At 42.3% G+C, this 72,089-nt stretch overlaps 1 protein-coding gene across 5 annotated transcripts; it reads left to right on the forward strand.

Moving 5' to 3' along the window:
* Positions 1 to 17,188: 17,188 nt before the first annotated feature.
* SEMA6D (semaphorin 6D) lies at positions 17,189 to 48,117 on the forward strand. Of its 5 annotated transcripts, none has more exons than XM_031046114.2 (19): positions 17,189 to 17,311; positions 33,421 to 33,577; positions 33,938 to 34,049; positions 34,645 to 34,705; positions 34,806 to 34,868; positions 34,954 to 35,055; positions 35,276 to 35,366; positions 35,643 to 35,762; positions 36,201 to 36,289; positions 37,017 to 37,234; positions 37,343 to 37,474; positions 37,671 to 37,826; positions 37,910 to 38,083; positions 38,830 to 38,970; positions 39,072 to 39,149; positions 39,964 to 40,055; positions 40,386 to 40,442; positions 42,258 to 42,425; positions 44,449 to 48,117. In XM_031046114.2, the coding sequence occupies exons 2-19, from the start codon at positions 33,469 to 33,471 to the stop codon at positions 45,750 to 45,752; spliced, it is 3,267 nt and encodes a 1,088-aa protein (XP_030901974.1). In that variant the 5' UTR covers positions 17,189 to 17,311; positions 33,421 to 33,468; the 3' UTR covers positions 45,753 to 48,117. The 5 variants fall into 5 exon arrangements, with proteins under 5 accessions (XP_030901974.1, XP_005145937.1, XP_030901977.1 ...); XM_005145880.3 differs by having other exon boundaries at positions 39,994 to 40,055; XM_031046115.2 differs by lacking the exon at positions 17,189 to 17,311 and adding an exon at positions 31,960 to 32,111.
* Positions 48,118 to 72,089: the final 23,972 nt, after the last annotated feature.

The following is a 72,089-nucleotide window of genomic DNA, read 5'->3' on the forward strand; positions in this document are numbered from 1 at the left end:
TCTGGTGAAGTTTTATAAATAATAAACAAGCTAATGTTTCCCAGTTACTCCCTATATAAAATAATCATAGAGTCACACAGAATAGCTGAGGTTGGAAGACACCTCTGGACATCATATAGTCCAACCCTACTGCTCAGTGCTGGACCAGCCATAACAGGCTGCCAAAGGACAGTGTCCAATTCAGTCTTGAGCATCTCCAGGGAGGGGGACTCCACAGCCTCTCTGGGCAACCTGTTCCAGTGTTTGAACATACTCAGAGTAAAAAAGACAAACAAAAAAAACCACATTTCCTTATGTTTAAAGGGAATTTCTTGTATTTCCATTTGTGCCAATTGCCTCTTCTCCTTGGGCACTGCTGAAAAGAGTCTGGCTCCATTTTCCTTACATCCCCCAGCTGCTAATCTTAACCAGTAAGACCCCACTAAACATTCTCTTCTCAAAGCTGGACAAACCTAGCTCTCTCCTTGTCTGGGAGATGCTCTGAGACCTCAGTCATCTTCTCACTGTTTCACTGGACTCAGTCCAGCATATCTGTGTCTTCCTTGTACTGGGAAGCCCAGCACTGGCCCACAACTCCAAACATGTGTCTCGTAAGTAAAATACATCTGTTAACTACTGTGTCCTTATACAGTATTCACATATAACCCTATATTATCTTCCTTTTTTTCCACTTAAAAAGCTGCTTTTATCTCCAGAATGTTTTTCTTGCAAGGAACAAGAATTAGTGTAGTACAGTTATGCAAAAGCTAGCTTTGCTCTGAGATTTCCTCAAACCACTCCCACAAACTTCATCATGAGTGTTAGGAAGATATCTGTGAATGAGTTGTGGATTAAAGCTTCATCTGTCTTTCTAGAAAGCTGTGTTTCTGATGCTGACCATCATCTTAGTGCTACCCCTCTCCTTGCCCATTTCCACCTGCCGTCCCATTGGGGTTGGGCAGTCAGCAACAGGCCCTGACCCTTGCCTCATCTAAACTCTTAATACTGAAGAGCCTTCCTAGCTTTCAGTTTTACCAAGTGCAGACCCAGTTGTGCACTTACCAAAGCTGATAACATTGATACTGACTTTATCAAAAACAGGACTGGGGCTGTGATGCTGTGATTAAAGCTTTGAGTGAAAACAAACTCTCTTGAAAACAATCAACTGTCACACAATACTGAGTGCCAACCAATCAGTCAAGTTATTTCCTTGTGTTCCCTGTAAAATACTGTATGGCCTTGGGTACAGCAAATATGAAAACTAATGATAAAGTATGATAAAATTCAGTCTGGCCTTGAAAATCTGCAGCTGTGGGTGTCTTACACTAACTCTATCCTGTTTATAAACAGCCAGCATAAAAATGTAATTTTTCTGATTTGAAGCCATTTGCTGTAGCCAAATATGTGTTTCATGATAACAAAAGTATCTTAGTTAACTAGGATTCGTTTCTCTGCCCCTGCAAATGAACAGTAATCAGTTCTCCCATTGGTGGCAGTTGCTTACTTTGTATATGCAGCTACATCTCACTATGAATATGCAGATCACTCTTACTAGTTTCTGAAGTGCCTCTACTCACCCTGCTTGCTGTAGCTGGCACTGGGTGTCGATCCCACAGTTTATCACTCTCTGCCAAAGAAAATGTTAAAACGTATCTAAAAGAAAAAAGATGCCACAAATAAAGCTGACTGCTGAATTTTGTCTCTTAACAATGGGTTTTCTATGCTATGAAAGAGTGGTAAGGAAATGCCTCTTAAAGGTCAGTGGCTCTTATCTCTATGGACTGGATCAAGCAGTAACTCTGTCCCATGCCACTAAGCGTAACTGTGTTTGCAGCAGTGAATCTGAGTAAGGCACATTCTCATAAACTAAGTTGGTTCAGTGCAAGAGCACAGGCTCTTGCTCTCAGTATAATAGTCTGCTTTCACAGCATTGACTGATGCTATGCCTTCTATGTTGTTCTGGTTTATTTTTAAAAAGAAGACAGTGTAGCAAACTGCATTATGTTCCAAAGTTTAAGTCCCCAAAACTATATTTGTGTTACTAAGAGAAACCTGAATCAACAGCTCCTCGTAGGCTTTATGCAGGCTTCATAAGCAGGTTTGTGAAGGGTGTGTACATGCTGATCTTGCAAACATGTACATTTGAGTGTAACCCCTTTCTCGCTCCCTGCCTCTCTCTCTCCCCAACCTCCACCTAGCAGCCCCAGAGAAGTGGCTGTGAACCCACAATATCAGTTAACAAACTGCTGCTGTGGTTTAAGACATCACTGCTTTACTTTTCCCAGTTACCAGGCTAGTATAAGAAATTTCCCCACATTTATTCAGCAGAATGGTCTCCAAGACTTCTCCCTGTTTTTCCTCTAGGCTGTCACGGACTGAAAACTATATTAGGTTTAAATAGTTTAAGCAGGCTGTTAGGCCAGCTGTCTGATTTTGCTCAGGGGGCCCAAGGAAGAGGTACATTACCCATCCTGCATCCCACTTATGGGGCAGCAATGGTTGGCAGAGGGGCAGTGTAAAGCAGCTGGGCCTAGTAAAGAGCATCAGCATGAATGAGGGGATGCGTGTGCTTGGCCTGAGCACCTGGTCCTGCACCAGCACTGGTGTTAGTAGCTCCTCTGCCCAAGCACAGCCCCAGTGACTGCCTGGGATAGGTTTGGAAGTCCTCTGGCATATCTTATCACAGAACTGGGGATGCTGGCCTCAATTGGGAAAACTACTCAGATCATTCATAATGGCAGTCTACATCAGCAGCCCTTAAATGCATGTTTGAGCTTAGCCATCTGTAGATGGAAGGGAATGTGTCCAGGGAATTTAACTAAGCTACAGGACTTTGCACTGAAGCAGCTACCAAACGCTCACACGCTCTGCTCCATGCACTCCTTAGCAGGACACGGCGTATTACTAGCAGGTGGTAAAAACAGCTTGAGGAAATTGCTGCATCTGCTTTGTTAAGTGAGCATGTGTCTGAGCCCTGGATCAATCTTTCAATCAAGCTTATAATAGGCAAATGTAACCCTGAAAATGAGATTTCTGAATGGGACCCAGTAAGGAATAGATGGGAACGTGAGCATGGTTTAGAGTGAAATCAAAACAAAAAATCTGACAAAGTGCTGTAAAAATGTCACATGGTGCCAAAAGCAATTGATTATAAAACTGTAAACTAAAGCTTGAAGCTGGCCAATCTCCTGTCTAGTTTCACTTGCTAGGTTCAGTCTAGCTTGAGCAAACAAAATCAACAGTAAACTAAAGAAAAGTCATGGGCAGACACAGATCCAGTGTTTACATTGCATCCCTTCCACTGGGCTGTGCCAAGAGAGTCTAGAAAAATGCAGGTCATAAAATACAAATCTTATCTTGCTATTCCCCTTTCAGGATTGATGAGTAATAAAAGCAATTAGCCAGAAATGTTTTTTAAACTTGTCAGATACATTATTTGTCAAATATATTCATTAATCATGTATCTAGTCACAAAGTGTGTGAGCTCTGAAAACTACCTCATCATTTTAAAAGAACTTGAAAATCTCATTTCATCCACCTGCCCACATTAGCAATAAACTGGCACAAGCAAGACAGAGACATTTTTATCCTTCACATCGTAAGAAGTGCATTTCAGGACACTTAACATTTTGCTGAATTTGAGCAAAGGCAAAAAGGACACAAGTGTCTGTGTGTGGAGACAGTGGATGCACACACAGAGGTTTAAGGCAGCTCTCTATGTCTATGAAAGTTCTTACTGTGGTTTCTCTGCAAGGATTCTCCTTGGCATAAGGACCTGTAGAGGCCCATAGGCATAGGGAAAGCTGAATCTCTCCCCTCAAGTGATCCCCAGCCAACCTGCAGCTTCTGAACTGGGAAAAGAGCCATTTAGTCCTTTAGGCAGCCAGAAAAATAAATAGTTATAGATCAGACTTTACATTCTTATAAGCAGCAACTTTAATCTTAAGAGGTCAGGTAGCTCTATGCAGACAGCTTAGGCAAAGAACCTGTGTCACCTCCTGTAACCCATATACATTCCTTTAAATGAAGGCCCTCCCTCTACCCATTCACATGGCACTTGATGAGGTTGAGAAGCATTCTGCCATCTCGTTCACCTTTGTCTCTCTTGCTGTTGGCTTTGAAAACAGCTGAATATGATAAAAGTGGGAAGAACTTTTAAATCCATATTTATTTAACTGTTTGTGTAATTGCAAGAGTGATTGTCCTGCACAGTTAACTGATAGTGGCTTTCAGAACTGGTAGGAAGAAAAAGAAGTCCTTTATTCAAAATAAAACACCCAAAAGCATTGCTTTCAGTGCAGAGCTGAGTGGGAACCCACTACTAAGCCTCTGAAGTTGCTGCAAAATGGAAGTATTTTCTGTTGGACCATTTTGTCCATTTCACAGGCTGGGAGTGTCAGGTCTTAGCTGAAAAATGATCCCAAGTCTTCCCATCAAGGTACACACTCTTTCTTTCTCCGCAGCATTGTTCCAGCTCATGTCTATTAATTCACAAGCCATACCATATATTAATAGACAACTTGGCCTTCAAAATTATTTTGCAGTAGATTATTTTATTGCCTCATAAACACAGAGCTCCCTTAAATTATCATCAAAGTACATCACTATAAAATTACTGAAGCAATAGAAGAAAAACCCTACAGCATTACTACACCAAATTCTGCTTACAAATATTATGCTGCTTTTCTCTGAAATTCACTGTACTTGCAGGGATCTAACAGCTTTGCCATATTCTTTCATTGATATGGGTAGTCCAAAAGAAGCAGTCACACTTTCAGCAAAAGATTATTTAATTTCCATGGGACTGTAGGCTCCAATCTAGTAGGGCCATCTTAACTCTTCTTAGATGGAGCCAGCACTAACTCCTATTCTTTGCTACTTTGCACCTTAGTAGATATTCATGTCTGAGTAAAGTAGCTGTAATTCATATCTAAGTAAAGTAGGGCTCTTGATTTGGAAGCACTTCCCATGGGTACAAATGACAAGCCCAAGGCAGCAGCAAATCCAGCCCAGGAGATACAGTTAGTCCATTTCTGGAACGAGCAGAAATGAGGCTTTGATTATTGTGATCACTACTAGGCAGATGTTAAAGGCTCTGTGACACTGCAGAAGAGAAGGTGTTTGCTTTCTCTGAGCCTTGTTTCCCACACTTGGTGTGCAACATGCCATGCAGGCAGGGAGCCCTGCACACCCCACCGGTGGGAGCATTCCCACCGGGCTTCCTGCACCTCACATTGTGAAGGGGTTTGGGAACCTTCCAGATGTGCAGACACAGATAATGTTGTGATACTGCAATTCACAGTAAATAAACTGTTAGAAAATGGCAGTACCAAATTAAATGTCAGTAAAGCTTTTGTTGTTTCAGTTTTATGCAGGGTTTAAGACAGAATCTGCAATGAACTGATTCCTTTATGTTTGCACCAAAATAAAGAGGGAAGCATGGCTTATAAATAAGCTTAGCATTAGACCAGTATCTCTTTCAAATCATGACTCACTAACAGAGTTTTACAGAAATTTGATTGCAATTTCACTGCATGGAGGACTCTTTTGCATCTGTTTCACAGATATCCCCTTTTAAATTTTATTTAATTTTTATTGATTTTCCCTGCACTTTCATAAGCAGACATCACACATCTGAGCACACACAAAAATGATTACTTAAGTGATGATTTAAAAATAATGGATGTACATTAGCACATGAATGATTAATTCCTTTTTGTGAGTACAAGCATCCAGGCTATGGCTGAGTAAAATATTGATGGTACAAAGGAAATGAGCTGTTCCTTAATTTAGTTTCGTTCTGGTAATGTGTAACTAATGTTGTTTCCTTCTAGCAGTATGCATTTAGCGACCCTTTTAAATTTTAATACCTAGTGATAGCTAAACTAATAGCTTCATGGGACATACAAGTGGGGATTTTGAAAAGATGCAGATATAGTTTACATGCATTAATTTGAGACACTCTGTAACACATTAATGCAAATAGGTGCTACAGAAGAATCTAGATAAAGTCTCCACACACAGGCTGGCATTTCACTAAGAGGCTGAAAAAAGCTGAGGCTTTTTTTGCACAAGACACATTGAAAGGTGGAGATTTCATTGTTGTATTACTCTCACGAGGCTGTGGCATGTGAATCCCAGTTCATCAAGGCCTGATGCTCTTGTGACGCACTTGAGCGTATGAGGATTTGTGAGACTAGTACAAAATGAAAGCAGGACTGCTCTTACCACCTGAATCTTGGGTGCATGTTTACATTAATGGAGGAAAACCTAAACACTGAGATTAACCCTGTGTTGGACTCCTACAGCCCGAGACAAAGATATCTCCTTCGTGTCTTCTCACTGTTTCAACAGCTGTTGAGGTGTTTATGGACATTTCTGCTATGACTACAGCATCCTGAAGTGTTTTCCCACATACTTGCTGGGAAATGCCACAGTGGGGAGAAAGGCACTGAAAGACAAGTGCTACTCACATGGTCCTGCCCACACCTTCATTGCCGAACATGGCAGGCCAGGCTCACCCAGCCAAAACTTAAACTTGGTGCACAGTTGAGCAGAACAGTATGGGTTCCAAATGAAATAGAAGTGTTTTAAATTACTCTGTAGATGTGGTTGGGCAGCAACACATGTAAAGACACAGGTTATGGTACAGCACAGCTAAAGGCTTTGACGTTCTCTGGTGGGAATACAACCTTGTTACTCAAGGTTGATATATAGACTGCGTCACTGGCACTGCCTACCCACTGCCCATCTGTTAGAATGGCACTTTGCCCACCAATGTGGTGACATGCCAGGTTTCATTTGAAGTAGGTGCCTTCTAACAATGGGTTTAGAAAGCAGCCTGTTGAAGACAGCAACTGACACTTCTTTCTTCAATAGGCTATTTTTGGAGTGGGAACACTTGCTGCCAGCAAGTGCAAAGGGCCTAAATCAGCTTCTGTTAGTCAGCTGCAAAAAAAAAAAAAAAAAAAAAAAATCTCATTTGCTACAGTAACAGAAGGTTTGGGCTAAAAAGGAAAGCAATTGCTTCTATTTGCACTTGCTGGCATCACATGGCTATGTTTATTGTGGCTACTTAATCCCCTTTACTAAACTGCATGGCATTCTGCAGGTGAGAAAGGCAAAGAAGGAAGAGGAACATGTGTTGCTTTTGAGACAAGAAAGGGTGTTTTTTTGTTTCATTTTAAACCACGATCCTTTGATATTTTCCACTGCTGCAATGGATATTATATGGTAATCCTGCCAGGACATTTTATATGTGAGTTTGAGGGTTGGTTCCCTTGGATGACATTTGACAAATATAGTTCACATTCTTTTTCTTTGGCAACTAAGGCATCTTCCTGCAGTCCCAACAAAAATCAGCAGGCTTTCTGTCATCAGGTCTTTCTGAAAGGGTTTTGAAGATCCTAGAGAAAACATGGACTTTGACTCTGACAAAAGTCCAGGAAGGGGTGTAGATCAGAGAGCAAGTTAACACACACAGCTGTCTGGTGACATTCTGGATACAGATACATGCCTGAAATGTGGGCAGAGTGTAAAACCACAGAGCTTTAAGAGCAGCCAGAAACCCCAGAAACACATGCACATATTATATCCTGATCCTTCTAGGAAGGATTTTCAATCTAAATTGTCAGCCTGACATCAGTGCCATAACATTACTGATTGGCAGGAATGATACATGATCTACCTTGCAGAGAGCTACTCACTTGCATCTGTAGTAAAGAGTCATATGGCCTAAAATCCCTGTTCTGACATGTCCAAAAGTCACCTGGCAGTGTGATGTTACAGGAGTCCAAGCTTGACTGTGGCTCCAACCTGCTCTCAGAATCACCTGGCTGAGCACTAGACAGATTGCTTTCCTTCCTCTCTACTGTCTTCTCCTGACTGCACTCCCCTCTCCACATCTCTGCCAGGACAAAGCGCTGTCCTACCTGGCAAAGCACAGCTAAGCCTGGCTTCCTACAGCTGGGTCCCCAAACCACATACAGATAATGTTTCTGTATGGTCTGGCTACACAAGGAGGTGGAGACCTTACACCCCTCTCTGGTTTAGTGTTGAGCTCTTGGCCTTATGGACATATATGGCTGATGATGACAGAAAAGAAAGGACTGACTGGACATTCTCTGCCAGCATGCAGCATACGCACAAAATAAACAACCACTGAGATTCTTCTGAACACATGAAGTTATTTAGGCAGCCTCTGAAGTACTCAGATAAAATATCCAACTCCAAAACAACTTTTGATAGGAAAGCTGAGAACAACCTGTAGTTATCATTGGCTACTGGACAGGAGGGACTTTATTGAAGCCTTGGGTGATATGGTTTAGTGTGAGGTGTACCTGCCCATGGCAGGGGGGTTGGAACTAGATGATCTTGAGGTCCTTTCCAATCCTAACTATTCTATGATTCTATGATTCTAAAATTACTTATTTGCTGTAGCATGGCTGCTAAAATCCTGGCACCTTGTTATGCAACTAATTTAAAAAGTCAAATCCGTAAAAGGAGCTGGAAGACTCTGGTTGGAGCCACAAGTATTGTTTCTTCCACTGCTTCCCAGATAGAGAGCTGCTTTTCATGCCCTCCTCTTACCCAGATAGACACAGGAAAGAGGAGATCTGTAACTAACAGCCACAGCAGCTACAGCTGCATCACTCCAAGCTGCAGAGGGAACAGAGTGCCTGCAGCAGTCTGTTTTGCCAAGAATGGAGATGTCACAGCTTACTTTTTTTTTGAGCCACATCACATGCTAGTGTTGGCATTCCTACCTGAGCCTGTTTTCCCAAGTCAAGCACCATCCAGAGGATTTAGCAATAACTTGATAATCTCTGGTTGCTGCTTTTTTGCATATTTTTGCTATGTTAATTCTTCCACTTTGTGCTGCAAACAGGGGATCTTGTGGGGTAGAATAGGTGCCACTGCTAATTTATACTGCCTTGGATCCAAAGTGATTTCTGCACTTTTGACCCCACACACCCCTCTTCTAGGGCAAGCCTCTGCCCTGACAGCTCCTTTGCATGGCTGTTTCCTGCATGACTTGTCCCAGACAATGGTATTTCCCCAGACTCCATGGAGCTTTGCATCACTCAAGATTAGTGGGCTGACGTGCACAGTCATCAAGCAGCTGGCAGACTGTGATCAGTGAAACAGTGTGGGGAAGAAATGGGCCACCTATCTCATTGTCACCTACTGTCACCTCAAAGGTGAAAATATGTCATCTTACACCCACTAAAGCAAAGTAGGAAGATGTGTCCCAGGATCAGTAATAATGAGAGTGGCTCTCAGACATGGTGCACTGTTTCAAATGGTTGATGGGAAGGAAGGAGTAGCAGTAACCCCAAAGGATCACAACCACCTGCACTCACTTTTTGTCTCTTTAGTTTTGATAATGTGGTATATAGAGAATAATTGTTTGTACTCACCTTCTGTAAGTGGAATTTTTTCTTCTCCACAAACATGCAAAGCACAGAACAGAGAAAAGCAAACCTTTCATGGATGGCTCTGTTACAGCTACTCAGAAAGGATTTTGCAGCCCACGACCAGCACACAAAAGGAACACTGAAGTACACCAAAGCTAGAAGTCATTTTTTTAAACAAGCTGTATTATTAGATAAGGCCATAAGTGTTGAAAAACATAATTAAAGATACCTACCTTTGCCTCAAGAACAAAATATCCTCGCTGAAGTCACACTGAGATGTCAAGGGGCATGCACTGAACAGAAACTCAACATGTCAAAGGCAGCAACTTCTGTCATTACTGATTGTGTGTGGGCTATGAACTTTCTGTATTTGTCTCAGGGGTAAAAGTAAATAGTTTTATCACATTTCTTCAAACCTAGAATGAGAATCTACTCTCTTGCTAGATTAGGAATGCACTGGAAAAATGTGGTAAGAATCTCTTTCAGAGTTCAAGCAGATACAAATTTACACGCAGTTTGTTTACCTTTCTATTCTTAGAGATTACTAGTATTAGCTATTTTCTAAGCACCCTCCCTCCATCAGTCATGAATAATGCCTGTCTGATCCTTTACAACTGTTTTACTGTCACCCAAATGAGGCAGGTTTTTGGCTCCTGAGCCAGTGCTAGTAGGCTGGACAGCTGCTTAGCCATGACAGCCCAAGGGGCTACCTCAGGCTTGCCCAAGGGAGATTCAGACTGTACTAAATTACATTCTTAGAGTCTTATTTAAGGCCTTAATCCATGGAGTTATATTTGGTGGAACAGTAAAGGAGCAAGGTTTATGTGTGTCTGTGGATGTGCCTGTGTGTCTCTATGTGCATGCATGCCTAATAGCTTGTTTCTGTAATAGTAAAACCTGCAGAACTATAAAATGTCACCAGCTGGTACCTATGGACTCACCTTTGTGTAGGATGTGGTTGTTGGTATATGAAGCCAAGCTGATTTTATGGGCTCTAGAATGAGTAATGTGACACTAATCTATAGATAACTAATCTGCTGGTATTTATAACCAGTGAGCAATTGCCTCACCCCTTAACTGCAGGTTTTGAGATGTGACAGTTACAGTAGATAATAGCTTTACAGTAGCTCTGAGCTGTTTGGGAACCAGTATGATTGGCTAAATTTCTAAGGGAACATTTGATTTATGTGAAAGAAAACATCAGTCTTGTCTTTGGTCATTCTTACTGATAGGGAACAATTTTCCTTCTGGGCTGGGAAGTAAAACACAAGTCTGAACCCAGTGAAGTAAATAAAAAGGTAAAATTATCATCTGTTCCCATCCTACATTATCTTGTAATTTACACATAAATAACAGCGAAATAATAGAATGTTTTCAGGCCTACTCCTGTTCTGAAGGTCACTGGGTCTCCATAGGACAAGGGGGACTTGTCACACAGAATCAATTACAGGATTAGGTAATCCCTTAAAATGGGACTGAAAAGTGATTTTGTGTAACAGAAGTTGCTATATATAATATAAATAGATAACATTAAGTGCCTTGTCATGAACATAGATTTGTTCCCAATACATCTTTTCATCTGTCTATGCCTGAAAAAGACAGCATATTTTACAAGTTGTGAGGAAAAGTGTAGGTAAACACTGTGGATGGTGTAGGTGAGCACTGCAGAGCAGCACTATGAGAAATGAAATTTTGGAAATTAAAATTGTAGGCTGTGAGGAAGATCACCTATTAATCTTGGAACTATTTCATTAAATCTAATTACAGTATTTTGTTGATATTACCTTAGATGTTTGAAATGAATTCCCTATCAAAAGATAGGGGATGAAATACACCTAACTGAAAAGCTAATCATTGTACAGAAAATGGAGTCTTCTTGCTTGCAATAATGCCTGTAGATGTTTAAGGTGCCAAGGAGAGTTAGCAACACCTACCACTCTATACTTGGCCTTGAAGTGCACCATGGTAAAGCCTTCAGTTTGGCTTTTCTGTTCCCAGCTCTCTGCCCTGTACAGCTGTCCCTCTCTGAGATATTTTTACAGGATTATTATTTTGCAAGGACCAGGAATTAATCATGTTTTACTGCTGCCATGATCTTTGCAGGAAAGTGCCATGGCCAGAACTGTTGGCCTGAAAGAGTTGGCTTTTCCAAGTTAAGCCTGATGGGGAGCTTGCAGTCAGGAAAGACTAGTTTTACAAAACTGTGCCCAGCTATGTTTCTTGCTTGACTCCTTTTTATTAGCTTTGACATCAAGTCATCCAGATTTCACTCTAAGCGCATTTCAAGTAGTAAAATACACAGGACAACACATTACAAACATTGTGTCCATGTCTGCTGATGCAGTGTTTTCTCTGCCAGCCCCACAGCCTCAGCAAAGGAGTTTCTGGCCTTCCATGCCTCAGGTTCATCTGCGCAGGATCCCACGTGGTCCCTGCTGGCTGACACACACAGTGAACTGCCAAAGCATAAAGAAAAATATTTGTTTTCCTATTTTTTTATTAATTATTGGCACATTTCCTTTACCTCCCCAGGGTGGATGGGGGAACTGGAGAGCCAGCACACTGAATTTCAGTCAGACTTCTGCCTAAGAATGGAGAGCAGCTATTAGATTTATCACTCAAATATTCAATATAGAGATAGTGTTCTGAATGCTTCTCATAGTAAACTGATGTCAGATGATCGTGGACAGGCATAGAACAGAGGTGTGAACCCATTTCTTACACCAGCTGGAAAGATGAATGACAAGGGTGAAAGCATATGCACTGCTGGCCCTATACAGAACCAGGATAAAGTTGCCAAGTTCAGATGCACAGCCCATCACTATTAGCAGAAAATTATCACTATGCCTTCAAGTGACAGGCATACAACCTGAGATATCTACACATCCCTCTAAATAAGGAGGCAGATTGGAAAGATATAAAAAAGATAGAACAATGATGTTAAATGGAAGTTTTCACAGTCAGAAATACTTTTAAACCAACCCTTAATACAGTACCCAAGAAGATGGTAAAAAAAAAGTGTTGAAATTTTTTTACATCTTGCTATACATTACAAAATACTAATTGCTTAAAAGCTCCTCCTGTAACTTTCTGACAACTGACAAGGGTGAAAAAGGGTTTTCACATCACTTAGAAAATATGAGAAAAATATTTTCTTTCCTTAGGCATTATAAAGAACTAGACTTATGCGCTACTTGAATTGGATGCTATTTACAGAGATAAAATGATGTCTTTTCTTAAACTTACCACTTTTTATACAGTACTTGACTTATAACCAATTATTTGCCTGTATCAACACAGCACAGGCTTGTTTTATTAGCAGTTTGCTATTTTTAGCCTGTTGGTGTAAATCATGAGTGACAGTGTTCTGAAATGTCTCACTTCTAACTTGTGTTGATACTGACACAAGCTCAGAACTCAGAGAAGGAAAATGTTGGTTCAGTTTTATTGCTTCATCAGCCAAACACTGGGATTTTCAACTGTATTTCCCCAGGCAACAAGGTTTAGGGTGACTGAAAAGAGATAGGATCTCAATGCACTCCAAGCAGATTAAAGACCCATCTTCTTGAGATCTAAATCGTAGCGTATTGGGTGAATAAGTGGCTACAAATAGGGCACTAAGTACAGTAAGGGTTCATGGAGACTGGATGCTAAAGCGAGGAACAGTAGGCATCCATCTCACAGAGGTGAGCATTAGAAAACACATACCTCTGTACTGTGCTTGCTAACAGTGGAATATCATAATGAGCTATCCGCTCCAGTTTATGTGGCTTTAAGCCTATTCTGGTGATGGGCTGTGAAGCATTAGAGCTTGAGCTTCCTATTTTCTACAGTTTTGTTCTTAGAAATCCGAAGGAGAGAATTCTTCACCAGTCAGTAGGGATGAAAAGCCTATCTTTCTTGGAAATTGTTTTGCATTTATTCACATGCTGTACTGCCTGCTCTGCCCCGTGCAATGGCTCCCTGGATACTGACAAGGAACAAAGGCACATGAAACCAGATCTGTATGAAACTTTTCTAGGTTGTTAATAGAAACTAGTATTATCAGGCAGACTAATATTTACCCCTGCAATGGGAACATTACTTGTTAAATAGCACCTCAAATTGTCCAACTAATTTTATCCGCTCGTAATAAATGAATTTTATTCTCTTTTATTATCAAACATAATTACAGTCAAGGTAAGTCATAACATCTGCACTTTGCAACTTAGATTGAAAGACAGCAAATGTAAAACTGTGCATGTCAATCAGAAAATGTACTTCTGAACATATTAATCACCTACCAGTTCCTCTATACATTGCCAGGCAGTGGGCAGAGGCCTGTGTGCACTGGTGAAATGTGGCACTTTCTGGAGGAAAAAAAAAAGGAGGGAGGAAGAAAATATTTAGCTAAAATATAACTTAGCTATAGTTTAGCCTATAACATCGTCATATTCTGGCACTGCTGTGGTTTGACGATCCTTCTGTAAGTGATGTTTGCTCTTTATATTGGAAATGACACAGCTTAAATCAATACGTCCTCAAAATGTAAGTTTCCCAATTTCATTCAGAAGCCATTGTGTCCCTGCGTTACTGTGCTGAGTCACTGATTCAGCTCTGGCTCAAGCAGGGAGAAGCCATCAATACCATTTTGTTCAGCACTTAGCATTCAGCACTTAGCATAGGGATGCACCTCTGGAGCAAACTTTCCTGGGCGACAGCGACAGCGCTCTGATGGTGGTTTCCCAAGAGTGCAAACTGCCCTGGACAGTGCACACTTGCACTTTCTTACATGCTGAGACAGTGATTTCAAGGAATGTTTCTCCTTGCTGGAATCAGTTCAGACTTGGTTATAAACCCAATGGAGGCATTCAAGCCGAATGAAATGTCTGGTTTAAACACATATTAGTTTAGTATTATCTGTATTTAAATGAAGCAAAAACTTAATTTGTTGTTGTTCTAACAGATGGTGGTTCTTTGTATGTAAATTTTGAATATTTTCAAATTCATGAATGGGTTGTTGCTTAAGTCTGTAAAACACTCAGGGGGTGAAAAGTCCTTTAGGCAAGAGGAATAATCCATAAAATATACCTAGGAGATAGGGAGTAAGTGCTCTCATTACCATCCCATATACAGGGGCAGTCTCATCGGAGCCAGAGCAGGTCCTCTTGGGCTGACAGTCCATTTTATTGTGCCTCTGCATTTTCAGATTCTGCTGATGTGTTTCTTTTACAAATCAATCATTCTAGGAGTAATTAAAATTTAAAAGCCAGGTTTATTTTAATTCCATTAGTATTTTTTTACAAGAAATGTGTTCACAGAATCCAAAGGTTAAGGGTTACAAAGAAGAACAAGTTTTAGAATAAATGAAAGTTAAGGCCTAATCTAGCCTGACAATAGCCCATTAATCTGCACACTATTGACACAATAGTGGTCTGTTGTGTCAATGAGGATTTAAGAAGCTTTGCAGCACATGTTCCTGATAGTTTATCATATCAATAGGAGCCTGCATATGTTTGTGTTTTAAAACCTGTGGCTGTGTAATTCCCTGACTGCGCACATATTTTAGGTGCACATACTTTAAATCCTTACATAAAGTGGTTCCTAGCCATGCAGCACATTTTGGAACTATAATAAACCACCGTATTTAAGCGTAGGCACAAGATATTAGTCCCAGCTATACCAAAATCCACTGAAATGCTGTACTTCAAACTGAAACCCTTTGCCCCAGGGGAATGCGATCCGATTCTGAACATTGTGTCATCTGCCTAATTGAAGCAGAAGGAGATTTAAACCATATTAATCTCTCATCCTGATATATGGAAGCCTTGAGACAGCTTGTGGCTGGGATGTATAGCAGGGAAGAAAGGTCCCTTCCCACAAGCAGCCCCTTTCCGGACAGAAAAAAGTGTGCAGCCAGAGCCCAAGCAGATGCCACAGGCTGAGTGCTTCCCATGCCCCCGCTGCAGGGATAGCCAAACAGCATTGCTAAGGAATTTCTACATGCCAGTCACAAAACGGATGTATTGAATGAAAAGATGGGTGCCTCTTGTGGGGCCGCAGTTCCTCTGGCTGGCACCACCACCAGGCATTTAAAACCCAAGAAGCAAATCCCACATTTCCACTACACTGGCATGGGCAGCTTGCACCGAGGTACCCGCACCCTCTACAAATCCACACGGCAGCAGGGCTACTCTCGGTGTTTGACTCCCAGAGAAGCCAAGGAGCTTTTTCCCAGAACCAAACGAATCCTTCTCTCTGAGGGACTCCTGAGCTTTTTGTCCTCAGCTTGCAATTTGATTCCTAACCAAGCGAGCAGTCTCGATCACAACATTTTCACGCATTCTGCAGATTTTGATGGTTTTCAGATGAGGGCCGTTCCTGAGAAACTACTGTCTTTGCACCTTGAACCAGGCAGCAGCTCCTGGGGTGCAACACAGCCGCGCTGTGTCTGCTGTGAGGAAGCCCATAACGATCTCGCCTTTAGCCTGTCACCACCAGGAAACATCAGAGGGAGACAGCCAATGGACTGACTTGCCAAAAACGTCCAATTCCCATGGCTGAGGGATTCTGTTGGCACCATCTCTAAAGAGAATTTACTATGGGCCAAACCCTGGCGCCCTTGCTCAGATGAATCAGTTCTCAAGAGGCAATGCTCCCGCGGTGAGTGGTGCTGGTATGGGCTGAGAGCCGGCCAGAGCAGCCCAAATCCCTGCCCGGGAGCACTGAGTGCAGGGCAGCAGTGACCTGCCCAGGGACCTGCAGGAGACAGACAGTGCAAAGCTGAGGGGCTGCATGTGACTGACAAGAGATGGCTCCCCAACAAAAATTCTACTTGGAATTATTCCCATTTCCCATAAAACAAGCACGGAGGATACAGTTTGGCGAGGAATCCTTTTTCTTGCAGGGGCATCCAAAATATTTCGTGGCACTTTAAGACTTAATTAATTTATCTTTCATGTGAAGATAAATGAATTAGTGACAGCTATTTCCTGGACTTCATTTCTGGGATTAAACCTTTTGTTTCTGGACTATCTAGGGGGATGCTGGGCAGGCACTTAAAAGATGTCATTTCAAGGACACCCCTCACCACCACCACCACCACCACACGTGAAGTACTCGGCTGCAAAATTGATTCTCATTAGCCTGCAGAATGCACTGCTTGCAATGACTTCGTTTTCCCAAGTAGAAATGAACATTTCTCTATTTAACGAAGGCGGCGCCAGTAACGAACAACCCAAACCGCCTCCCCGTGGCTTCGCCCCAGCGATGTCTCTCCGCACCCGCAGAACAGGGTCGGGCGCGGGGCCGGGGACGACTTTACCACCGTGCTCCGGGAGGGGAAAAACTACGGGCGGAGTTTGCCCAAGCTCCGCGCCCGGTGCTGCCCGCGGCGGGGCAGGGAATGAAGGAGGAGACCGGAGCGGTGCTGGTGGCTCCCGCCCCGCCATGGTGCGGCGCAGCACGGAGCTCCGCTGCCTCTCGCGGGCCGCGCTGCGGGTGCGGTGCGAGCCGAGCAGGGACCGCGGCACCCGGAGCTGAAAAGTTGGCAGCGTTGGTGGCGCTGCACGAGCGCGGTGTATGCGCGGAAGCGGAGGGCGGAGCGGGGCCGTGCCCGACGGGACGGCGAGGGGCGGCCGGGAGGCGGGCGGAGGATAGGTTCTGAGGGGCGTGTTTCCGTGCGCTGGCTCCGCCCTGAGCGGAGAGCCGGGATGGGGCTCCCAGTGGGGTGCAGCGGGCGGCGGAGGCGGCCCCGCCGGCGGGCGGCGGCCCCGGGCAGCGGCGCAGCGGCAGGTACGCAGGGCCGCGGCGGGTGCGCGGCGGCGCTGCCGAGTGAAGCTGGCGGCCGCGGTGGGAGTCAGCGCTGGCCCGAAAGAGGGGAGCCGAACCGGAGCTGTTTGGTTTATACCCGAAGAAGCCGCCCCAGGGCACTTGGGGTGAGTTTGGGCTGGCGCTGGGTCGGGGGCTGAGCTGGCTCGGTACTAGGGGTCGGCGGCGGTGAGGTCGCTCAGCGAGGCGTGATTTACCGGCTCCCTGGCAGGCGCCGGGCGCTGGGAGGAAGAGGGAGCTGTGTTTCAAGCTCCCTATCAATTATGGATAGAAACAAATACTCGAGTCGGTTCTGAATTACCCCTGTGCAGAGGTAGGGATCACTCCGCTCCGTCCTCTCGCCTCCCGGTGACAACAATGCTCAGGTGTGGAGAGGAGAAACTTTCTTTTTTTTAGAGGGGGGGAGGAGGGCGTTTCAGCACCGCAGAAACATACAGCTGCTTTGAGGGAGTAATTAGAAAGGGTTTAAAGCCTTCTTTATTATTTATAAGGGCTGGATGGAAATGAAAGGTCACACAGATATTTCTAGGTAGATATTATGCCTGTGTTTTAAAGAGCTGTAGGGTTTTGTTGTGCTGGGGTTTTTTTTATGATTGTCATTGTGTTCATCTTGTGAGTTGAAAAATGCCATTAAGTACGCTTTAGGTCCATGTATTGAAAATACTGTGGTTCTGGTGCATATCCCACTTGTTAGCATTAATACAGCTACTCTCAAATTAAGGGGGGGGGGGTTGCCAGTCGTTGAGTTGTTTCTTCTAGTCAAGACTGTCTATATCACAGGCTTTCGTGCGTAATTTGAGCAAAAATCAGCCCTCAGTGTGTAGAGTCGTTTGTATTTATATGTGTGTGTGGCTCAGAATACATTTACTTTTGAGCATAGGAGCAGCAGTGATGGTTCATAATGCTCACATATGTGGCACTTGCAGTACAGATGGTATTGTAGCTTATCCGTGTACACACATGCTTCACACATAATATGCAGGAATTACAGCAAACTTCCTCCAAAATACTGTTTGGTGCTCTGTAAACGTGTGGCATTTTTTTCCCCCGATTCTTTCTTTTGGCAATGGGATACCTTTGTGTTCTAAGGAGTTAATTTTTCCTTAATAATGGTTATGAATTCCCTGAAGTATTATCTGACAGAACAGCTTTCTACTGTCTGAGAAGCTTTTACTGCTGGTCTGTTGCTCCCACATACGAATACTTTCACAGAGAATTTTCTGAGGTTCTCTCCTTTTTCCAAGTCCAACAGGAAGCTCATTGTAAAGCTTTGCAATCACTTTTATGGCAGAAGAGAATAGGCGCTTTCCCTGCTTTATTCACAGTATATGCACCTCTAAAGTCTGCTTAAGTTACTAGTCAGTAAATTAAGCTATATGTAATCATGTTTAATGTAGAAAGTGGCAGGCGTGTTTTGTTATGTTGGCAGATACTGTATAAACATTTACTCTGGCTTAGGTAAATATAAATTGCTAGTTGAGTGCTGTGATTTCTGTATCATCATGAACTTCAACAGTTTTTATATTAACTAATATAAAGCTCAGTTGTTTTAAAAACAGGAAGAGAAAGTTTGCAGTAGGAATTTATTAGCATTCTGAATTATGAAGCTCAGATTTGTCTTCAAAAGGACAGCCAAAGGAGTGTAACCCAGAGGCTCTAAACAGGTTTATTTAACCAGTTTTTCACTTCCATCTGCCCTTTTAGTTACAGTGAACAGCTACCTTCCTCATATCTTGCAGTTTATCACTATGTGTTCTCTTCTATGGTAGAGAAGCAACAAAGATAACATCATTTTCTAAACATGCTTTGTGTGATGCAGGAGTGTGTGCCAGGAATACAGTGATGGCCCTGTCAAAGCTCTACAAACCAGCTGTGTGGCTGTGGGTTTCCCCCAGCCTGTCATGCCCTTTGAGCTGGACCATCTGAACACTTCTACCTCCCCTGTATGGCTCGTCTGAGCCGATATTAGAGCAGGTACTTTAGCCCTTGGAGCCACCATAACTTTGATGTAGGTTTATGAAGAACACACATTTAGATAGAATGCTTAATTATATATGCAATGAATTCTGACTAAATTGGTCTTTGATCTGATCGGTCCTGTCATGAGGTGTGTGAAGGTAGAGAAACACAGAAGCCCTCACTTCAAAGAGTACATTAGGCATTTGTAATAACATATCTTCTTGCCTTGTCTTTTTTCAGTTTGTCTTGCACAGATTGCAGCTCTTGATTTCTATGCATTTTAAGTTCTTTTTATAACATTGCATTTAACACAGGATTTGACATCCCCTGGAGTTGGTGAAGCCCAGTTAGCTAGCCAGAACCTGTACAGAAATGTTGAAATGGTTCAGTTATGCTTTCTTCTGAAAAGAAAAAGAGAAATTTGAAGTCAAGTGAAGATCACATGTGAATACAGTTTTCATCAAGTGTTATGACAGAGGCTGTTTCAGTTCTAGTCTGTAAGACAAAAGAAACAGTTACATCAACAGCCTCTGTGCATGTATAAGCTTATGTTGAGCTTGTTTACGTTGTGGTTTCTGATATGATATTTTTCAAGGAATACACTGTGTTTGCTTTGCTTACTGACCAGAGGAGGTGGCAGTAGATTTCATACCTGTGTGTTAAACTTATTTATAATTCCAGTCTGAGAAAATTGTACGTCTACCCATTGGGTGAAGTAAGCATTTGCTCCACAAGTAATTAAGAAAAGATGGAAGGCATTCTGCTTGCATTGGGTATTACAAGTTATTTTCAGTCTTAGCAGCTCTGTATGTAATTAAAACAGTTCAAATGTTGCTTTCGTCAAAACTGCTGTTAGAACAGATGATCTCTTTCCTTACGCATCAGATAAGCTACTGAAGTTACTGTTAAAATCCATCTAAGCCATTTTATTGTTACGTGTTCTGTGAATAGCTGCCAGCCTCAAGCTTAAGCAAAAGTAGATTCTGATTTCTTCCTATGTCACAAGGAAGAGGTGTGCAGTGGAAATCGTATTGGTACACTTCAGATGCTGTTTTCTGGAGCTCTGTGTGTTGTTTGCTGTAGCTCCCTTTCCCTTGCCATTGCTCGACAGTAATTACAGTGCAGCTAGTATCAGAAGTTGATTCAGTTTATTCAAACAGGAAGACTGTTGAATTGTCCGGCTTCCAAAGTCAAATGTTTGTGTTAACCACAGAGATCAGATCTGTAGTGCACATATATAACACATGAGGAGTGTTTATTTCCCTAACTTTTCTATTCCATTCTGCTTTTGTTAACTAACCCAGATTAGCATTTTAACAACCCTGAAGTGAACTTCTGCCATTCTCCCTGCTTGGGCAGTGTGTGTAGACCATCCATCATCCTGTCCCTGGCCACAACAGGCTATTGGCTTCATAACCATTTGGAGCTACACAGAAACCATCCGACTGTTAACAGCACAGCTGGCTACAGCAATTTTTTCTTCCATGCCACTGGCAGAATTGTCTGGCTATGGTAACTAAAGTTAACATCCAGAATGTGAAGTTTCTTTAGTTCTGGCACCCCAACCCCACTGCAGCTCAGTGGGCACACCTGCACAAGGGCTACAAAATGGCTGCGAGGAGGAGGAGGGAGGCCAGGCTCCTTCTATTCAAGGCTCCATTTGGAGACAGCAACCTGTTGTTTGGAGTGGTGTTACATTAACTCCATACATACTGGAAAGGGAGTAAGTTGCTAGTTGAGTCCTGTGCTCTTTCAGTTTGCAGATCCCGGTGTGCTTTGGGAGCCACCAGTGAAAGAAACAGAACTTGCTACTTTAACTTTGCCAGGCAAACTGCCAGGGAGCACAGAAAGAAATGGAGAGTTTCGGCTGTGTATTTCACACATTCTTGTAGTTCCACAACGGAAACCATGTGATTTCACAGGATCTGTGCCCAGACTCTAATACTTGCTACAGATGCTTTCCTTGGTATGTTTTGAAGATCTATGAATGCAGTAGGAAAGAAGTTGTGACAGGATTTATCGTTTTAATTCTGATGTGCGCTGTGGATGGCAGGTAACCAGCAGGTGAATGTGCTTGTGCCTCTGTGCTAATTTTATTTGTTGAGATTTTTGCATAGTCTTAACTAACCTGGCCTAGCATAGTTGTGTGTCCTGTGTGAGCCACAGCCTTCTTGCTAGGAGAGAACTCTTGCTTTCAAGAGCAAAGGAGGTCAAGAGGTGTTGCCAGGCAGGGAGGGGCTGGGTGGAAGTGGAGGAGGAGAGCATTGGTGGTGAAGAGGAGGAGCAAGGAGCTCAAGCAAGCGACTGACATTTGTTCTGTCCAGAATGGTTACAAACCTTACAAATGAAATCAGTCCCTGGACAGCTTTGATTTATATTCTCGCACAGCAGATTGGCCTTGGTCTGCCTGACCTTGGTAACAGTACAGAGGTCATATTTGCACACAGATACTCTTGCAAAAAGCTTTGTTGTTGCTGTTATTTTTTTTAACTGTTGCATCTAAGAGCCAAATTGCAGCCCATATTTCTAATTCAGTAGGCACTGGATAAACACAGAACAGAAAGAATGGATCCTGTTTCCCACAGTAGATGGTTTAAGAGAAGAAACAGCAGATGGGTACAGTCAGTCAGTGGCCTCTAGACACAGGAGTCCACGTTGGCCTGCATAATCAGCAGCCGTGTTAGCACGCAAGTGCCTAAACATAGCCAAGCTGTGTGTGTTGGGGAAAGGGGCACACATGCTTGTAGGCATCAGAGGCAAAGAAGAGCTTTGAAGAGGGTTTGGGATAAGAATGAGGAGTTAATTGGCAGATGCATGCTGGGGGCTCTTCAAGTGCATGAAGGACAGCTGGGAAGCAAACACAGAGGTGCTCGTTTGGAAAGGTAACGAGTGAGCAGTGGGGACCAGCATCAGAGACTGGCTGCCCACCAGAGGTGGGAGTGAAACCTCACAAGAGATGAGAGGTAATCAGCTGGTCACTCAGCTCAGCTATTACTGCAATAATAGGCTTTTCTTGATGTGACCAACATCTCTCTTGTGCCAAATGGTCATGACAGCTAGGGCTCTTGCTTTCCCAAGCAGCAGTAAGGCAAGCAGTAAGCTCACATCTCTGTTGGGTGGGACCTTCCTCAGACCTTTATTGTGGTACAGAACAAAAGGTATTTCCGTCCAATGCTGCTGCTATGTTTCCCGGGCATGTTTATAGCTGCTGGGGGTGGACAGGCACTGGGGCAGCTACAGCACTAGCAGAAAGTGTTGCTGCTATTTCTGTGTCTGTATCATGACAGATACACTTTGGGGTCAAAAGAAAATTCTCATGCTTGTATTTCAAGCCCTTGTCTAGATATTCCTCCACTTGGGTACTCCCTTCCCATGCTGTGTGGACACTTGTGTCCTGTCAGGCTGCCTAGCCATCCTGTCTTGGGAGACTACAGAGAAGAAAAAATGTATATTTGCCTTACAGAAGCCTTAGTGTATAGTTAAGCCTAGAGTATTAAAATTTTAGATGGTGTCTGAATGTAGCTGTGAGTCTGCCTGTTAGTGTAATGGTAATTAAACAAAAAAGGGCTGTAAACAGTCTGCATGTTTCCCGAGTGATGCAGCATGCTTCTGTTAAATACCTGTGTCCTGCCTGGTGGGTCAGGGAGGTTCAGGGCCCTCTGGAAGCAACTTGAACCAGCCAAGCTGCAAGGCAGGAGAGGGCTCTTTGGCTTTCCAACAGTTGTCCAAGAGCCAGCACTGGCACCCCTTACAAATATAGCTCTTTTGTGTATTGCCGCCTGGAGATGAGTGCTGAAGAGAAGGGTAAGGATAACAGAGGAAAAGCAGTGGTGTGAAAGCAGTCAACAGTGTGTGAACAATGTCCCCAGGTGTCTCATGAAAGGAGTAATAAGGGGAGGGGGGAATCATCTTGCAGAGTTGAATGGTTTCTTTCAGTTTGCAAACTTCTGCTCTCAGTGATGGTTTCTTTGACCCAGCACATGCTTGTCAAAGATTGACAGTGAAAAGCAGGTAATGTTTGCTCAGTAAATCATTATTTTCTTCATAAAATAAATACTGTGTGGATATTTTTAGCATTATGTAGGTTTTTCTTCCTTAATGATAACTTTAGACAAAAATGATCAAACCCCATGCTTTGGGGATTAATCTGATTCCCTGCAAGAGTATGGATAGGATTTTTTTTTTTTCTACTTGTGTACCACCATGCAGGTTTTACTGAAAGTGGATTACGGCTTTTCCTCCCCCTAAAGCATCAGGGTTTCATCCTCACCAAAGGTATAACAAGCACTGCTCATGAGTGAGCAGTGGTCTTACATGGCAAACTGTGCCAACACAAAGCTAAAAGTATTTGGTGCAGCTGTAGAGGAAAAATAGACCCACAGACATACATAGTGTGAGGATCTGATATTATTTAATCATATTCTTACACTGGCCAGTATTACTGGTGATAACACGAGGCTTTAGAGAAACAGTTTAATTGTACTGTGGTTCTCGGGAGGCTGGTATGGAGGAGAGAATGGAACAGGATGAAATGTAAATCTGTACGTCTTGTTCCCTGATTTGCCACAGATTTCCTTGGGACCTTGATTCAAGCATTTGTAGTCCATATGTTACTGAGTTGAACTATTTTTTACCTCTAAACATCTGAGCCGTGGTTTTTCTGTGGCTCACTGGTCAAAATGCCAAGAGTTTGGTGATGCACATACTGCCCTGCCTTGCAGGGTGAATGTTATCATGAGATGATGTAGGGAAGGGAGAGCTGATGTCCGACTGGTGTCTGGATGCTGGTCCAGACAGCTTTCTGGAATACACAGACTAGTGTGGGCTCTGCAGATTGCATTTGGCCTGTGGAAAGTGGGCAGATCTGTGGTGCAGCATAGGGACATGCCCAAGCTTGGGACCTAGAGCAGGATAGCCAGGGTTTCACATTGCACCAATCCTGCTTCCAACCCCAAAGTGGTAAAAACATGGGTATAATTTACCTAACTGCATTTGCATCATTTCAGTAACTTCAGCAGACTGTAGGATAAGGAATCAGCTGGATCAAATCCTGCACTAATACATCTTGATGTTTAACTAAATTAAAGTTTCCACCACTATCCGTGTGTGAAGCCAGCTGCTCCCAGAAGACCCTCAGGATGGGCACCTCTCTTAAGGCATACTTCTGCCTCTCCAGCTGTCCCCAGGGTCTTGCAGTTTGAGCACCAATGTTCCCTCTGTCCCCTGTGAGTATGTACATACATACATTTACAAATACACACTTGGAGACTACAAAAACAGCAAATGTAATAATGTGATCCAACTGTTCAGTGCTAGGCTAGAAAGAAGTGTTTTTCTGCCATTATGTGAAAATTTAGCGTGACTGGAACAGAGTCTGCATTTGATTAGGCAATTTAAGAAATGTTAGAGACTTCATACTGTAGGGCAGTGCTGCAAAACAATTGCTTGGAACATGTTCTAAAGTTGGTTTGACTTCACCAGATTTCCATGTGTTTCTGCATGACATTGCAAATAAAAATATGAGCGGTCACGTGGCAAACGACTGTGTTTTGGTATTATGGTAAATAAAAGCAGCAGTTTAAACAATTATTCCAAATTGTGACTAGCCTTTGAGATGAAAGAATACAAAACTCTCCCTCTATTTACTTTTCAGCCTGGGAAAAACATTTCATAACACATCCTTTCACTGGCATAGTTAATCTTTAATGCTTAACAAGATAATAGTAATTGTTAACTTTGAGCTCAGGCTTCCTCCAGGTTTTCATGCCTGCATTTTGTACATGTAATTGATTGTGCCCAGGAAAGTGGCAGAGCACATGCTTTGCATATACAAGTAGGTGACTGGGTGGCCAGCTAGCAGATTTGTCTATGCAGAAAAACCAAGACTAGTTAAAAACATGCTGTTCCCCAGTCTCTACAGGCAGTATTCTTGTGGGCAAGGCTGGCTGACTGTTCCAGTTCTGAGAATGGCATACTGATAATACTAACGCAGTGCTTAAGATGCTCTGATGTGTTCCTTGCCAGTTGATAGTCTTCCTCTGTCTCTCCTCTCACATTTTCCAGCAGCCATTTACTTTGTCTTTGAAGTGAAAGCAGGGGCAATGTGGCAGCCTTTACCCTAGCAGCAGCACTCAAGCCAGCAAGCTCCATGCTCCAGCAAGGCACTGCACTGAGATGCTGGAGGGATGTTTATAGCAGGGGAGAGCAGTGGGTGGGAAGAAGGGATGCTTTCTGGAGTGAGGTTGACAGCAGTGTTGTCTAGGGCACAGCCTGTTGAATAGCAGATACCATTTTTTAATTCCTTCAGCTGCCCTGCTTGTTGGTGTGTATTCTTTCCCACCCCTCAAGCCTGCCTTCCATTTCAAAACATCCCATTCACTTCACCCTGGAGGCAAACCCTGACCTCCTGGGCTTCAGCCAGGTCTAAAATGGGCAGTGCTTATCTCTGGGATCTGGGTTGGAACACTGCTCAAGGCAAAGAGTGCTTTCTCCACAGCTAGGAGACAGCAGGGCCCCGCAGACAGGAGACCCAGGGGTGCTGTCAGCAGGTCGCCATGCCTGTGGCGTCAGTTGGACTTGTGCAAGTTGTGTCCAAGACCTTCATTATGTCCTCACCTGCAAATTCTGGTTTATACCTGTCCCAGAGCTGCCTTATCAGATGATGCCTAATCATGCTGAAATGAGTGGCAGTTTTTCTATGTAAATCATGGACTGCAGGATTGCAGGAAGAATACTTAGTTACTTCACTTATGGCACTCACCCATCTTTGTAGCTAACCCTCCCTGAGGGAGGAGAAGGTAATACTTTGGTCTAGGTTTTAGGCTTTTGTTTGGCTGTTTCCTAACCTACATCTAAGCATATATGTACTACTGCACATAATTAGATCTCTGCCATAATGGCTTAAGAGTTCTCTCTAGTTTTCAGGATAAAAGTATTTTGGACTAAAAACCACTGCTGAAAGACCCCTCTGGCACAGCTGTGAGCTGGAGCATGCAGGAGTTCACCCTGATGAGGTACATCTGCTCAACCCAGCAGGGTGGCATGGCTTTCTTTGCATTGGGTCAGGGCAGGACCTTGTGCTGCCTGTGGCCAGGCATTAGGAAAGGATCAGTGCTGGGAGTATAGAACAAACCCTGAACATCTTTTTATTGACATTCTCTGCACCAGTCCTTGGACACTTCCACAAATAAAGTTAGTATTTGCTAGGGCAGTCTCAGTTGGGCATGGACAGTTTGAATTAATAAAATGCAGGCTTGCTAAAATGGTGAATCCAGAGCACTGCTTCAGTTAAACTTCCTTGCACTGATAACTCAACCCTGGCAAACTTTCAAGGGGAGCATGTGCTGCAGGGGCTTTGTAAAACAGAACAGATTTGACCAACGGATGTGGCTCAAATCAAAGGTTGGCTTCAGCTGGAGGGCTTCTGTATCTCCCTGGTAAGGGAAGGTAGTTAACATTCACTTTCAAAAGTTAACTTAAAATAAACATAATTGAAGCAATCACAGTTTGCTCAGCATTTTATTTCCTTTCCTGCTGAAACTACCTTGTGCTCAAGTAAATTTTTGATCACAGTAGAATTTAGCCTTCAAAGTGCATCTAATCAGCCACTAAACACTTGCATCATTAAAAATCACCCTATCCATTTTGTAGGCATTCTGTCAGCTTGTTCTAGAGCAAGAGGGGTGCACTTTCTGTAGTGCTGAAAGGCTGCAAACAACTGAAGTGTAGCTATCAGTGCCATAAGCCAATTAAGATGAAATCTGTGATATTCAGTGGTAGGGTTTCATCACTTTAATATTAAACTATCTTTTTGCATAGATCAAGAGGTGTTAATGCAGATTCCTTAGAAGAAGTCAAGTATTATCCTAAAATAACAGACCTGTTATTTGCATTTTCATGCTCAACTAATATCATGGCTCCAAATATCCTGTGTGTTTTCTTCAGAGCTGCAGATTTTAAAGTTGTTTCAGAAAGAAAGGATGGCTGTGTACCTCTTGGTACATAAATGAGAGTACCTTTATAGGACAAAAACAGTTCTTACAGCATCATTTTGTATGAATAAGTAGGTAGTTTCTAAAAGGGACTGTAAGAATTAAGTCTCATATGTTATAACCACAAATATTTTCCTGTGTTATTTGATAATTATCTGAAGCAATCTGTCACCAAACTCCACAATATGGATTTATCACATCACAGACAATCACTGAGATTTGAATGTACAGTAAACTTTTATGTCAGGCATTGCCTTCAGGAATTTCACTGAAGTCAGCCTTCATTAGAATGAACACATTTGTGCTGGAATGCCATTTGAAAAAAAAAAAAACTGAAAAGAAAATCACACTTGCATTGATGCTGGCTGCTGTACCCTTGTTTTGGGAGGGCTTACCACACTAAAGCTATTGCATCATTGGAAAACCTATGTATAGATATGACCTAAAATGGGAATCTCATCCCCTGCTTCTCATATGATAGATACTGGTACAGATTTTTAAGGCAAATGTTGCATTCTATGTGGAATACTTTCTGGCTTGTAAGCAAATTACTCGTTATACCCATTTCACACAGTGAGACATAATAAAAAAGGACCAAGACCAAAAAAAAAATAGAGGTAGCACAAAGAATTGTTTGCTCCCTCTCTGGAGTTCATGCCAGCAGACCCTGTGCCTTGCTGCTCCTGTATTCTGACTTGGATGATAAGAAAATGCTTCTTTTTCAGGTTCTGATTACCAAAACACACTTTGGCCTGGTTCCCCAGTGTTTGGCTCTACTGTAGAGTTATTGCTCCATGTGCAGCAGGGGTAAGGTGCTATTCTGAGTGAATATTGTTGTGCATACATGGTTGCCAGTGCATGCATTTCTACAACAGGTCTAGGGCACCACTGAAGGTACCACCTTCGTATGTTTTCTTTTAGATGTTTTGTCTTCTGAGAAGACTGACCTGCTTGGTGATCCAAAATTCTGCAACAACCTACCTTTCTGTGCTGTACACTAGTGAAGTACATACAGCTCCTGCGCCAGCACCTTACTGACAAGCTAGATTGGAAATTGAACTTCTCCCACCTGGTAGTAGTTACCATCAGCAAGTAAATTCATGTGTGAATCCTTAGCCTTCTAAAGCAGAGTCACTGCCAACAGTCTTTTAACTTCATGAAACCCAGAATTAGAACCATATCCTTTTCAGCTAGTGTTTTTCAGCCTGCTGATAGTTGACCATAAGTGATTTGTACATCAAAAGATAATCCCTGAGGCTGTAGTAAACAGTATTTTTAACCCTTTTTACAGTAGTCCTTTTTATCCCCCAAAAAGGGGGCTGGAGCTGGTACTAAAGCACAAGTAAGTTCCCATTTGGAGACTAAAGTAACTTTGGTTGCAAGTGAAATCTATGACTTGCTCTAACCCAGCCATCTTTTGTTGTTTGAGTGGTCTTCCTGTTAAAGAGCTTCGAAGCACTGATTTGGCCAACTGCTCAGTGCCCTGAAGCCACTGCCCAGGGATGCACTGTGACCTTCACCAGGGGGTTGTCTCAAAGTCTGAGATGAGTGGACGTTGTTGAGTGTTGCACAGGATCTGCTTTGCTCTCTGTCAGAGGAACTGAAGTCTCAGCTGTAGGTCCCGAGAAACGTCAGCATTTGTGAACAAGCAGCAGTAAAGAATGTTTTGTTTTGGTTTAGCTTTTATTATTAGAGTGGCTTCATGCTCAAATTTTCAGGAGGTACCATCTCAGAAATATACTGGTTGGTGCATTTGCACTAATTGGTGCCCTCAGGGAGCCATTTGCATGTAGGAAGGAGCAGAGGACAACAGGGATTTCCTCATCCAGTCACTTGGGATTGTGGGAAACCACATCACGTAAATTGACTAAGCTCAGCATATTATTAATCAATTCTGCCTGTCCCCCCTCAACATTATTGTTAACATATACCTCCAAGCACAGAGGTGATCCTTGATCTCACCTAACAGCCTGATTTTGTCTTATATTTGGTGAAGGAAGGCAGTGTAGTCTTGTCATGTTACAGGCCTGCTTTTCAGCTTTTATTGTTGGAGCCCTTTTCTCCTTTGCCTCACCAAGCTATCCACAAGTGAATTAACTTTGAGGATGTATCTTTTGTTCTCACCCATCTTGAACTTTAGCCTGGATTTACCATACCACACTCCTGCTTGTCCTCAGCCTCTTCAGGAGCATTTATTGTGTTCAGGAGAGTTTTAAGATTATTTATTTATGTATTTATTTTAGTGATCAGAAGATATTAGAAGAATAGAGTTGAAACTATTTTATGTATTGCTTCTCTCCAGCTGGCTGAATGCCCTTTCCCTTCCCCCCTCCTCTTTTACATGTCAGTGCACAGAAAGATGATTGATGGAGTGTCACCAGTGCGTTGTCAAAGGCTGGAGTAGATTAATGGGCAAGAAACAACAGCCTGTTCCCCTTTATGTGTGATTGTTTGAAGCCGGGCTCATATTTTAGCAGAAATGATGTCCTGCTTCTCTTGATTCCCCCAATCAGGAATTGAAGGATAGGATTTGTATCTGTGATTGAAAGGTGCTAGCCACAAAGAACCAGTTTATTACTTGGGACAACTGTCTGCCTTCCACTTGACCAACAGAACTCGCCCTGAAGCCTGTTCAGTCAGGCTGCTGCCCTCTTTATGGATGTGGATTTGTTCCAGCAGTTAACATTTATACCTCTGTTTCTTTGTATTTGCAGGCACAACTAGTTATGGCATAGACCAAATGGCTGGAAGATCTGTGGTCTGTTACTAGCTTTTTCACTTGGGTGACACTGACCAATTTGCCTGTACTCCAAGGAAGGAGCACATATGACCCAGTGCAGCTCAGATCCTTTGAAAAGGCTTTTTTTGGTGGTGGGCCTTGGTTACAAGTTTAGCTTTGATGGGTGCCTCAGTTCCCTGGCGGCAAAGCAGGCATAGCAGTAGGGTAATTTTCAAACCTTGCACTCCCCATGATTTGTTTTCTAGCTGAAGTGCTAGGAATGCAATTTATAAGAGAAATTAATCAAAGACTGCTTTGAATCCTGGCTGGGGAAAAATAATCAGACGCAGAGTATGATTGTTTTCTGGCTTTTCTTGAAGGTAGACATTGCCAGCATTTCATAACCTGCTATTCTGGTCCAAACAGATACTTCAGCATTGTTATTTGTAGTCCCCAGTAGTGGCCTCCATTAGAAGGTTTGAATGTGGCAAGAATTATCCTTCACACAAGCCTATCTGTGCCTACCAGAAGTGTACACCTGGCTGTCATAAACCCCTGTACCAGGGCTAGATGGAAGCCCATTTTCTGATTATCCGGGGAACAACTGTTCTTCCAAGTTCGTTCTTTTTTCAGCGGTCCTCAAGCCTGTGTCCAGCCAGCTAAAAGGTGCATTTAAATGCCTCTTAAAGCAGGTGCATTTTCTTTTCATATGTAGCTGGAAATCAGAGCTACTGTTCATTTTCTGGTACGATCATAAGAAGCAAAATAATAATGAATGTACTCCTTAACTGTCTGGTAAGAAGTGATTACCTTGGGTTTGCTGATCCAGCCCAGCGTTCTGTCTGCTTTTCTTGTGCAATGACAAAGGTCTTTGCTTTGTGCAGATGTAGACATTTTCTTTGATAGAGACTTGTGACAGGTGCTGTGTAGTTAAAAGAGATTGCTGAACATAGCTGCTCCCGCCTTTATGTTCTCAGAGTTCATCTCTGGAGTATATTCAGAGGTTTGAGGGGTTCTGAATGAGCTTGTTTCTGCTCTGGGTGCAATCTCTAGGGAGATGCATCCTGTGGTTTTACATGTACAAAACTGTGCCTTGTTTTAGGCAGTGTGATACATCCCTGAAATCTGACTCTAATTGAGAGAACTGATACTGTGTGTGTTTACCTTCAGTCCCTTCTTTTTGGGTTTGTAACGGTTTGGGTTTAGGTTGTTCTGGCCAATATGCAGCAATTTGTCTTTTTATTCTCTGCAGCCATTTCCTCACTGTAGGAGACAGTGTCTGCCTTTGTAAGTTTTGCATTTGTTGCCCTGGTGAATCCTTCCTAGATAGGATACTGGAAGGAAAGAGGAAGAAAGAAACTCCCAAGTACATGCCCATGCTTGGTACTGGCAGAATTGTATGGTTTGGAGGCTAAGTGCATTTTGCAGCCAGGCCAATGGTCTCTGAGTCACAATGTGTGGGCCATGAACAGCCTCATTTTCTATGCTACCTAAGGCCTACATGGCTGGGAGAGCTTCTTGCTCTTTTGGCAATTTGTATTCATTTGTTCTCCAAGAAAATGAGGCTTCAGGGAGGACTTTTATTAAGCACCTTACAGATGTTACTGTGCACTGGTTCAATGTACAGTTTATGTGCCTCCCCTGTCTCTTCTTTCACTGGGACAGCAGTGGGTTGGCTATTTGGAGCCTGCTTTCCTTGGGAAAAAGGAAAAAGATTGTGTAACCGTTAATGACTTGTTATTGTGTCTGGGAGCCACTGTGCTGCAGGACTTCGTTCTAATGGTGCTTGCAGCAGAAAGAACAAATTTGACTAACTTTATTAATTCCAGTTTGGTTTAAGTTTGCTCATTAGTAAGTTAACGCAAGATGCTTCAGCTGAAGAGAGCATGTCAGGATAAGGAAGAGCAGAGGGAAAGTGCCAGGAATCATTAGTGTTTATTAACCACTGCACTCATCAGTCTTGACTAAGAGCACAGCCTGTTCGTTCTGGACTGGTGGGCTGAGATACAGAAATATCAGTAACAGTGGAAAATGCTTCTTTTCAGGTCAGTCTGTAATGGACAGGCATTCAGACATCACCCCCATCACCAGATGTTATCAGCCTTTTAAACTGGTCTCCTCACAGACCAGCCTGAACTGAGAGAGCTCAGCAGCCCTGTGGAAGGAAGAAGCCCTGTGCCTAGCTGAATATCAATTAACAAATGCCGTATTTTCATCCCCAGTCAACATGACTGAAAGGTCAAGTGCTGTTATGAAGGTTTTTTTTTTTTTAATTGCTTTTCAAATTAGTAAATAATTAATACTTATGTGCTTTGCTGGATCAGGCCTGACACTGTGCTGGCAACACGTACATCTCACAGCCAGTCTTGAAACCTTCAAATGGAAAGGCTTCTTTTTTTCTGTTTAGACAGAATTTAATAACAAATTTCAGCAACTGCAAGGCATTGAGCTGGTGAATCGAAGCTCTGACCTGTGAATCAGGGCTGAATGAATGCTTCCAAAAGGTTGGAGGAGGGAACAGTACTACATTTGCCAGGTTTCTAATGAGAAATATGACCCCTGCCCAGACCAGTTGTGATCATTAAGGATTGCATTTCACTTTGAGATGTGTTTTCTTGCATCCTACCCAAATTGCAACTTGAGTACATTCTTACAAGTTACATTCTGCTCACTAAAATATCCCTGTGGTTTGATTGGAGAAGTTAGGTTTCCCTTCCCCTCTAAAAAGCTTTGTTGTATAATGTAGCAGTGCTATCATAATATGTGCTGTACAATCTATAGTTGTGAAAGTCTCAGAAGTTGCTAGCTTTTTACAGTAACAAATAGAGTGAAAGTGGCATCTTGGGAACGCAGTTCAGCTGCATTAGAGGCTCTTGCCACCCTTGCAAGGCACATGGCAAGCACTGCCACACTGCAGAGGCAGCAGTTCTGCATTTACTTCACATACGTGTAAATCACTGCACAAGCCAAAGCATGGAGTGTCTGGTCTTTACGCATAAGGTCTCTAACATGAGCATGTTAGGGTTAGTATTGTGATGACACTGCCTGGAAAGAAGTAATAATTCTAAAACATGGCATGGATGTTGAGACAGATTGTGTGTGTCATGACGTTTTTGGATAAGATTTAGGTATTTTATGGGGAAAGGGCTTTATTGGATGACATTCAGTGGTAGAGGGGATGGAAAGAGATTGCAGTTTAATTAAAACTCTAATCCCAAGTCTGACAATTTTTCTTGCCAGGTCAGCAGCCTACATGTGCTATTGGTAATTCCTGTGAATTAAATGGGCTGACAGTTGTCAGCTTCTTTGGAAATGCGTGTAAATCCAGCTAAAAATTAGCAAACATCAATATGTTTCAGAGCAGCTTTGAGTAGGCTATGTCATGCAGTAGTTTTCCATCAGTGTACATAGAGGAGCCTTTCGTAAGCACCAGTTCAGTCCGCTGCTGCCAGTGCTCAAATACAAATGCAAAACCTTCTTCTGCAGTAGGAAGTCACATTTACTGTCCCGTGATGCTGAAATCCATTGCCTTATTCCTGTTTTGCAGGTAGTTAAACGGTGTTGCCACAAAGGTAGTACTTACCTTCCACCAGCCATGAGGCTTCCTCTGCTTTGTGTCTCCATGATGCTGATGAGTCTGTCCCAGTGCTGGGCTGTCAGCTTCCCTGAAGATGAGGACCCTATTAATGTTGTTGACTACCACTGTAAGTACCCTGCAAATGGTGCTAGCCACTGTAGAAAAAGTTTTAATGTTTGGGTTTTTTTACTCGGGAAGTTAAAAAAAAAAGTCTGCTTCCTCTCAAATTGCTGTGTGTTTACGGGCTTGTATCTTTAATAGAACACTTAATAATTTTCTTTAAAAAACAATCAGAAATACAGCAATAACTCCAGGAAAAAGAACATTTGCTGACATTAGCCATCTTTTTCTCATTTATATTCAAGACATTACTCAAGGAATTTAGTTTAAACCCTTCTACACCTAGTTTATACAGCTAATCAATGCCATATATTGATTCTTTAGCTCTATAATCCTGAGTGATGGTGTAGCCCATTTTTACTTGCAGATTCAAGGCAATATCCAGTATTTAGAGGACGCCCTTCAGGCAATGAATCTCAGCACAGGCTGGACTTCCAACTGATGTTGAAAATTCGAGACACACTTTATATCGCTGGCAGGTAATTTTCCTTCACTCAGTTCATTAGATTAAAATTCTTTTCTCTTCTGGTTTTGCATTTATGTGTAAAATTCATTTAGAAAAATCTGCAGAATAAGATAAATATTAGAATGGGGAAGGACTTCCCAGAGAAATACTCAGTATCTATGGCCAGGGCATGAAAATTGGATTTGAAGGCTGCAGTTACTGTAGTTATGCTAAAACTAATCATCAAATACTCTCTTCCCTCTTTCATACTACTGCCCTGATGAAAACCTCTCCTGATTATTCTAAACTTGAACTGACACATTTGGATGTAGGAAATGAGGATGCAACACTTGGATATTTACAGTCTGGGTTAGTCTTCAACAGAATGGAAAGACAGAGGTGCATGACTGGACACGGAGGTGCTATCTAAGGACCACACCAATAAAAAAACCAAAGCCACCCCATGTTGCCTGTGACCAACCTTCTCCAATTGGTATTAAACACAGAAAATCCATAAGCATTTTGTAGAGTTTCTGATCTAACAAAACACTCTAAAAATAGAGGTAGTATATAAAAAAACAAAGCCAGTGAATTAAATAATTTACTTGTGTCTTTCTACTTGCAAACAGGGACCAAGTTTACACTGTAAACTTAAATGAAGTTCCAAAATCGGAAGTTACCCCAAGCAAGGTGAGTAGATACAGGAGCTGGCAAGGGAGAGGTATTTCTTTTGGGTTTACTTTTTTTGTGGAAAGGAAGTCAAATGTTCTTTTCTTGTTTGCTTCAACAGAAATTAACATGGAGGTCCAGGCAGCAGGACCGAGAGAACTGTGCTATGAAAGGCAAACATAAAGTAAGCTTAGCATATAACATTATAGAAAAACAACACTAATATGTATTGTGAAGTCTGCAATTAATACATCTTACTCTCTTTTCAGGATGAATGCCATAACTTCATTAAAGTCTTTGTTCCAAGAAATGATGAGATGGTGTTTGTCTGTGGAACAAATGCATTTAACCCTATGTGCAGATACTATCAGGTAAGAATATTGAAACTGTCATTAATCCATTAGTGGGTTTGCTTGCACTAATCATGCTATAGCAAATACATCTAGTGTGATAGGAGAGTGCTTCAAGGTGAAATGGAAACAGACAGCAGCCAATGTGTTGAATTAAGTGTTGTGGAAAGACAATGTTATGCTATTGTGCCAGTGTACAAAATAGAAATTACACTATCACCCATTTATTTTTCTTCTCTAGCTGAATACCTTGGAGTATGATGGGGAGGAAATTAGTGGTTTGGCAAGATGCCCATTTGATGCCAGACAAACCAATGTCGCCCTTTTTGCTGGTAAGAACTCTTGCTTGTAATGAGCCTAAGTGATTAATGGCACCAAAGGAGCCAGAGAGCTTTTAAAGAGAGCACAGGAAAGCTAAAGGTGTCATGGTGCCCCTGCTCTTAAATTTTTTAAAGGGCCTCCAAAGGATTAGAAGCCGACCTGCTAATAAATAGGTTGCAGCAATTTGGGGAAGAGCGGCAGTAAAGAAATGGGGAAAAATACAGGCTGGTCAGAATTCTGTAGATTATGGAAGCCCTCTTAATACCAGTTCTCAACTTCTATTTTAGATGGAAAATTGTATTCGGCAACAGTAGCAGATTTCCTGTCAAGTGATGCTGTTATTTATCGCAGCATGGGGGATGGATCTGCCCTAAGAACAATAAAGTATGATTCCAAATGGATAAAAGGTAATTTGGGGGAGTATTTTCCCGTACACATGGCAAGTGCCATTTCGATGGCGCAGAGGGTCAGCGTGCTTTACACGTATGTTAGAATGACAATGTAATGTGGCTTTCAGTAGAGTGTGATTACAATAAAAAAACAGTTTAATACAAATGAAGCCAAATTCTTCTTAAATACATCAATGGCTGAGTCTGCAGTAACAAAATAACTGAAATGCAATTTCGGTGAGCCCTTTTTACAGTCCATTAGCCAACATTAAAGATTTCAAGTCCATTTAAGCTCTAGTGCACCCATATTTGTATATCCTGAAGTGTCTGGAAGACTGGAGCTCATGTTAGCTGGTATGGAGCTGTGGAGAAGCTGCCAAGTCACATAGCATAGTCGGTGTTATATGCCTATTGAGAATTTCTTTGGAGTAACTGTCTCCTTGCTCTTTCTTACAGAACCGCACTTCCTCCATGCCATCGAATACGGGAACTATGTTTATTTCTTCTTCCGAGAAATTGCTGTAGAGCACAATAATTTAGGCAAGGTGTGTATCGTCACAGCGAGCTGTCATGTAGCCATGAGTCATAGCAGGATCAGCTGTTCTAAAGCGGTGTCAGTAACAAACACAGTTTACAATATGAAATAGGGACTAGTACAAATTCCACACAGTTTTCCTGTCATTATAATTTATGGGGGGTGTGGGGAAAATAGAAAGAACAATGTATTCTTCAACCAAAAAGTTGTCTCTGTTCTCTCTGCCTCACTGGTAGACATGATCATGACAGGTATCTTGTAGTGTTGCTGTTACCACTTATTGCAAGTCATGGAAAATTCAAGGGGATTTTTTCTCATGCTTATTAAAGAAACAAAGGAAAACAATACAAAAGAAGAGTTTCAAAGATGTTGTCCTAATGTCCCTGCATACTGAATAATTCAGTCATGCCAGAACAGAGTATAGTACTTACGCCTCACCATGGAAAGATATTCTATAATAAATTATTAAATCCTTTACACATGGTTAATCAAAGTCTTTAAGTCTCACACACAGCATGATTTTGAAGGGAAAAAAAAGGTGGGTACAAGCTGCAGAGCTGCATTTGCTTGGTGATACATTAAGATGCCTGTGCACTATGAGCTAAACATCCTTTCTGGGCAGATAAATGGCAGCTTCTTGTTAACAAAATTATCTTTAGTTTATTAACAGCTCAGCAACAAGCACTGTTATCCTTACTTCTCTTTATCCCTTTTCCTTTTTTGTTTTCCCTTGACAGGCTGTGTATTCCCGTGTGGCACGAATATGCAAAAATGACATGGGGGGGTCCCAGAGAGTCCTGGAGAAACACTGGACATCCTTCCTGAAAGCTCGGCTCAACTGCTCAGTCCCCGGGGATTCTTTTTTCTACTTTGATGTTCTGCAGTCTATCACAGACATAATAGAAATCAATGGAGTCCCCACAGTTGTTGGTGTATTCACCACACAGCTTAACAGGTGAGCGATGAGCAGCCTGACATCAAAGGCAGCTCTCTGCTTCTCTCTTACCCTGAGATTGATGCCATTGTAGTCTGAACCTTTGCAACTATTCGTCTAATTTTACAGCATCCCTGGTTCAGCCGTGTGTGCTTTCAGCATGGATGACATCGAGAAAGTCTTCAAAGGGAGATTTAAAGAACAAAAGACTCCCGACTCTGTTTGGACAGCTGTACCTGAAGACAAAGTACCAAAGCCAAGGTAAAAGTTTCTTACTCATGATGATGTAATACTGTCCTTGTAAAGTGCTACCTTAAATCAGCTGCACTCTTTAGTGTCTTGTCAGGTGAGAACCAAAGTAGAGCTTAACACTTCAGCCTTAAGGATGCTCATTAGCAGGCTGCCTTCTCTCATTAACCAAAATACCAAGAGGAAAACAATGTTGTTCTTCTTTCAGACCTGGCTGCTGTGCAAAACATGGCCTAGCAGAGGCTTACAAAACCTCCATTGATTTCCCAGATGAAACCCTCTCCTTCATCAAATCTCATCCTTTGATGGATTCAGCTGTTCCCTCAGTCATTGAGGAGCCCTGGTTTACCAAAACACGTGTCAGGTATGAACACTGTTCAAAAGTAACATGTGTGAAAAGGAAAACAAAAAATGTTCTGTTAATGATGTGCCTTTTGCTCTTGATAGATACAGATTGACAGCAATTGCTGTAGACCATGCTGCTGGACCCTACCAGAACTACACAGTCATATTTGTTGGCTCTGAAGCAGGAGTAGTACTTAAAATCTTGGCAAAGACCAGGCCTTTCTCTTTAAATGACAGTGTATTGCTAGAAGAGATTGAAGCCTATAATCATGCAAAGTAAGTATTACCAGAACACCAAAGCTCTTCATCTAGTCCTTGGTACCTAGCTAAACGAAATTATGGTAAATGAAAACCAACTCCCTGTCACCAACATCGCCACTTGTTTGTCATTTCACAGTGTTCCTCATGTTGAGTAACCTGAAAATAGTTGGTCACTTGCCATCTTGCATGGGTTGAGTGAACAACCTAATTCCACTCAAGTGACGTCCCTGATACAGTCTAATTCTCCTGTAGATACACTTCTTCCTGAATTTGAAACATCAGAACTACCTGCTGCAGTAAAAAGAAATGATGTGAGCATATCTTGAGGGTTTCTCAAGGGTGACCAATAATCTATAAACTACATCTAATCATTGTAAACTTGTTCTGGTGCAAAGAATTTAGGAATGGAAGCATTCCAATTAGACTCTACAGGTGTCCAATGCAGGATTCCTGTTCTGCTCTGTTGAGATACTTATGCCAACTGAGTGAACAAAGAGAGTGGATTCAGACTTTTTTCCTATGTAGTTCAGCAAATGTGTCACCTAGCTGTAAATAGCTGCCATTTGATAACCCACATGTTTGTTTAAAAATCACTCAGCAAAGACTAACAAGTTACATTTATATGTATATATATATATATATATATATACACAAAGTCTCGAGTATCTACACAGACAGTAAATAAAGTGTTCACAGTGTAAGTGCTACACAAAGAACTACAGTTACTAAAATAACGGCCTCCCATTATTTTTGCTGGGCAGGTGTAATGCTGAGAGCGAGGAGGACAGAAGAGTCATTGCCCTTCAGTTGGATAGAGACCACCATGCTCTGTTCGTGGCATTCTCCAGCTGCATCATTAGAATTCCTCTGAGCCGGTGTGAGCGTCACGGGTCATGTAAAAAGTACGGCCCCATTCCCAAACTACCCCTTAAAGGAAGGGCACCAACATCTCTTGGGAAGGAAGTAAAAAATGCATTATTTTTTGCGGTTTTTCTTTTGCAAGGGCATGTATTGCTTCACGAGACCCGTACTGTGGCTGGTTAGACCATGAGGCATGTGGAAGAGTGACACCAGGCATGTCGTAAGTACTCCTTTCCACATTAGCCCAGCACCTCCATATACTTTATAGACCACACGAGCTCTTATCCTATGGCTGTTCAATATGCACTCAATAAATCTGCATTTTTTAAAGATGTTTTTTCAGTGTATGGTATTTGTAAGATAACAGAATGCTAAATTCTGACCCAATTCTGCAATCTCTAGGTGAAAATTTGCTTTCAGGGTGAGGTTTACATGTGTGAGGGAGGACAAGCAGACCTGTAGGAAGACCATTGGAAGCAGGAAGGCAAGAAATTGCTGCCTGCAAACCTGAGCAGCTCAGAGGGACAATACACTGTCTCCCCTCCCAGGCGTGCTCACAGCCAGGGCACAGTCAATTGCAAATATGAAAACACAGGATTCACAGTGGGAAGAGAGTAAGATTTGTGTCCACACTGGAGCTTGGGTGATATATATGCATACCAAAGGCATTTTGCACAAACCAAGTCTGTAATATACAGTACATTAGCAGCTGTATCTTAAAAAGAGGCCTTTGTAGCAGGCCAGTGCAAACTTCAACTAGTATAATTGGACGGTTGTATCTCAAACCAAGAGCATGCCCAATATAGAAGACTTGATGAAATTGCTGAAAAAAGGGAATTTTTTCCCCATTATTTTATTATTTATTTCCTGGCATAAGCACATATATAGAGTTTTAAAGCCTGGTTATAACTTGTGCATTTTGTAAAACTTTTCTTCGGGCCATACACTGGCTCTTGTTCTTGTTTCTATTTGCTGCTTCCAGAAAAAGAAAGAAAAATCACCCTTTGTTTCCCTACTGATACTGTTAATTGCAGGTTCTCTTTGTTTGTTTCATACAACCACAGCACCGGAGGATACATACAAGATGTCGAATACGGCAACACAGCTCAGCTTGGGGACTGCCACGGTAAGGCACAGTCATTGCTGCTCCTCTGCGATGTCTCAACAGTACTTTGTGGCCACACCTCACTGTGGATGTTAAATTTATGAGCTTTTCAGTAAGATGATGAACACATCACTGTGATTGTTCACAAAGCTGAGCTTTTTGGTCCTGGGTGGCAGAGTTTTGTCTTTCCTTCACCAGTTTACAGCTATTTGGGGTCGGCAGCAAAGTACTGAAGAATTTATTTTTGTAAGCAGTAATATTTTAGTTCTTATTTTCCATTACTCAGGTTTGAGATCTTTTGCTTTCTTTTTGTTACTTTTTACTGATTACTTGTTCCTTTAATTCTTTTAGAAATTTTGCCTACTACAGCTACACCAGATTACAAAATATTTGGCGACCCAACATCTGGTTAGTTTTTTTAATTTTTTTGAATTAATGACCTTTACTTTCCTTCAGTTCAGCATTTTCAGCCCTTTTTTCCTTCCTTTTGCACAGTTGGCAATCCTCCATTTTTGTGCTTTTACTCATGTTCCCACTGATGGTAAAGATAGTCAGACTCCTCTCCCTCAGCACTTCACCCTGTGTAGCTGCATGTTAACAGCTCATTATTTATTGGGACATCTTTTATTAAAGAGCTTGAGTAACATAGATGACATCTTCACTGCTCAAAAGTCCACTAAGCTTTACTCTTTATCCCGAGCCATGCATTTGTGAATGCCCCTATTGGTCATCTCTAAGTAGATGAATGGCAGAATTTCATCATCTTCCTCCTTGCCTCTCCTTTCCTCTTTGCCTTTGTTCCCAGCAAGATTTCTGCACAAATACACATTTCCTGCAATGTGTATTTCTATATTGCTGAGATGTTTTAAGTAGCTTACGCTAATGGAAAAATTTAACATCACAAACCATGTAGCTGAATGAGGACTTGAATAGACAAAGGTGACTTAGAAAAACTGTATGCATCATTGTCAGATGGACTTTCACATCTTTTCCTCCTTCAGTGGCTTTTCAAATGATGTTTTCACTGTCAGCCCCTGGTGTGAAGGGAGGCAGGACCCGGTACTCCTCCATTGAACTCAAAAAAGCAGAACCTGTGTTGACTTCAACAGGAGTAAGACTGAGCTCTTATTTTCCAGTCTTTGCTCCTTGGAACTTGGGTCTCTGCTTTTAAACCAGGTGCACGTTTCTGGCTGACAAATATGAGAACAATCTGTTTGTACATTAAATTGGTAAGAGTGCAGCAAGAACAAGAACGCTGTTTTGTATTTTGGTTTCTGATATTTGCACTTCTGTAACTTAACAAGAAGTAATGCTTGAGACAAATATTTTCCAGGTATATTTACCCATAATGTAAGTTAGAGACTCACTTAGGAAAGCAAAACAAACCAAAACTGTTACATGGAAATGCTGCCCTGCTTGCACCAGTGTTTACTATCAGCTGAATTTTCAAAGTGATATTTTAGGACACAGATACAACTGAGGCTTATTTTCAAGTAAGTAAGTGTGCTTTTGAAGTACATTTCTCAGCCAGATCTCAAGCCGTAGACATTCATGCCTAAACCTGCTGGGACAATGAACACAAAGTACTTGAGTGTGCAAAGCAGACTTTGGATTGTAACCCCAATTTGATGTGTTTCCTCCTCACGTGCATTTTCAAGTAGGCTGTGATGATTCTGTTCAGCAAATATACTACAGAGGAGCCAGAATCTATGCAACATTGTTCTTCAGGAACCATTACAAAACAGGGGTTAAAACATTCCTTTCATCCCCACCTGTAGAAATGGCTCATTCAGCAGTTCCTGGTATAACCTAATAGCGCTAGTGGAGCCGATCTGGTTTCTCAGGAGTAACCTGTTAGGAGCGTGGATCTTTCCAAGTAACTTTTTTTTTTTTTGATGTTTAAAAGGCAGCCAAGTGCATTGTCTCCAGTGAGGAACATGGCAATTAAACAGAATAAGTTTTGCTTTTCACCTGCACCAGTCGCTTACTTTTAACTTTTGCACTGCTTTAGTGTTTGACTTCTGGCTTTTTTGGCTAGCAGCTGTTGATGTTTTAATGTAGTTTTTTTGTGTTAAAGCAATTGGTTTTGATCAGCCCTCTGTACCTCTGCAGAGTGTAGGGGTCACATTTTGCTTTGACTTGTAACTCCCTTTATATACTGTCTCCAGCTATAGCTTAGGTGTGCCATGAAACACATTAATAAAAATCTGTTTGCCACCACAGACATGAAGTTCTCCTCAGCTTCCATTACCACAATGGCAAGTATCCCAGTTATATCACCCAAAGTGATTGGTTCCTGGAAACCTAAAGTGACTGGCTCTCGGAAATTTGTAGTTCAAGATGACCCAAACACTTCTGATTATTCTGATCCATTATCAGGTGTCCCAAAGGGTAAGGCCTTACCAGGGAATACATTGCAGCTGAATGGAAACCTGATAGTCTCAGCATTGTCTAAGGCAAAAATGTGATAACCATGATTGTTAGGCTATATTTTACACCCATTTTGTGTGACTATGCAGACAGTGCAATCATGTTTTTCTTACCTACTTATCTGGTGTACAAAGTGCTGCTTAGAGCTTATAATGGGAAATACAGATAATAAGCTCAGCTTTTTATTCCTGGGGTGCTCCAAAGCTCCCATTAAAATCAGCAGGCATTCTGGATGCATTAAAAAAATTGCATTCAATACTTTCTCTGCAGCTCTGATGGTTGTTTTCAGACCAGTCTCATTTGGATAAGACTATTGGTGCTCATGAATGGGTGCTTACAAGAGCTTAAGGGAGGGTTGGTTCTTTGGTTGGTTTGGAGTGGCAGAACAGAAAACAAAGCACAGGTCCATGGGAGATCCATGCATTAAATGGGATGCATCCCAAACTCAGTCTGCCTGCATCACCTTTCTGAAGAACATGGGTCAGATCTGAGTAAGCATGTGCTGAAATTTTAAGCTGTGGCTATGAGCATCCTTTTACAGATGATCTCAGTACATAGTGAGACACACACAGGTTTTAACCTGAACATAAGAAGCATATTCTGCTTATAACTCATCTTTCTGTAGGCATTCCTTCTGCTAAGTGAACATTTGATTAGGCTCTTGCAGCACCAAGGGTTTTAATTCAGTAGGACTACTGCAGTCAACCAAAGAATCAAGAAGCTTCCACTCCAAAAACAAAAAAATTAACCCAAGTCTTCATCAGTACACAGCATAGCCAGGTGACACACATGTTTGCACAATTCTGTATTTACTGAAAATCTCACCAGCCAAAACCCATTTGTGTTTTATTACCATTCACCAAAACATATCAGGTTTCCTGTCAGCCATTCTGGCAGTACATTTGTCATTTTAATTTGTTGCAGTTATTTTCTATTTTGCTTTATGTTTTTGTTATCATTTGCTGTCCTGTCATAGCTAATAGTGAACTTTATTCATGTTTTCTTTCTTCTGCACTGTGCCATTAAAACCTATAACCCTGAACATTAACAATGTTCAAAGGCCTTGCCTGTAGCAAAAGTGAACCTGTTCCTTCCTCTTGCTCTTTCATTTTAACATGCCTTGGGATAGTTAAAAGAATTACTTCAATGAAAAACTAACATTGTCTTAGCTGCAAGATGTCTGTGGGTTGCTTTAAAAAATCTCAGAAAACAAAGGGAGCTTGTTAATACACAAATAAAAAACTAATATTCAAGTTTTTGGTCTAAGCTAAAAGTTTTCTAAATTTTAACATTCTCTAATAATTTAACCTTTTAATTTGGGGTTTTTAATGCGCAAGTATTTATGTTCATTATTGACAAAAAAGAAAAGTTAGTGCTCTAATAATCTGGAACTTCCACAGTTGCACATTTATGTAAGGCAAGGTGTGTCACTTCAAGACTAGCAACCTGTGGTTATGTTAGTTCACAAGTTCTACACTGTAGTAGATTAACAGGATTATCACAATGCAATATATACATGATACAGTTTTACACAACATTTGCATAATCCTGTCTCTTTTGCTACTGATTTATGAGTTGGGCAGAAACTTGAGAGAAAAATCCATCCATGAATTATTGTTTTCTGGCCCATTAGCACCTTCCAAACTCAATTTTCCAGATGAAATCATTGGTGTTAATAGCATACAGGTTATTTGTGAGCCTTAAAGGAAATTTGGAGACAGGCTAAACAGGAAGTCATACAAGGAGAGAAGCTTGACAAGAATTTCTTATTATAAAAGAAAATGGACAGTCTTTGTTTAGACTGGTCAATGCTCACACATTTTTATTTAGAAAAGTATTTGCATTCAGCAGTGCAGGATCCAGCTGAGTTACACAGAGCACTTACAAACACTTCATAGACACAGCCCCTAGGGAGGCTACATCCTTCTCAATGTATCCATATGAACTGAGTGTAGATTTATGATATACTGCATGTCTTTTGCAGGTGTAAGGTGGGAAGTACAATCAGGAGAGTCCAACCAAATGGTACATATGAATGTCCTTATCACTTGTGTCTTTGCCGCTTTTGTCCTGGGAGCCTTTATTGCGGGAGTGGCCGTTTACTGTTACCGGGATATATTTGTACGGAAATCCAGAAAAATACACAAAGATGCAGAATCTGCTCAGTCCTGTACTGACTCCAGTGGGAGCTTTGCTAAACTGAATGGGCTCTTTGACAGTCCTGTTAAGGAGTATCAACAAAACATTGATTCCCCTAAACTTTACACAAACCTGTTGACTAGCAGAAAGGAGTTGCCACCCAATGGTGATACAAAGTCCATGATGATGGACCACAGAGGCCAGCCTCCGGAATTAGCTGCACTTCCAACTCCTGAATCGACGCCAGTTCTACAACAAAAGACTCTGCAGGCTATGAAAAGTCAGTCAGACAAAGCGCTTGGTAACCTCAATGCTTCACGAAAGGAAACACCGCTAAAAAGCCCTCAGTTTTTTCCTTCCAGTCCTCCACCACACTCTCCTCTAAGTCACGGACATATCCCCAGTGCTATTGTTCTTCCCAATGCTACCCATGATTATAATACATCTTTCTCAAATTCTAATGCACACAAGGCAGACAAAAAGATGCAGCATGTTGATCACCCACTTACAAAACCATCCAGCAAAAGAGACCACAGGAGATCTGTTGATTCCAGGAACACCTTGAATGATTTTCTGAAACACTTAAATGAAACTACTGGTAATCCCAAAGCAATTATGGGAGATATTCAAGTGGCCCACCAGACTTTAATGTTGGATCCAATGGGAAATATGTCTGAGATACCACCTAAGGTTCCCAACAGGGAGGCATCCTTATACTCTCCTCCATCAACTCTTCCAAGAAACAGCCCCACGAAACGAGTGGATGTTCCCACCACTCCTGGAGTACCAATGACCTCTTTGGAAAGGCAGAGAGGTTACCACAAAAATTCTTCACAGAGGCATTCAATATCTGCCCTTCCTAAAAACTTAAACTCACCGAATGGTGTTTTGTTATCCAGACAGCCTAGTATTAATCGTGGGGGGTACATACCTTCCACGGCAGGCACAAAGATGGACTATATGCAAGGGACGCCTGTCAGCGTTCACCTCCAGCCTTCCTTGTCCAGGCAAAGCAGTTACACGAGCAATGGCACCCTTCCTCGTACAGGTGTAAAGAGGACATCCTCCTTAAAACCAGACGTGCCACCAAAACCCTCATTCGTTCCCCAAACAACTTCAGTCAGACCACTGAACAAGTACAGTTACTAGGACATATCTGTGCTAAAAATGAGTGCGGCATTGACCTGTACAGGTTGTGAGATGATGTTGTGGTAGACACAGAAGACAGTGACTTGCTTGTTATTACAGAGAACAAAGTGGCCAAAGAATCTGTCTTTACTTCAGCAACATTTGTGTCTTGCCACATGTAGCTATAGCGAGACTTCGCGTACTTGCTAAGAGCAAACACAAAAACAAAGGAAAGTGCTGGTCATTACATTTCTTTTGTTTGGAGCTAAGGAGACATGTAGCACAATGGGGTGGGGGCTACTTTACTGTTCTGAATAGCTAAAAAAGTTACTGGGAAAAAATCAGTAAGCAAATACTTGAAAAATGGGTTCCATTTTAGACTGCCATTAAGCGTGGTCCTTCCCATTAAATGTGAACGTTTTACTATGTATGCATTCACCTTGCCTCTTGCACAAATGTCAGAAAACGGTAATGTCTCAATGACTATCTGGGTTAACAATCAATTTTCTGGAATTCAGTCTCTGGCCCAACTGTAGCATTATTATTTTTTTCTCTCCATGTGTGTGGCATTTTGTTTGTGCCACAGATAAAGCTGTGCGTGTGTGTGGATGTGTGTGTGTACTGTACACACTAGGATGTACTTAGATTCCCATTGCATCTTTTATGCTATGGAATTGTTTACATTGAGCATGACTGAACAAACAGATGACTCTGCCTTCTGCAGCCCGTTGGGTTCCGTTTGGAGACAGCTAAGGATGAACTGCGCATCTCTGCCAACCTTTTGAACACTACCACCTCGATGAGCTAGTCACACAGTGAGAGAGCGCAGATTGTTAAATTCTTCATAATTCTGTTATGCTGCTATTGATTCAGAGCTGTGCGTTTCAAATCTAGTGTTTTGGGCTGGAGCGGAGGAGTTGCTCTGTGTTTCCACAGTGCCTCCGTCCAGTACCTGGCCACTGTGAACCTGTGACCCTGTACTTCTCATTGAGGGCAGCTAATAATCCACTCAGCAAAGGCCTGTGTAGCTAGAGAAGGTTACGTTTTTGTTGCATTTAATAATGCCCTACACGCTGATAGACTCTTGTCAATAAAAAAGAAGAAACATTAATTGGCCTGGCAGAAGCAGTCTGTGAAAACTCAACAGTAGTGCAATCAATTCGTTTTTGTTGTGTAATGTAAGGTTGGTTTTTTTTCCAAAGTCATGCAGGTAATGACAATATTCTGTAAATATTATGTGTGAGTTTACCTGAATCTGTGCATTTTGTGCCTTATTCATGCAAATGATAAAAGTACTAAAAAAATAAATGAATCTGTCAAGTGTTCTCACTATAGCACATATCTCCCGAGTGCCAGTTGTAAAACCTCTCAACAGCACCCAAAAAAAAAAAAACCCGAAAGATAAAAAGCAAGAATAATTAATAGTAACTAAAGGCAGCCTACAATCCAAGAAGACAGCAGCATTAAATCACCTTATCGTGGTAAACATTCCACTCCAGCTCTCCGAAGGATCAAACACATATAATGTGAAATCAAATGAGGTTTCTAGGGTAATGGAACACCTGCTAAAGTTGTGTAAGCTATTTAGTAGGTTTTACAGTATCCACCTGCAGCTGATGTTCAACACAGATGGCTATTTTAGCTTGCAAACTACACATACCACATTGTTTATTGAACATAACTATAGAAATAACCATGGCAGAGGAATATTCATGAATTAGCAGGACTGCAATGGATTTCAGAGACAGTGGAGATTTATATTATGTGTTCTAGGGGGAGAAAAGGTTAGTCACTGAAGAGAGGACCTCTGTTACAAACAAAGAATAGAGGATAGAAGTAGTCATTTTTTTCTTGTAAGGCTGTAAGGGACACTTATTTCCCGAGACCTCTGGATCCAAATCAATGATCTCTCTTCCTAAACACTTCTGTCCTGTAACTAAAACACTACAGATTAATAACTATTAAAAATGTACTTGGTTGTCAAAAGACACAAACTGATCTGAATTCACTTTACAAATATTAATACAGACTTGTGTGAAACCAAACAATAAATGTATGTGAACCCTGATAACCTCCTGTAACATTGTGCTGCCTTGTAGATGGTAATGTTAGTATTTATGTTGAAATTTCTAACATTCAACCTAGTCCTCATTCTGTTAATTTAATAATAAAAGATGCTTTATCCATTTGTGCAAAGGTAAATGCAGATTGTATCTTTTTTAATGGTACGGCATAAAAAAAGTAACACTTAAATGAAGCTGCTCTATACTATAGAGTACTTTAACATGTATAGATATCTTGTAAACTTGTATTGTGGATGTGTAAATAATACGTTCTTTGGGTTTTTAACACCGCATGTAAAGTCAAAATAAAATATTCCAATGTACTCGGTGTCTGATCATTATTAGTGAAGCTGGTTTTGTCGTTGGGATTACAGTGGAGAAGCTCTACCTGCCTTTGGTAGCTGTGTGACTGGGGCACAGGAGCATCCTCTCATCGGCCTCTCCAGGGACTTGCAGAGGTGGGCAGCAATGTGCACATGGCTCCTGCCTTTTCCCTGCAACCATATGCTGCCATGCATGGTCTTGAGGAACTGTCTGTAGGTGACTTTTGGCCTCCTGCATGAAGTATAAAATGTCAGAGTAACAGGCATGCAGTCAAGAGTGTAGCACAGCATCAGAGGTGCCCAAATAATACACCAGAGTACATGCCCAGTAGGACACCTTTATTGGAGCTTGAGCCAGGTGTCAGATGGGGTCCAGTTCCTGCAAAACTTTCTTGTTAAGGTTAGAAAAATAACAATTTTGTGCAAATACAGTACAGTTTGGAAAGAGGATCCTGTGCTCCTTCTAAAATACAGGCTACAAAAAGAGATAATTCCTGGCAAAATTAATTGCAGACCCTGAGCATTCCTAAACACTTACTAATGCTTGATAACTGAAATTCACATTTCAGGCAGACAATAAAGCCCAAGAGAAATACACATGCCATAGACTGAGCATGTGCCAACATCACATGTAATTTTAAAATAATCAGGGTAATTTAGGCTCAGAAAACAAATATAATGTATTCTTTTAATTAAAAGTTGAATTTAGATAATGGATAAAAATGATTTATTATGAGATGATGCTATCAAGATAGTAATACTTTGGAAATTACAGTGCATGTTATTAACAATATAATGGTACCCAGTTTTAGCTTTTAAAGGGAAGAGGAACATAGAGCTAAAAAAAAAAAAAAAACCACCACCAAACCCCCAGACTGGTAAGTTGTATTTTTTCTAGTGCAGAAACAAATTTCAATTAATTTTTATTGGGGGGGGGGGGGGGGGGAGGGGAGGGAGAGTATTATTAATGTCTTTAAATATGAACTTTATATATGCTTCTGTGTATGAAGTGAAGAGCTATTAGTGTCATATGCTGCAAGCCTGTGCTGCTTTTCCACATCAAAATAAGCCATGGCTGTGCCATGAATGTGTCAGGCATAGAGCTAATAGTGTTCCCTCTAGAAAGGGCCAGTTCTTTTTGGAGCGCACCCACTTGCATAATTTTCAGTCAGGCATGAAGGGTCATAATGAGGAATTACAAACAGTTGGGGTTTTTTAGTGATGTAGCAATGGGCAGCTACAGCACAAATGGTGGAATATTTTTGTTCAGAAAATACCTGTATTTATTTTACCTGAAAAGTATCAAGTGACCGTTGTCTGCTGTTAGCTGTTCTGATCTGTATTGAACCAGCCTTCCCTTAACCAGAGTGCTGTGAGCCAGGCAGGCGTCTCTCCCTACGTGCTCTGCCCAGATACCTGGTTGGTGGCAAAAGTCTGTGGAAACAAATACTTACTCTTTGTTAGAAAAATAAGTACAAGAAAAACTCTCTCTTTACTAACAGAGGGGTCATGGCAGCCAAAGGCTAACCAGCTGTAACAGCAGCTTTAAAACTGCTTTGTCTTCACAGATGATATCAAAGCAGCCACCTGCAGACTCTCCATTCTGAAAGGGAACTGCAACAGCAAGGAGAAGCTTAGCAAGAAAAGAAAGGAAAGCTATTTCAGATTTTAACCCTCAGGTGCTCTCCTGGGTCGATTGGTTGGTTTTAAGTGTCTCAAAGTCTCTTGAAGAACACACTGTAGCCACAACACTCACTGATGAGCAAGCAGAGGAGGGTGCTTGATGCTGGCAGGCAGGAGCATGCTGGCCAGGGGAGGTTGGCATGAGCTCTCAAGGCTGCGGGAGGCACACAGTGGTGTATGAAGATGGAGGAGAGGATCCCACTCATCTGCCTTGCTTTGGGTTTTCTTGTAGGGAAAAACATAAATAATTTGGTACATAACACACTCAAGTAAAAAGACAACACAGAAACAGCTGCAGGCCCACAACAGTGAGGTGACTGCAAGAAAACCAATTTGTAAAGCCGTCAGCAGTTACCTCTCTGCCTGTGCTGCCAGCACAAACCTATGGCCTTTTAAATTGGGGTCTTAAAGTAGTCAGAGTAGTTACAAAAATCAGGCTGCCTCTGTCCTAGTGCTGTCTCGCTGATGCTCACTGTGCCACCCTGGGAAGATTATGCAGGGTTGATTCAGTATACTGAACCCTCACAGGGCTCTCAGTTGGAGCATGTGCAGTCGGTCTGCTTGTAAGGTTTTCCACTTATAAAGGTTTTCTTATTTTTCCTTCTCCTTCCATGATTCTGAGCATCAGCAAGGACATCTTGCAGGTAAATGAAGGGAAAGAGAAATCCCTTCCCATCTGGGAAAGGCTGGTATTTGCAGGAGAGGAAAGGAGCCAGCTGCTATTTCCCTAGATGCCAGTTAATTTCATGGGATGGAAAAATGTTTTTTTAAAAATTGATCACAACAAAATACCTCATAACTGTGGCAGCTGGGCTTCAGCTGCAGCGGGCGAGCTGCTCCTACGAGCAGTGGTACCGGGAGACCAAGCTACCAAGCCTGCATTTGTTCAAATGTCATCATATCGCAGTGTGAAAGAGCAAGAAACCAAAGGATTTGGGAGGGGGGGGAAAAAAAATATTTAATTAGCTTGAGCTTTGTTCAGAGGACTGGAGACTGTCTCCTTATTCAGTCCTACTGAAGTGCAACTGCTGAGGGGCCTGCCTCTGGACCAGCTGCTGCTGCCTGCAAACGCTTTTGTAGGCAAATTGCATTGGCCTGACACACATCTGAAATTATAATCTGGCCTGGAGTCTCGACTGAGGAACTGTTTCTGCTCTGCCTGAAATGAAATTCATTGGGAGCTCTCATTTTATTAGCGCATTCTGAATTCATCCTATGACCTGATTTATGGGCTGCCAGCTTGCTGTTTTCCTGCAGTCACCAACAACTTTTCTGAGTTCTATTCATGGAAATCCCAACCAGATCCAAGTCTGTGTCCTACAGTGAAGGCTGCTGACCAAACCAGAGATACCAGGGGTTCATCATGTTTAGGTACAGTCTGTGAACTTCTTGGGCTGTATCCTTTCTGCCAGCCTGGTGCCTATTCCCCTCATGCCAGCTAGAACAGTCTTGCTTAGGCTCCTGTAATACTTATGGGTAGGGAAGGAGAAGAAAATCTATCACATGGACAAAGTGTCCTGACCATCATCAGGAATGGTCCCCATTTATCAACAAAAAAAGGAATCTTACAACAGGAAAATCTGAATGGCCAAAAAAACCCCAACCCCAAACCCCCTCCACCCATCTTTCCGTGATTGCTTTGTGAATCACTGCCTGTTTTTCTAGGGCAGCGTCTCTCTGACTTGCACAAAAATAACAGTCCTCAGTGAAGGCCCTTCTGGAGGGTTATACCTGGCTGGAAGAGCTGTTTTGTAACTTTTTCCAGTAGCTGACCTTAAACATTGGCAAAGGGAGCCCATGAGCTAACTGGGTTGCTCCTGCAGCTCAATGACAGCCTTTAACGTATGTCTGCTCCTGCACAGAAATGGACAGCTGCCTGGTGAGAGAAGAAAGGTGGCAATTGGCTTTTCATTTGGGTCACTTAAAGCACAGGCTTATCTCTCAAACCTTTGATTTACACCACTGGCCTCAAAAGTAAATCAGAGCAGATGAATCATAAAAACCATGCACAAGCTGGCTGTGCCTTCCCTTTCTGTGCAGTGAATATCCATCTGATTATGTCGATTTCCTCGGGAATACACGTTGGTCAATTAACAGCTTGAGGTTTTTTTGTTATGGACTAATGGCAAATTCTTATAATCAGGCCATGCCTTATGAGTGTGAATGGCCATTAGTCACAAGTTATTGTGCTCGGCCAATGATGAGGTGAGCGAGATCCACTTCCAATATTAATGCTGGATGTGAGAATTGATTTCTGTGAGAGTCTGTGCATGCAGCTCTGGCATTCAGTCTCTGTCACTGTTAGCAAGGTGAAATACTGACTCCATCGAATGAGATGGCAGAGCTGCATGGGGCCAGGCTTTTACCCTCCATCACTCAGACGTTAGCAGAAAACATGCTAAGGAGGTGTGGGCAAGGCCAAAGCAAAATGGAATGCACATCTGCACGATAGCATTTGCTGGCACAGGACACAGCCCTGACATCATCTCTGGCCACATTTGCTTGACAAGGACATCAAGGCTTCAGAGTAAGAAAAATGTCTCTGTTTTTTGGGGGGCTTTTGGAGGGTTATTCTGCAGGTAAAGCAATGGGAGATGGACAGGCTTGCTTGGGCCAGCTGACATTTTATGTGTGGAGACCTCCTGCCACCCCTGGACTACAGAGTGTGTGGCTGTAAGTTTGCCTGGGTTTAAATTCATCAGAAAAGCCCAACATATATTAAACTCAGCTGGGATATGAGGCGCCAAATATCGGGCCCCCAGGCACAAGAGTAAAGCTGTGTAAGGGTACTCACTGAGCTCACTGAGACTATCCTGTGGAGAGCTGCTTGTGTTAACAGAATCAGAAGAGGTGCTTTGTGGTCTCAGTTTCACTTCTATTGGTAACAAAATACCAAAATCACAGAATCACAGCATGGAAGAGGTTGTGAGGGACCTCTGGAGTTCACCTGGCCCAATCCTTCTGCTCAAGCAGGGCTACTTGGTGCCACTCAGGCATTCAGGAAATCACTGAGCTGAAAGACAGTGAAAATGACAAGTCATCTTTAAAATCCTTTCTAGGAGAACTTTCAGATTAAGCAGGTCTTTTTACATCAAGGGGAAGGCCTCCTTCTACCCAGACTGAGGTGAGTTTGAATATCTGACTACTGTCCTTATTGCAGCACTTCTCTTTGACAAGCATAGAGAGCACATCTCAAATAATCCTTCACTGCTGAGATCCCACAGGATATCAGCTGATCCCAACGCAGAACCTACCACTCTCCAAGCGAGGCTTTCATCTGAAGTGACATCACGATCAAAGGTGAGGTTATGCAGAGCAGCACACAGAGAAAGTCACGTGGTGTTTCAGGGCTGCTTCATTACTGGGATGGGTAGTTCAGAAAGCACTTGAAAATGACATTTTACTATACATGATCTGTTCTGTATTACAAGCATTCCCTGCTAGTTCCTGCTGCTTCAGTTGAACTGGAGTACTTGGTAAAAGGCTGGGTTTCCTCTTCCACAGGAACAAAACTCCAGGTAGAATTTCTGCCCCTACTCTGAGGGAGGGAATCATAGAATCATAGAATAGTTAGGGTTGGAAAGGACCTTAAGATCATCTAGTTCCAACCCCCCTGCCACGGGCAGGGACACCTCACACTAAACCATATCACCCAAGGCTCTGTCCAACCTGGCCTTGAACACTGCCAGGGATGGAGCATTCACAGCCTCCCTGGGCAACCCATTCCAGTACCTCACCACCCTAACAATAAAGAATTTCTTCCTTATATCCAGTCTAAACCTCCCCTGTTTAAGTTTCAACCCACTACCCCTTGTCCTGTCGCTACAGTCCCTAATGAATAGTCCCTCCCCAGCATCCCTATAGGCCCCCTTCAAATACTGGAAGGCTGCTATGAGGTCTCCATGCAGCCTTTTCTTCTCCAAGCTGAACAGCCCCAATTTTCTCAGCTTATCTTCGTATAGGAGGTGCTTCAGTCTCCTGATCATCCTCTTGGCCCTCCTCTGGACTTGTTGCAACAGTCCCGTGTCCTTTTTATGTTGAGGGCACCAGAAAGTGCCTCAATAGGCTCTAACGACATAAGATCTTGCAGGCCAGGAGGGACAGGATATCCCATAGGAAACAAAGCAAGATCTAGTTGCCAAAAATCACATTTCAGACTAAAACTACTTAGAAACCTGTCATCTGAATTTGATGGGTGCGGTGGGAGGATGGATGGAAATGTTTGCCCTGAAACTGGTTGCTGGGCAATGGACAGCTTTATGATGTTGGCTTCTAAAAAATGTTGCTCAAATGCCATAGAGCCAACAGTGTCAGCAGTTCCTAAATAATCCAGCACTAGAGTTCTCATACTCCTCCCTGTGTTCTCCAAACACAGTTTCTTTCACTTGTCCTGCACAGGGCAATCACTGCCCTGTTCTGAAACCTCACTTTTTGGTATTTTAGTGTTCAGTTGTTTTTTTCATAGAGCTCTTCCAGTGAAGGATTTTCCTCTTTCTGGCTGCTGCTTCACAGGATATAGCCCCACTGCCCTTTGCTTCAGACTCAAGGTCAATTCAGGGTGAGAGGAACCCAGCTTCCAAAAGTCAGACTGCACCTTGGTTATGGCACCTGACCTCACCCCAAAGCTCATCACAGCATGGGGGACTAGAGCCTTCTCTAGGACAGTTCTCCATTAGCTCTTTCCCACCAAGCATGGGCTCCTTCATCCCATCAGTGTAACTTGGGTGTTACCATTCATACCTCTGAAAATGTCCCCAGATCTCATCAAACACCCATAAGCAGCTTGTCCACAACAGAGTCAGGGAGAGCAGTGGGGAGACAGACACACACCAAACCAGGAATCTCAAAGCAAGACTGGAAAACTGATAGAAACCAGCAGGAGATACATGTTTGAATACCACTCATGCCTTCCAAAATCCCCTCAGCTGTTAGGCCTATTTAATCCTCTGTCTTCTGTTCAGACATTAACAAAGACGTCAGCTATGATGTGTATCATTCACCCTGTAGGCACAGGGAAGAACCATGGCAACTCTGGAAGACATACCAAATCCCCTAATTCCAAGCTGAAGAAGCTGCAGACACCAACCAGCTAATACCTCGCGATGAACACTGGGTTTCAGCCAGTAACCACAGACCTACGAAGTCCCCAAAACCTTATTTAAGTATTTCTGAGCTACCCAAAGTTGTGGAATGTGTTTTCATTCTGGGGGCTGTGTATGTTCTTAGTTGAGTTGTTTTAAAATAAAGCAATTCTGGAATACTAATACAGCTGAGTGGATTTTTCCCCAAGAATATTAGGAAAGTTGACACTAAACGCACAAGCCTGAGCTCAGTTTCTGTCTGATTTAATGAATTTATGCCAGCCAACCAGCAATATTTTTTTATCATTAACCCTGGAGGTTAAATGGAAGTTTACTAGAACCAGAATATGTTAAATGAATAATTGCTCTTGGCTTTTTTCAGGAAGTCTCTCTCTTACCCCAATAATCAGATCAGCTGCAAAGAGATCAATAAGGTCTTTCAATTCAATGAGTAGAAGGCATACATTAAAAAGTTGGGAACAAACCTGATGATAGACTGGAGAAGATACTGCAGGCTGTTACGGGGAGGTTTGACACTAAATCTATCTGCTAAAAATTCTTGAGGAAAGATTACTGCCCATACACTGATGTTGCCAAATGGAATAATTTGTTAGTGTTGCTTGAGAAGATTTGCTGGCATTTATCCACAAACACAAGACTTATCTGTTAAATTCTCATTACAGGAGAAACCAGGCTTTTAATCCTGAAACCCAAAATAGCTTCAGAAGTCAACCGTGGTTGGACCTTCCAATCCCATAAATGGATGACCTTAGACGACAAGGTCCCAGTTAAGAATTCTCTCCCTGCCCATTCAGGAGACTCGCAGCATAAGAGCTCACCAGGTGCACTGCATGCATTCCTTTGCCACTTGCCTTAGGGAGCTGGGTTTGTTAGCCCCAGCAATGGTCACTCAAGATAGATCAGTACAGGTTATGCTTGTGAGCAAAGACTGAATTCAAAGTGATTTAGTGTCAGTCTAACTGAAGTACATGTAACAGTATAACCCCCCTCCCAGCTACATCCTCTTTTGGGCTGCAATTATACCCATAGCTTTAGATCATTAAATGTAGCCATCATCATATTTTTTTATCAATCTCTTAAGTCAAATGTGCAGACTCACAGAGAAAATGGGTGAATTTTAAGAGCTGCACTGTGACAAGAGCTCATGGCAGTGTCTACAGCAGTGCACTGGAGCTTAGCTACACTTCCCAGCAGAGCAGCATTTCTACATCCCTCACTAACATGTTAGAAGGATTTTATGCTGCAGAATTCTCTCCATGGATTTAAATCCTTGGAGACAGAAATGTCTTGGTTTATTTCCATGATGTTTCTGTACACCAGAAATCACCTGGCAAGTTACTTCTGGTCATGTTTGGCAGGGATATACCACCAGTAGTTCAGTTCTCATCTCAGAGCTTTCCTCAGTGGCTCCATTTTGCTCTTGTTAAGTAAACAAGACTAGCACTCAGAAAAGTGCTCAAAGTAAAGCACTTTCTATTAGTTGCCTGACTGAAATAAGCATTTCAATTAGATTCATTAAGGAAGTTATTACTTGTTAATTGAATAGCAACAGACTGCTAAGGATCACTTATTGAGGTCTAATAAGTATGTAAAAGTGAAATCTACTCTTCATGTAATTCCATCAGCAATAAACTAGTATAATTAGCTTCTTACTAGCAAACTTCAATTGTGGGGAATTTCGAGACAGCTAATTGGCACTTAGGAAGATACCAATAGTAAGTTAGTGCAGTATCAATTAACATACTTATGAAATGTCAGTTTAAACTCTGAACAAATAATTGATACCAATGGGCTGTGGGTTACTTGGTTAAATGCTGCTTAAATGCTTAAACTTTCAGATTCAGAAAGAATTAAAACAAGTCCTCTCACTGCTCTTTCCAAAAGTTAGTTCCTATGCCTCATTTCCAGGTGTATAACCTGTGAATTATCTGCATTAACCGTCAGTAAGGGCTCAGGTGCTGGCTATGCACACTGACACATGTGGGTGATACGAGGACTCGCTCACCCAGGCTGCTGCCTGCTTGGAAGCCTGCTTGCCCCTATTCCCTCACACTGTGTGCTGGTTGTTTGGCAAGGTAATTTCACAGAACTGTACTTCTAAAGCACAGTGAGCAGTCCAAGGACCAGGTAATCCCTGCTCCTTGTGCTTCAGCAGGCTCAGGAACCACACAACCTCACTCCTGACCAGCCTGACCAAATTAAGGTTCATACCTCACTGCTGTGAAGTCTCATTTTATACATGAAGAACCTGAGGCACCAAAGCAGTAACTTTGGCCCAAAGGTGACCCAGAAAGATCACAGTAGCTCTGGGATCAACTCCTTCCCCAGGAGCTAGTACAGACAATGCTTTCATGTGCCATTTGGACAAGCATAGCCACCCTGAGCTGATGGATCAAGGTAAACATCACTAATTGATCAGAACAAGCAGCAACACAACCAGCCTTCATGGCTGTGATCTTATCACAGCTCTGTCTCTTCCTCCAAATATCCTCCAGATGTTCTGGAAAGGCTCTGCCTGCCTGCTTGAAATGCAAATCCCTCTGCTCTCTCTTTGACTTAATATGCAGTTTGGCTTGAGGAAATGAAACATTTTGCAATTGCACGGAGCTTATAGAAGACTTCTGTTTGTACACAAAGCCTAAGCCCTCATGCCCAACAGGAGGCACTGGGAGCAGCAGCAGGAGAGGAAGGTAAGAAAAGCACACTGCAGGGAGCAGAGCCCTTGGTAACAGAGGCCATGGGCTGGAGCTTCAGTGAAGGGGTTTGGAGAGGAGGCCAAGGCACAGAGGTGGGATGCTACCAGCACAGACACCAGGCAGGAGAACTGAGAACAGCAGTGAGGGTGTCCCACCCCTGGGGTGGACCCACCAGGGTGCAGGGTAGGGAAGATGGGAGTGGAGGGGAGCACAGGGCTGGGGTCTGAGCCCAGGCAAGGAGGGCAGGAGGGGCAGGGAGCAGGAAGCTGTTGGCAGGGCCAGTCCTTGCCATTTTAAGGGTATCTGCACAAACTAGTTTTAGAAAGTTCTATTTTAAAGCAGGTTTGCCCCTCCCCCTGTGCACATGCACACAAACACTGATCCATCGTGTGGAAATACTTCAGACTCATCTGTTTAAAAACATTGACAGCATATCCCTGTCAGCTACGAGTGTGATGGTTTTTTTCAGCTATGCCAGCAGAAGCCCTAATGTAGACACAGCTGTAATATGAGCAAAAGGGGAAAAAAGGTTCCTTTTTGCCAATACAGCTTCTTTTGCTCAGGCAACTGATACAAGCTATATTTTTGCAAGCTTTTTCCTAGTGTAAGCCTCTGCACTCTGAGTAACTGTGCTCTCAGGGCAGCTATGCACTGGCTTCAAAAAAGGTGTCCTTAAGACCTTATATGTGCTGGAGAAAGGACAGCACCATGCACTGTGAAATCCTGTTAGGACCTGGAGCTTGTAGGCATGGATGCAATAAAAATACAAAGTAATAATGAATTCTGAGCCCAACTTTCCCAAGCTCCAGAGTAATGGCAGCCAAATCCTTCTCACTTCCCCGGCCTTCCTAACAAGCAGCTCTAACCCACTGCAGTATTGCAGGTGATCAATGTCTGATTAGAGTAAATCATATCTCAAAATTTGGAGCTGGCTCAGCATCCAGAAAGCCCTGGGAAGATGAGAAGTATGAGAAGGACTTTTCTGTTCTGTATGAATGGTACAAAACTCAAGTATTTGGGGGGAGAGGCAATCTCAAATAATAAATAATGCAGAAACTCCAACATACCTTTTAAAGCTTCAGTCCTCTTATAATTTAATGTTTGAAATGCTGTGCTATTCCTTTGGAAGCATTTTATCTACTGCTGCTGATGGTCTGTCTTCTTAGACACTTGAATAATGTCCCTCTTCCTCTTGTAACATCTTCTTTCACTACTCCTCATGCATAGTAATGCTAATAATCTTGCAGCTTTCAGCAACATTTTTCTTCCTTTAAATTAATGTCTGTTTTTATGCAGGGCTGTTTTGTTCAGCACCTTGTCTCCTGCATGGCTCTTTCACTGCACAGTGTACCTGTGTACATACAAATGTCTATTTACTGCTGCCCATTATGAGCTGTTCATGTTCCATTTAGCAGCATGCAGAAGAATCAGTCTAATTGATTACCTATATTATATAAATTGTAGCAAAGCATAAATGAAACCATCAAGATTAGCTTGCTATTATTTTGAATATTGTACAAATATATATGTAAGTATAATCCTTCCCAAAAGAACTTATACCATCATTAACTAGGGACCTTTTGCATATGAAATGGACTTGATACCCAGCAAATTATGCAGTGCATAATACTACGTGCAGTCATGTAAAAGGACATATTTTATACTACCTGACCACCACAGAGTTTTACAGTTCCTTCCTCTGGGAAGTTGAATTCATATTCTATCACCTCCTAAACGTAATGATGTAAATATGGACAATAGGTAAGTATTAAGTACATTTATCAAGGGGACCTGTGTAATTCATCTCAGGTTATGAAGCAAGAAAGGACATGAAATGCAAATAGAATCCAAAATTTAACTTAGTCCAGTCCTGTAACCAATATAGAGCACACTAATGTGCTTTGTGCTTCTAAGTTATTTTTAAGCACCTTCACAGTCATCATTAAATGTTAAAAGGATCTTGTATCTTTTGGAAAGGGTGCAGTTGAAGATCCTGGCTGTTTCCAAAGCTTCCTGAAATAGAAATCCTCACGTGTAAATGGCCAATATAGGATATCAAATTCATTTTATATAAATAATTCTGGTAGGAAACCTGGACTAAGATCATTCTAATGGCTTTGATACAAGTGCACAGTTGGTCTATGAACTTGCAGCCACTGCAAAAAGTAATCACATTAATCTGAACACTATTCCAATGGCAGCTGCCAAAGAAATGAACACCAAACAAGTCAGCTCAGGCCCCTCCTGCTCATTTAACCAGTCCTCCTGCTGCATTTACTTAATATTATCACTGCAAAATCCAGAGAAAATCCTTCTACTAAAATACTGCCTTGAAACAAAGTCATACCCTGCATTCTCAGAAACAGTCACACATTATTAAACAGAAGAAGCAAATTCTGAGCAAAAGCCTAAAATAAAGGTGAAACACGCAGACACCTTCAGAACATTGAACATGATTACAGCAAATGCCATCCTTTGCTTTTCCTTTGAATTGATGTTAACAAGTAAAACATTTTACTTGTCTTTTTTTACCAGGAGAACATAAATACTGCATAAACTACATCTTCTTGCCAATTAAGCTTTGTTTACAGGATGGCAGCTTGTTCTAACTATACTTTCAAAGAGCTGAAAGCTCAGTGGTTGTGGAGGAGCAATCTGAAATGCTATACATATACAAAATTTGGTTTTCATTAGTTAAGTACTTAAGAAAACCTTAAAATGTCTCTGCCAGAGATTGCCTAAAGATCTGTAGCATCGCTCAAAAGGATCTATCTCTAGTAAGTATTTCATGAAACACCTGAAGTGTGGTGGGAGCCTACATCCTAGCCCAAATAGCAGCTTCAGAAGGGATTTAGAGTCACCTTTCCTAGTAATAGGACCACAAAAGAACTCAGGTCTTTCTGGGGTGCTAATGCACTACCTGGCAACCCAGCAACACCCTGCCTAGGCCTTCTACACGTTCCAGGTTCCCTAATTTTGCCCATGGAAGCCCCTATTGCTTGTGTGCTGAGCTGATGCTCAGAACCCTACAGACTCCTTTCAGTGACCCAGCTGCCCCATGCCCTGATATTGTAATGCCAGAGTTCCCAGTGCTGGGATCCTGGTGAAGCCTTCCTGTCATGGGTTTGTTGCACTCCAGAAGTACAGGATAGACAGGCAGAGCTGTGTATGAACAGTGTGTGGACACTTACAGAGCTGCCAGGGCCACACAAATTATCTGAGGGAATTTTATGCACAAAAGTTTCAAGGCCTCTGAATGCCAGCACAGGTACAGTGCTGAGTGGGCTTCTCATGGCTACTCTTGCAGAGCAAACACTGAGTGATGTTGCAGGGGAAGCATCCTGCAGTACTGTCTGCTGTTTAGTGGGGATAGAAAAAAAACTCTTGTCCTTAGTCTCCCACCAGCCAAGTGCAGGGACTTTTGCCAATTCAGCATGAGCTGATCTAAATTTAACTGTTTCAATCTGCCTATGGTGGGCTGGTTCTGCGCCCAAAGCTGCAAGCTGGATGGAGACCTGTTGTTAGGACTTATGGATTGTGAGGAAACTGGAACAGTTTCCAGTGGTTTTGTGCAAAGCTGGAGCCTGGCTTGTGAAAGAAATGACAGTGTAATATCAAAGAGTATCTTTCAGTCAGCCCAAGGATTAAACACTCGGGGTGCTTCTGCCTTGCTTGAACACCCCAATTCCAATTTCCTATTTCACATGGAAGCAAAACATGAAAATTATATGCCTAAGCATGGTTGCTCTAATACAAACTGGGCTGTGCTCCATAGATTACGGAATGAAATATTAGCATCAGGTTCCACCATGCAGTGTGAAACATCTGGAAAGAAGCTATAGAGCCATTTCCATTACTTTTATACAAAAAAAAGTGCAAGTGGTAGAAGGTATGAGAGGGAATTCTAACAGATTGTACATTGCTGGGGACTCTCTTTCCAGCTGTGGCAAACCTGATAATAAACCACACAATGATCTCGAAACTCAAACATCAGCACAAAGAAAGCAGCCCCCATGGTGAGTTTCCATGCAAGGCAGGCTTTCAAAATGGCAGCTCCCTACATGTAAGAGGCAGGCTGGATGCTTTGGAGAAAATCTGAAACATTTAAAGGATCAAAGTATAGCCTTGAGTGAGATATCCCCTTTTTTGTTTCTTTGGGGGAGGTTTTCCTTGGCTTGCGCATTAAATAATAAAGAGAGCAGACACTTTGCTTCCAACAATATCCCTGATGAGCATATATTCTTAGGAGAATAAAGCGAAGATATTTAGAAAGCAAAAACAAAGGAGACAAGAGGAATTCTAGGGACAAAATGCTCTTGACTGGCTATGGAGGGGAAAAAAAAATCAAGAGCTGAAAACCAGCAGCCCCTGTTATTTGCAAACACGTACCAAGGAGGCTGAGAATAGATCCAATGACAGCTGCAGCCTAATTGATAGGAGACTCGCCTAACAGGTTGTCAGACTGCTGCGTGGCTCCAGTTCAGGCCGCGTTGCTGGAGGCGCAACGTTAGAAACACTGACAAACATTTTCTAAAAATAAATAAAATAATATTCCAGGGCAAAGGGAATGATTGCTCCAAGTGACTGCATGGAAAACAGTGTCAGATCTCGAGGAAAGGGGAAAATCAGCGGCAAAATGTGTGAGAGTCCCCCAGGGCCTGCAGGACAGACACAGGCAGCCTGCCAAGGCACTCCAGGATTGTGCTGCCTGTCAGGAGTGCTGGCTCTGAGTGCACTGAGAGCAGACCTCCACAGCAACACTGAAAATAACCACCAGATCAGCAAAGAGCACTATCAGGAGAGCTGACTGGCTGCGAAAGAAAATGGTATTTGATGTATAGAGATGGATCTGTTTAATGGTAGGAAGGAAACCACAGAGCAGGTCTTTGAACTCTTATTTACCAGGAAAAGGATGTATGGCTTCTTTGGCCACTGGGGAAGGGAAACACTGTGAGAGAGTTGAAAGTAGCTTCTGTCCAGTCCTTAGCCCATCCCATGCAACATCCTCACACCCAGAGAGTCACATTTGGGATTCAGACACATGCTGGGACAGAAAGCTTGAAAGCCTGAGCTCCCAAGTCAGCAATGCATCCAAGCAAGCTGCAGAGCAGACAGGTGAGCAAGAGAAAGCCAAAGTGGGAAGGAGAGGGGGGAGGAGAGAAGCCGTATGGATGAAAGCCTGTTAGGACTGTGAAGGCTGATCTCTTTGAAGGAGATCCAGCCTTGGTAAAGTTGAGACTTTATGTGGGAGGGAAACAATCTTCTGAAGGTAACACCTAACACTATAAACAGCACCTAGGGCAGGAATATTACAGTTCATGCAGAACCATGGGTTCACAGTCCCTCTGGATTTACTAGCACTACCAAACAGCCAGCTCAAGTCAATGCTGAAGAGACCTCTTCCACAGCAAGGGGAAGGGGAGCAAAGAAAATCAGTGCTGGCTGGGCAGTCTGTCTTCCATTGCTCTCCCCTCTCGCCCATGGTTCGGGATTAGTGCACTTGACACTTCTCTGTCAAATTCTGGTTAATAGTGAAGATGATCAACAAATTAACACATTCAGAGTTCATTTCTAGGATTACTTCATTTCATTTCTATAGAAAGGAACTTCAGAAGAAGCACTTTCTGTACTTGGTTGCAGCATGAAATTAATTTCTGTCTCTGAGAATGTTCAAAAAGGTTGTGAAATATCCTCAAACAATGTTTTGCACAACTAACGAAGTGGTTTTACATAACAAATAAACTCATAAACCTCACTGTCCTCACAGGCTGCAAACCAAAGCCAAAATGCACCAAGGAATCATTTGCTGCTCTCTCCTTTCTCTAAAAGTGATATTAGGTCTCTATGAACCCTAAAATTAAATCTCAGAGGGCACTTTTTTCCCCACAGCAACATACAGATGTCACAGGGCCACCAAGAAAATTAATGGAACAGCCACATGGCTAACCACCCTCCAGGGTACTTCAGTATATGCTCCTCAGCATTTAGCAGATCTGTGGGTAGCTACAGGAGAACACCACAGGCAAGGGTGCTTCTGCATGAGGGTGATTCATTGTCAGAAATGGGTTTTGGAGGTAGGCTTCCGCAACATTCTCTGAAATCCCAGCCTGCTCATCATTATCTTCCCCTGAAGTGCAACTATTTGCAGACACTTCTCTTTTATTAGGTGAGTTCAGCAACATGGTTTCAGTATAGGAAATAGGGAATAACAAATAAGAAATTCAGAGCAACAATCATGAAACAAAAACTCACCAATAATGGGAGCCAAAATTCTCAAGAGACTTGTGCATGGTGGATGTATGTGTGCACATAAATATCCAGCTCATGCATGCAGATGGATCAGAAGTCTTTCTGATCTTTTCTAATCACTGTAGGAGGTGAGTCTATTTCTAAGCTTTACAACCAGGCACCTCTGAATTGTGCACATTCTGAGAGTATCAAATAAAGAAAACTAAATCAGCCACAACTCTGCTACCCATTCACAGCCTCAGATATGGCTTAAAATATTAGCTACCCCATGTCCTATTAACTGTAATGAAAACTTAATCCCTGGACTATGGGGAGAATAAAATCCTGCTGAAGGTTAGCCTTCGCTTCATAAGGCCCAGTACTCAATTTCTTTCAAGGTGCTGTGTGGAAGAAAAGGTGGTAGACAGAACCACTGGTTTTGTGCTGTTTATTAAATAAACTCCCTGAAGAGCACACTTGCATTGCATTACTGCAAGAGCAGAATTACTGCTTGTGCTAGAAACCAAGCACTTCAATTTTTCATACAGAAACTTTTGCCCCCTATAAAAGACCCTGACCCAGGTTGGGAGAAATTTAGAAGCATGATCCCCTTATTGACTTAATAGAAACAGGATTGAGCTCTATAATCAGCTTTCATTTAAGGCAGGCATGCTCTTTTGTACCATGCTTTTGTAACTTCACTAGACCTTAAAAAGCATTAACCTGTTTTGAATTCACAACACTACTCTTTAAATAGTGGACTCTCACCCCAGGGACTAAGGACACTGCAACGCTGACCTCCTGCATCCAGTGATTTTGATCATGAGTTTGCATCCCAGAACTGCAGATCAGGTTTAGATCCCAGCTCTGTACATGAGCACATAGTGGGAGTGAGGAGTTATTTTCTAGGGCACATGAGTCAAATGTTCCATGCTGATAGAGAAAATTGTATGGTTACTGAATGTAACAGAGTTGCTGCTTCTCTGCAGCCAGCCCACTTCAGAAGAAACCTCTGTAGGAAATAATGTAGAAGCACTTTCTCACTGAGAAAAGCACTGAAAGATCTTGCTTACTGACAGGGAACAAGAGATGGGAGATAGAAGAGCACAGGAATATTAAAATGCAGTTTGGGGTTTTACAATAAAAACAACTTTCTGATTTTAAACAGAACAAACTGTAGTTAGTCCACTTCCTCAGGCAGCAAAATCAGAATTTTTGGAATGCCATAAATTATTCCTAAGTTGAGTCTGTGTCATCTCAAGAAGCCCATGTAGCCACAACGTTCAAGATTCAGAAAAGGACTGAGCATGCCAGAAGTGGATACAAAGCCCCACACACCAAACCAACATAGTGAACATCAGCAATGTGCACTTTTGAAGTTTTGTTCCTTGTTGGAGCATAAACCCTGGGCAAAGACTGCAGCCTTCTCAGCAGGGCTTCATTCCCCAGATGCCACAGCCACCTTCTCTATAGTTACATGAACTTTCAGGCACTCACCTGGGCTCCAGCTATGCTGCAACGAGCCAGCCTTTGGTTCACTATCAGGTAAAGTAAAGCAGTTCCTGCTCTGGTTTCAGTACTGTGGTTTATAATTCATTTCTCACTCAAATTCAGTTTCAGTTAACATTATTCAAGGCTGACATACAGCGGGCATTGGGACCATAGATCAAGGCTATTTGTTGACCATTCCTTATGCTCTCTAACATAGCAACAGAATTGCTCAAGTACATCCTCTGCAATTTGAGACCTGCAATCACCAACTGTGTTCCTTTAGCAGGGTCACACTTTCCTTCTGCTACAAGAGTAAAACTCATCCCTGTGGGATACTATCCAGGGCAAGACTGTGCAAAGAACTCCCCAGAGCCACAGTGCTTTACATCCACATCCCCATCATCTGTGCCAAGCATATTTCTAGCATTAAAACCAAATCCCAGCACAGATGACAAGAGCAACAAAAACCCCCAATTCCGTGCTGTGAAACCCCTACACAGCCCTCTGTGCCCCAAGCGACTGTTGTGGGGAGGCAATACATGATACAATTAACTGTTTATGACAGGCAGTGGTTTCAGACACTACTTGGATGTACATAGAGTAAGGACAAAAATGTGATAGAGCAGAGCTCTGCTCCCGAATCTGCTACCTATAACATCACTAGCATGCTATGCTAATGCTCTGTGCCTGCCCTTTAGCTTTTTTCAGGATCAATTACTCTAAAGCAAAGTGATCACAAAACAAAGCCCAACCAAGTCCCCACTCATCATCACAAACACTTCCATGTGCACACACTTTCTTTCACCAAGGAGGAAGAAGCTCTGTACTACCAATGACACCAAAAGAAGAGCCCAGGTGCAGCCTGACTGCCAAGCACCCCAGCCAGCAAGCCACCATCTCTTCATACCACTGCATCATCTCTTTGCATCACTTCTCATCACTTCTTGAGAGGCCTCAAAGAAGACACTAAGCAGTGCTGGATCAGAGCTGTTCTTCATTTATCTACAGTCCTGTACAGAGTGACTGAAAGTTGTATATTGTCCATCAATATTTCAGCATTAACTGCAGAGCTGGAGACACAGGGCTTTTATTTGGCTGCTGTTCACCACACCTCTATTAGTTGTTTTGCTAATCACCTGAAGAACAGTTGTTTTGTCAAGAAGAATTTCTTAAAATCTGTCAATTTAAATGAAGACTCTGCTAACCCTCAAAGCCATGGAAAACAGGCAGGTCACAACTATTTCAGGGAAACCTTTTATATTTCAATGCTGTCAGGAAACACCTGAATTAGTCAGCATTAGAACTCTTTCTGTTCAAAATGTTCAGCTAGGTGCTCTCTTCCCCACAGGTGCTCCAAAACCAGAGATTACAGGTTGTTGCCCATTAATTAACAAGTTGTAACTATTATTGTTTACTGAAAGCAAATGCTGTGATAAGACACAAAGTGAGGTAAGCTGTACCCCTTACCCCAGTAAGTTACAAAGATTCAATCACTCATTTTCACTGAAGAACTTAAAGGGGCTAAGGAAAAAAAAAAACTACTGACATTTTCTGGGGACCATGCATGGAAAAAATGAGTGGCAAAGAGTGCCTTGGGAAGTTGTAAAGCTGTAAAAACAGAGATGATATTTCTGCTGGAACCTTCAACTCATAGTAATTGCAACCAGTTACACTTAACCTGATAAGAAATATGAGGCAGGGCCAGCTTACTAGATTTTAACCACAACACTTGTAAGACTTTGTGAAGGCCATGCGGAAGGGATTTGAATTTCATGGTTATCTTTTCTTTGCTAACTGTCTGTGCTGTTCCTCTACATGGTGATCCTGTTGAAACAGGGCCATGCAAAAGCAATAGCTGGTGATTCTGTTGGAAATTCGATGGTTGTGGTTATTACTGTTCTTCTACTATTTAATGTCTGCTTAAGTCATGAGTACTCTTCTCAAAGACAGTCAACCTGGGCCATCACAAAGTTTCCTGCCCCTATGTGTGATTTAGTCCCCCATTAGTAAACAAGAGCCAACCAGCAGGAGAAAGTGCTATGTGACGACCCAGTAGGCAAACTATCATTTTGAAGGTGTCCCACAAATGGAAGCATATTGGAACATAACCTCTTTAACACACAAAGTTTAATTTTGTTTCAAATATTTATGTTTTTCCATTGTCTAACATAACAACACGATTATGGATCATCACTTTACCACATGAATACATTCCATCATTCTGCATCACAGCAGTAACTTATGAATAGTATGACAATCCAGTCATAACTCTGAAAATTATGACTGTATTTCTCAGAAAGATTCCCAAAGAACAAAAGACTGTTTATTATTGAAATTATTTTCTCCACATGTGTCAATTCACTTAATCCTGTGTACAATTCAGCAAGCTTTAATCCTTCTGCTTATTTCCAATTCAGTAACACTAAACTTTTAGCTACTGCATTTGCTCTTAATAGAAAATTTCCCCTGTAGTTCATTTATATTCAAGAGACTATTCAGGTCACCCAGTGCAAATATTTTTGGATCATTTGCAGTGTCATTGTCCAGAATCATATTCACTCTATTTCCTCCATTCCCAGAATGAACTTACTAGATATGGAATGCTGAAAAAAGCTCTCGCTCTCATTCATCTCATATTTAACTAAAGAAGCAAAACAGAAAATAAATGAAGTCTGATTTGCATGAAATTGTGCATTCTGTATCCTAGTGTTGAATAAGAGCACAGACATTCTTTGAGTTCTGGCATGTCTAGTTTCTATATTTAATTCATCTCCTCATCACCTTCTGCTGAATTAGGAGAATGATACAGTAAGCTTTCCGTAACTTAGTATTTGCCACTTTATCTGGCTACTAACCCCACCCTAACACCTTCCTTCCTTCTGCAGATGCTGCATTTGTCTCTCTCAGTACTTGGAATCCTTAACAACCAAATTCGACTTAACCTGTTGAAAAATCCACAGAAAGAGGGAAAGGAGGGAAACACACCCTCCCTGCTGGCTTCCCAGCTGAGAGCAGCAGTGCATTTGCATTTTGCAGCTCCTGCTTCAGAGAACATCATACCCCTTTGCTCTCCAGTGCACTTTGATCCCCTGGGCTGAGCAGTGCCTTGCTCAGCCACTTCCAAACTCTGCTATGGAGATAGCCCCAGACAAGCCTGTCTCCGGGATCTGCCAAGTGACAGATCAAAGATAGCAAATTGCCTTTAGAGTGATTTCCAATGCTCTTCCTGCATTTAACACTTTGCGTTCTCCCCTCCAGGCACTCAAGAGGCCTCTCTGGCTCCTCCAAGTAAAACCTGCAGCCTTAAGTCCTGCTGATGGGAGAGGAAGCATCGAACAGACCCCCAAGGGCCCAATGATCAGAGGATTTGCCAAGTTACATGAAATTTCTCTTTTAAGAGACAAAGGAAATGAAAGATGAGCTGGAAGCAAGGCCATGTGCCCCCACTGTTCCTTACCCGGCCCCTCCTAGACATTATTTACAGCAGCTGGAAGCGCTGGAGCCTGCCTTTCCAAGCTCACCGAAGAAGTCAGTGGGAACCTTTCCAGTGACTCTGTGGTCTTGCTGAAAATCACTGAGGTTTGGTCTGTGCTCCTTTAAGGCTGCAGCCAGGGTATGAGTGGTGGGACACAACCTAAACTGAAACTGCTGCTGGGGGGGGAGGGACAACACGACACCAATTATTCTCCAAGCTGAGAAAATAATATATTAAAAAAAAAAAACAAAAAAACAAAAAAACAAAAACCTTTCCAAGCAGCTTTATTTCAATTTTAAAGAGCAGCTGCAGCTGGAGTTGTGCCAACTGTGCAGCCTCGCTCAGCAGACACAGGCTGAACATCACAATAGCTTCGGGTATTGATGATTTTAAGACCTGAGGAGCCTTTTCCAGCCCTTTAACCCTCAAAATACTGCTGTAATTTCAGAGCTCTGGTTTCAGGATTGTTTCATAGTGTCAAGCATGGGCCTAGGAATAGCTACTGCCACAAGAAGAATATGTTCAATCCTGGTACTGCCAGCTCAGCTCTTCATCTTGCACAGACAGACAACTTGAACACCACACAAATTGTCGAGCATAGGCTGCTCAGACTCAGCATTAAAAATGGAGAGAAACAGCTTTACAGCATTTCTCTAAGTGCAGCAATCTGCTATAGCAGCCCTGAGCTAGACCCTCCCTTTCTCTCTGTTCCTTTGTAACATGCTGGATGAGACAGTTGCTGTTACTGCCATGTGGCAAATTTCTGTGGCCTATCAGGAGGGAAACAGCTGTACAGAGGTAAAATGACAGATAATCACAAATGCCTGCAATCTTCAGATAAAAGCAACACACAGAATAATACAACTCGCTTAAATAATATGACTGCGATTTAAAAAAATGCAGCTTCTTTTTGCCTGACACTGCTATTCAGATGGACAAACTTTATTCAAAGGCAATCTGTTCATGGTGGGTCCATGTGTCCATGTTTTTATCTGAAAAATACTTTCCTATCTTTGCGTATTCTCACTTCACATCTCCTGGAAAGAAATAAGGCTTGTCTGGTACCACTGTCACCCTGGTGTTAACAAGAATCCTCACAAATGGCCATATAGGAGGAGCAGCACTGCAAGCCCTGCAACTAGTGCAGCCTCTAACTACAGAGGGATTTCAGGGGCACATTTATTAAGTCTCTCCAAGCAAGGGTAGAGTGACATGATACTGTGATGTCCACCCAAGCCAACCAGGCATCACCAGCACTGTGCTGATGGACTGGTGTGAGCTTCAGTGAAGAGTTTGATGTATGTTTTCCTGTTGCAGCCAGACAAACAGGAATAGCGTTTCCTGTATCACTTCCTCTGCTTGAAAGATGGTGTGGGAACTTCAGCTGCTTTTTCATGATATATAAGGTGTAGTGAGACAAGGAGAGCAATACCGAGAGTGGACAGAAGTATAGTAATCAAAAAATAAAAACAAGAGGAAAGAAAGGAGGTATTCAGGGCAAAAAAAAGACAGAATGGCACCAATTTGCAAACAGTGGTCAGTTAACTGAATCAGGGACTGTAAGACTTACTGAAAAGGGTGTGGAAATATGTTTTAAAACAGCTTTGTGTGGTTAACACATGCAATGCAGGGCCCTAAAGAAGAGTCTTCTACAGGTGGTTTTATTTCCTGCTTCCAGGAGAACCAGTAGACTTCTGGTGAATGATGCAGCAAGGAAGCAAAGATTTGCATCTTGAACAAAGCAAAAGGACAGTGGGTGGAAGAGAAGGGGATGGATGAGGAAGTGAATATTATTTTGTAGAGCAATACAGTACTTTGCTGGGTCACAGCCAGCCTCTGCATCTTAAACTCTTATTTCCCATTCTCTCCCAGCTGGATAGATAATTGCCTGACTATAGAAATATATTAATCATTTTTATGTCTATGATCTCCAATGCCAGCACAAGGAGTGCTGTTAGAAAAAGCTATGTCTCACCATAGGCTACAAGAACAAAACAGGACCTCCTCCCCTCCTGCATTTGAGATCAGTCTCTAACAAAAGCACAGGAAACATTAAGAATTCACAAGGATTGATGGGGTAAGATATTCCTATGGTTTCAGGCATATATATTGTATTCTTTCCCCAGGCCTTTCATACGCAGCCTGATTTATTAGCCTTAGTCAGCATTCTGTCTTGTAGACCTGCCAGAAAAGTGCAGTGGGATGAAACATCTGGTAAATTTGCTCAAATTCTATTATGAAATATCTTCAGTTCAGGTTTCAATAAAAAGTAAACAAGCCATTGTCTTTAAAAAGTGATATGTTTTGCTGTCAGAAAACACTGGCAATCAGCAGTAGGCATTAGTCCTCTTTTCAGGGCTGTCAAGGGAGAATAGCTCCAATTGCAAACCACTTTGGGCCAGGTAGAAGATCATACATGTCTTTGCTGGTTCAGTGAAATTTGACTTGTTCACCAATGTCTGCTGTCTCATTGCCATGCACTGACATTTGCTTGCATTTTAAGAGTACTCCAGTTATGCACAGAGACCACAGGACACAGCAGGCTTGCATCTCCCCTGCAAGGCAGGGTGCTGCAGAGACTCCCAGTTCAGTCAGTGCTGAACTGACTTCAGAGCTGCATGCAGTTTAGTGAGGTGTTAGGTATAAGCATTCCCATAGCCAGCATGGGCATTTTGAAGGTGATAGTCCAGTATAGTGCCTTGCAGATGTTACCAAGTGAGAAAACACAAACTGTGGTGGAAAACAGGTACAGCCTGTTGAGCTACAGTCAAGAAGGTACTTAAAAAATGCCCTCTATTATATTTATCCAGGCTGGCTCCATACTTACGCAAATCTGCTGGCCCAAAACATTCACATTATCCTTCCATGTAGGGCAGGTACCAGAGCCCATCATTTCAATCTCTAAAATACCTATGAAGAGGCTGTGCTTAATTTCTGCAGGTGAATTCCAGCTGCCCTAAATCACTTGGGCTGTATGTGGAGAGAGGTGAATGTCCTCCACCAAAGGACTCTCCAGCTGTAGTTTAATTTCTACAGAAAGGCATTCCTCTCTTATGTGTTGCTGGAAAAGAATCTACTGGTGGGTCAAACTGCAGTACTTGACTGTAACCATCCACAGGGGATATATTTTAATTGGTGAGGAGCCCTTATAGAGCCATCTGACTTTCCTACATACCTGTGGTGCATGGTATATTTGAGGCAGATTTAACTAGAAAAAGACAGATCAAAAAGATGGTGAACACATTCTAGATCATTATAGAAAACAGAACTGCACTAAGAACTAGTCCATCTGTAAAG

The sequence above is a fragment of the Melopsittacus undulatus genome, chromosome 9 (assembly GCF_012275295.1).
Source record: "Melopsittacus undulatus isolate bMelUnd1 chromosome 9, bMelUnd1.mat.Z, whole genome shotgun sequence".
Lineage (NCBI taxonomy): Eukaryota > Metazoa > Chordata > Aves > Psittaciformes > Psittaculidae > Melopsittacus > Melopsittacus undulatus.

Bases quoted from the DNA above. Each gene is read 5' to 3' on its own strand.
- SEMA6D (XM_031046114.2), top strand. From the start codon at position 33,469: ATGAGGCTTCCTCTGCTTTGTGTCTCCATGATGCTGATGAGTCTGTCC. The intron at 37,235-37,342 runs GTGAGCGATGAG...CTAATTTTACAG, and splicing joins TTCACCACACAGCTTAACAG to CATCCCTGGTTCAGCCGTGT. The intron at 37,827-37,909 runs GTATGAACACTG...TGCTCTTGATAG, and splicing joins TTTACCAAAACACGTGTCAG to ATACAGATTGACAGCAATTG.